At 44.9% G+C, this 60,948-nt stretch overlaps 1 protein-coding gene across 1 annotated transcript; it reads right to left on the bottom strand.

The window, feature by feature from the left end:
• Nucleotides 1-8,622: 8,622 nt before the first annotated feature.
• LOC138488171 (DNA-directed RNA polymerase II subunit RPB11-a) lies at nucleotides 8,623-48,458 on the bottom strand. Its single transcript, XM_069614958.1, has 4 exons — nucleotides 48,323-48,458; nucleotides 29,512-29,601; nucleotides 28,096-28,270; nucleotides 8,623-8,959 (listed from the first exon to the last, which is right to left on the bottom strand). Exons 1-4 carry the CDS (start codon nucleotides 48,373-48,375, stop codon nucleotides 8,924-8,926), a joined length of 354 nt encoding a protein of 117 aa, XP_069471059.1. The 5' UTR covers nucleotides 48,376-48,458; the 3' UTR covers nucleotides 8,623-8,923.
• Between the last annotated feature and the right edge of the window lie 12,490 nt (nucleotides 48,459-60,948).

Genomic DNA, 60,948 nt, shown 5'->3' with positions numbered 1-60,948 from the left:
TGATCCTTACTGCCAAAGTCGCCTGGGATTACAAGTAGTACACATCCTTTTTAGTAGCACACGTTACTGCATTCATAATTTAGACTATTACTGGCAAAGATTATTGCGCCTATGTACTTTACAGAGAAATAAGGAGTGCGTAAAGTGTATATATATTTTTTTTTTCAATTATACTGTGAAAGGTCGTTGTTAACCCATTATTAACTTTGTTTACGGGTATCTTTATTTTTTGCCACGGCAGGCAATAAGGTAATATGCGACCGGCATTGAGCAAAAAGGCATCAAACGGTAATATGAGTGAATGTATATGTGGCAACAATTTTTTTCCATCTAGATAGCAACACAGTTTCTTATGCTTTCGCATTACACCACTGCTGCTGTTTCTTAGGTAGGAAGGCTGCATTTAGCTGATGTCTTTTTCAGATAAGTACAACTTTCCCTACGACTATGTGTAGTGCATTCGCAGTCGCTGCATACCAGTACGTGTTGGAGTTGTTGATGTCATCAATGATATTTGTGATGTCATCTTTAATGTCCTGGGTGTTAGTTTTAGCAATGCACATAGATGGTGTGAGTTATGGTTGCTTAGTTTATTATAATGGGGGAATGTGCAGTGGTGTTTGGTTGCACTGTGAAGTATAACAATCTTTTAGTGAATTTTTTTTAATGAATGCACATATATATTTATGGCAGCGGAGGAAAAGAAAGGGGCTAAACAAGTGATGTCATCATTGACATTTCAGATGACATATTTCATGGTCTGGGTGTTAGTGTTAGCAGTGCACAGGGGCGATGGCAGGGTTGGGGGCTTAGTTTACCATAACTGTCGAATTTCAGGGGTTTTTCGGTTTTAATTTGAAGCATTAAGGGGAGGCGGAAAGTATTTTTGTAGTGAAGTGTACAGGTCTTTTGTTAGAGCAACTTAATCATAACGTCCCCTCAACAAAGTTTTTTATTAATATATATATATACATATACACACACACACACACACACTTCTAACTACATTTTTCTTTTCTTTTCTTCCTCCTCCCTCCGTTACCTTCCCTTATTTGTTCTAAGGCATGCACTTTTGCCAAAGTATTCAGTCTTTTTCACTCACTGTTGGCATAGTTCCTCTCTGGGTGTTCGGGATCACCGCCTTCGTCACCGCCTCTCCTGCCGTTCACCCGCTCATCTACTCGTAGAAGTGGTAAGGGGTTTGTAGGGGAAAAGTACAGGTCCCTTCAGACTTCACCTGCAGGTTTTGCTCTTTATTCTAACCACCATCTACGGGGAGCTTCACGGTCTACTTAGCCGGATGGCAAAAGGACTCGTGATATTTCTGAAGACCTAGAGTTACTTTATGTCGATGGTCAATGGGTCTTATCTAATCGATAACCATCCATCTCTGCTACCAAGTGTGCAGGAGGGACCCCAGCCGGCCCATAGTACTGGGATTTTCCCAAACAGCACTTTAAGATGGAATAGCAGCACCTGTGAGATGAATGGGGATGCAGATTAGTACTCGAGCATCAAATCAATAATGACAACTCAATGGTTTGGCAAAGGAAGTCCGTTTAATGATAAGTACAAAGAAAGTTATGAATATCAGCAGTTGCTCGATCTTCCTTCTCGCTTCAACTCAGATGAACTTCACAGGAATTACATCCTTTATACTAAAAACTCATCATTGCTGACGTGAAACGCTAAAAAATGTTGCATGCAATTCTATTGGTTATAGGAGGGTAACTTTACTATAGGTACTATATCTGTATATGATAGTGGAGTAAAAGGATTGGATAACTAGGGTTAGGTGGGGCATCTAAGCCCTTCCTTCGGAATGACTACTTTGGACGTCACTCAAAGTATGTTGTCTCATTGGTTCTACGGACTATAGGATCCTAGTTTACTTCGTACATTGTGATTGGGTTGATACCACATCACCCTGTACTTTTCCACTTTGCTTAGCAGCGTGCAGAATGGTCGGCCAGGTGCAGGGAGCCCATCAGCACCCCTAGCCTCCCACCAACCAGTGCCACCATCTATCACTGACCCACTGGCCATGTGTCAATTAGCTTCTAATTTGTAGGCCTCGATGCTGCCTCGGTCTGGGAGAACTTGGATATCTGTGCATGGCTCAAGGCTGTGCGTAGGTGTGAAGGCCCCAACTCTTCTTTCTTGGCAGGTCACGCATTTTAGGAACCGTGAAATAGTCTCCGTCTCCATGTAATTTGTGTATTTGATTTTAGCTTTTTGTCCACCAAATGCCTTCTGCTGCTTATCTCGACTCCTTTGAACAAAATACTCCGCTCTTGGCATCATAAATTGTATTAGCCTGTGTCAGCTAAGATGACCTTTGTTTCTTTGCAAGGGTCTCATGCATCTGAGTTTCGTTTCTGTCTTTGGCTTTCGATTCCCGTGTTTGAGGGCCTTCTCTCCTGGGGCCTCTGGTAACTTGCAGTTGGTTCTGGCCTTTTGCAAAGTGGACATATACGTCATATAAAGTGCTCCTTTTGACGTAGATATGTATATGTGGCGCTTGCCGCATATAATTTCCTACTAAGCACAGCAAGCCGCACGATTTCCTCAGCTTTCTTGCGTTTCCAAGCATATGTACACATGTAAACTGGTTGTATATCTTCATCGCTCTTATGGCATAAGCTTCTTAGACTTGACATCGTCCTTTAACTTCAACTCAGGATGCCGCTTATCCTTGGTGTTTCGTCTCTTTTCGTCATTCACAGGTCGTTGTTTTCTTTATCTGCGAGTCAGTCCGAGTTCTTGTGACATCACCATTCGTCCTCTTTTAGGACTTTTGTGGCTTCTTCAGGCATTACCTTTTGACAATCCTCATTCTGTCTCACTTGTCGATACAGTTTTCTCAATGGGTATCTTACTGTCCAAGGTTTCTTAAGTGTAGGTACTCCAATAGGTACTGTCTGTCTGATAGGTACCAGGCAGAGTCCCACTGTGGCTCTCCGCTGGTGTATTTGTTCATCATACGTCACATATCTCCGCATGACCATTCCTGGAACTTCAAAATGGTCGGTTGGAGGGCAGGCCGTATTTGCGGCCTCCTCTACAAAGGATTCATCTTTCACAGATTGAAATCACCCCTTCCATACACTTTGCTGGTGCATAGATTGCCTAGCCTCAAACCATACAGGAATGATTTTCCATACGTTATCCCCCCCATTCCTCTTAAGTATTCATTTCATGTAGATTACATTGTCTCCTAGTATAAAAGGCTCTTACAGATTCCACAATCTCCTGCTATAAAGCACCTGCTATTCACCCTGACGTCCGAATCGACCTATACACGGAGCCAAGTATCCAAAGAAGTGAAGCAGATACAAGGACTGTACGAGAACCGCGCAGAGAAGGTTTGGCACCCTGAGCCCGCTGTTGTTCCAGTAGAGCCTTGCTTTGCGCTTGATCTTCAAAAACCAGCAAAGGTGCTTCAACCCTTTTGAGTGGTGGGACCAATCACTTTCAATGCCTCCTTGGTGCCCTGCAAACAAGCCTTCTCGAAGTGTCCCTGGACCTTTTGGCACTAGTGTTGGAGCATTGCTACAGCGAGTTTCAGCTCAAGCTTTGGGAGAACCCTAGTTTGCACTGCAAAGCACGTTCTTGCCCAATCTCATCATCCTTACTGCTTTGTGTCCCGAGACCAGCTGCATCAGTGCTTTTTTTGTCCTGCATTTGTGACGAGATATCCAGCTCCTGATGTAAATTGGAGCTGCACCCGCAGCGCCTGTGCACTTTGAAGCGTAACCAAGGAGGGGATTTCGTAGTCCAGGCGACCTTCAAACCTGCCAAGTTTGAACCCGGAGTGAGCCATGGGCGGTAACCATGCCCCTTACTGGTGGCCCCTAGTTCATCCACACCGTTTTCACACACAAAGGATCCCTTGTGGTCCTTGCCTTGGGTGGCTCTTGCTCCCTATAGTCGTCCAAAAGTTGGGGATAGCTTTGTATTCCATAGCAGACCCACCTCCGACACTTGAAACCAAATTCTTCACACTCCAAAGTGACCTCTTAATGTTTTCTTCCCATTTAAGTGTGTCCCTTGTGAACTTTACGCATCAACGAGCGCCTTTGCACACAAACATTACCTTGAGCACAAAGCTCCAATCTTAATAGGGCTGGACTTCTTAAGTTAGGGATATCCATTTCTGGAGTTGGCGATTGTGATAAAGTTTGTGTGCTTTCCCCGCTTACAGGTTTTGGTGGGAATCCGCACCTTTCTGCATTGATCGGAAGTGACTGTACATATATATTTTACATAGTGTAGGTTTAAGTAGTAGTAATACTGTCTTCATTATTCACCAGTGTTTGTTCTGGGCCTAATAAATTGTATATTTTTGATATACCACTGTCTAAGAGTAATTCTTGTCGTCCTACTGTGTGCTCATCCAGGACCTCACATCACCCCCACTACTCCCGAGACTTAGCCTTGACTTCTCTCCAAGCTAATTTGAATTGTCGTAGCTAACTTTGCAGACGTTTTGCCAGTTTCACTAAACTAGGGTGGCCTACTGAACATCTGATCACCAGAGCATAGTTCAAAAATCTTACTCGAACAGCGTACATTGTCCCCATATATGAAAAGGGAATAAGATCTGACCCCACCAACTATCGACCTATAGCCAAAACATACTTCAGCATCCTGAACTATGGATGACAGATTGGGCGTATTAAGAAATGGCAGATCAGGAGACACATGGGTACACAATTGAATGGCCTCATGTGATGTATTCAAGATCTGGCAGGGAAAGTGGCTTCGATCTATTTGGCCTCAATTGACCTCCTCTGCAGCTTTGATGCTGTGGACCGCAGTATTCTATGGAGTAAGCTCAAAAACTGAATGGTCCGAGTGGTCTCTTGCGGCTGATCATAGGGCTTCATGAGAATTCTAACATTAGTTAGCTTGGACCAGGCAGGGTCCTTGGTTTGTCAATTTTCAACTTTTTGTGGAGTCAGACAGTGATGTGCATTGGCACCCTGCCTGTTTAATCACTACATGGCAGTCATTGTTGACTACCTTGAGCCTGCTGCCCTAGCTACACAAACTGCATAACATGAGTCCACTCTTGATAGTGTACGCTGATGACAACATTTTTGACTTAACGCCCATTGGCTTGCAACACCCAATAGGTTTTCCCCAAGTTTGTGCAAGCTCATTCCCTAAACATCAATTCAGCCAAGACGAAGGTCACCGAGTGTACTCGCTATAGAAGGTCTTTGACATTTCGCTGGCGGGTTGGAAGCAATACATTTTAGCAGGTTGACAGTTTAATTAATCTTGGATTTCTTATCACCTCGAAAGCTTGTAAACTGCAATTGTGTAATTGGCAAGGGCTGTAGCTGAGCATTTTAACCAATCAGCCGTGTACAGTCAATGCCCGATTTGATACGTTTTCATTGTTACCATGTATTCGTTAGTACAAGGGTAAAGTGGTACCCAATATTCTTTACGGGATTGAAATATACCCTTGGTCGATTCTAGGATACCTCCCCAACCTTGAGTTTTCGATTTGGAAAAGAGAAATGCGTATTCAAGGCTGGGTTCCTCTTCAGGCAATAAGATTCGAACTGGGCCTAGTCTTCCTGGAAGGGAGAGCTCACTGGAGATACCCTTCTATGTTCAGAAAGATCATGTGTCCTGCTCCTGGTTCACTTTATGTAGACCCGAAAGTCACTTTGCTCGAAAAGGGAAACAGACGGTTACAGGCACTTGGTGAGTTCTGTAATGGACTACTCAGTAAAATGGGTATTTCACTATGTGACTTCATTGAGAACCCTGGCAGTGTTAGAAGCCCATTATATAGTTTGGATTTGATCCGGACAACAGAGGGTATGCAAAAATATGTCTCCATAAATCTTCCCTCGGGTGATCATAAAAAAAACTGGTATATTGGCACCATACTAGGTATTTACCCCTTGCAGATTGTTTTTGTTTCAGGTGGCTTTTGGTTCGAACTAAGGAGATAGTGGTTAGATATTCTCTGGAACCACTTGCTAGTGTATTGCCTGGCGGTTAATAGTATGAGATGGAATTTCCTGAAATAATTCTTGGTATTGCTCTCGTTGCGTGATGAAGGGGTGTGGAGCTATTGTTTAGCGTCTAGACCCACTTCCACAGTGGTGGTGTTACAGGCTTTTAAAAAGCATTGAAAGTTGATAGTTTGGATGATTCTGTGTATTACCTGCTTTGGATTTTGGTTATTGTTAACAAACCTCCTAACCTTGTCTTGTGGTTGCTTTAAAGTATTTAAGCATTTTCTTTTCTTTTTTAAAAATACTACCATGGTTGGAGGTTGTTTATAATCTTGTTTTATGTCTGAATTGTGCATTTCTGTAATTATGTATTGTCTTACATTTTCAAAGATTAAAGTTTATTTTTATTTTTTTAAATGCAGTGACCCGGCCTTTTGGGCTAGACACTGGGTGAAGGTTGGCAACTGTGTGCCCAAATTAATTTCACTTTCGCCTGGGCTTAGGTTTGGCCAAGGGGGATGGACTAAACCTTGGTTTACATTTTCCTTGTTTGGTTGTTTGAGGGTTGTGTGAGGAGCATATAATCCCAGCTTCCCCCAAGGTGTGCTCTTAGTTTCTTATACTTTCCAAAAGAGCTGGCTGTTTTTAATTGGATGCAGAACAGAGCTGCAGGTCTGGTTCATTATTGTTGGTAAACATTTGTAAGGGAACATTGTAGGGTGGGTGCTAGGTTTACAGGCTCTGCAAGGAAATCTTGCCACCAGCTCACGAACCAGCTTCTCTGTCCCTTGGGTTGAGAGTGGCCAACAGTTTGAAACACGCTCGAGCGTGAGGAATTCCTCTTACACCTCGTTGACACGTCAATGCCGCCCCATTCCCCCTAACACCGAGTTTCCTTTTAAGATGTATAGCATACTATATGCTAGATGTTTCTTCTGGGGATGCGGGAGCTTAATGTTTAGGTATATATGGTACAATGTGACAGTGCCCTGTTCTCTAGAAGAAACTAAGGGGTGACAAGAGGATCCTCCCCATACCACCCTGAAGCTAATCAACCGCTGGCTTGCAGAGTGTCTGGCACCCTGGGACTTCCTCCTTTGAAATACTAAACATTAGACCATGTACTTTGTCACAGCCCTCACTATTCAGCACAGAAATACTGGCCAGTAAGTACTCTACTAAATCCGTATTAATATTTGCTAGCAGAGCTCATTTGCATTGCGTTATAAATCCAGTACCATGTATTGCAGATTAGAGAAGAAACTTAACCCCTCCATAACTGGTGCTATGACGACTGTAACCACCCAAATCTTTTGTTACTTTTAAGTGTCTTCTTCCAAACAGGTGACTCCTGCATAAATGCCACATCTCCCTTTTAGACACAGCAACATTACTTTTCCTCTGTATTGTGTTGACACAGTTCATATTCCACATACATATTCTCACCAATGGCCTACAACCATAAGCCATATGGACACCTACATTGCATTTTACAATCGATATTGAAGCCTTCAGCTCACAAACCTCTTGAAGGGCATGTCTGTTACCTCCTCCCTTGGTGGGGGAAAAACCAAGAAACAGTGGGGCCCAAAAAATGATGGGTTAAATGCTTCTTACCAATTTTGCCACACACCAATGTTTTGTAGAAAATCTTAGAACAGAAAGTATTATACCTTAATTCCATGAGATCATCTGATACTGGATACAAATAATATTCTTCCGTTTTAGGGAAGCAATTTCAATTTCCAATTGCAATCAGTGAATCTGGTTACCGCATGTAATGGAAGCATGAGATATAGGACTATTGTACCAGCATGTCCCATTGCCAATAAAATTGTCAACTTACATTTCTTTTTTGGACCCCGCGCATTGATATCTTAAGAGTTTTAGCCACAGTTGCTCACTTATTGCAAGTGTTATTTTGCTTGTACATTGCACCATACAGTTTACAGTGCAGACAATTTACCACCCAAAGCGTTTTGTAAAAAAATAAAAAAAAAATAAACCATCAGTACTGGGGTGTGTGCTATGCATAGTGGGTTAGAGTTCATATAAAAAGGCACCTATGGTCAACATACTGACCATATGGGCCAGCGTTACTTGGTTGGTGTTCCCAATGGTTCAACTGTGAACTCAAGTATGGGCAACGTTTAAAAATGGTGACCTGTATTCTGTGGATCTGGTTCACTTTGTTGCAGTTTCGAAACTTGTTATGGGGCAAGCACCCATGCAAACCCCGCCCCACACAACCCTAAATCAATAAAGGCCCCGCATATGTAGCAAAAAACAGTGAAACTGCAGCTCACCAAATGCAGTGAAACGACTCAATAGGTGGTTGGGGGTTTGGTACTCCGAGTGGGTTGTGAGCAGTTTGTAACCATGTTCCGTTTTGGTGATGCATGCTTCTCTGACCAGTTTAAGAAGCTCTTCCATTTGGATGTTCCAAAAGGGCTAGTCACCTTTTGGATTTTCATGAGCTCTTGCATTCTTAAATCTTCTTTGGAAGATTGTAAAAATATATTCAATAATAAAAGTGGTACAATTGGGAGTCCATGTAAGTTGTAAACAATATTTTGCTCTTTACACATTTAGAAAGAAGATCTTGAATGAATTTTCAACAAACGCGATGGGAATACACACACCAAGTAAAAAATATATTTTATTCTGCAATTCTGAATAGAAAAAAAGAACTAAAACACAAGTAAAAATGTCAACGCCTACATATTGGGAGATGAAAAAAGGAACAGAGCAAGAGCGGACTCGCATGAAATATTTCGAAAAACAAATCATAAAGCATTCCCCCTCCCTAGAGAGGGGACACTTGAAAACGGGGACATACATCAAACGGCCCTTCATACTGTGACCATCCTATATGGCCAAGGAGCTCCTCAATTTTTTTAAGTCCATATGTCATGTCTTTTTGTAACCAGCGTCGAGTGGACTTATTCAATTCCCTCTTGTTTATCTTTAATTGCAACCTGTAAAAAAACAGAACGTGAAAGGGTGATTTTTCTACATCAAGTGAAAAAATATCAGCACACGCGAAAATACAATTCAAAAACCATCCCTTCCATATTAAGCAAATACCCTTTGAAAATACGTGGACTAAGGCTTAATTGCAAATGAATATTACCATTATTGAGGTTTGAATACCAATTTTCGGAAGAAAAAAAAAAAAGTATATAGTCTCCTGCATTTGATTTCACGTTTTTTTGGTGCAGCAGGGGCAGCACTACTGCTTCAGCGAAACGTAATCACTAAACAATGACTAAGGGTGAAAGAGGGAGGGATGTATTCTGAAAAGTAACGTTTATATCGATCTCTGCAGAAAGAGCAACAGATGACCGATACAACCTGACATTTGCAATTAACTCCTGGGACTGTACTATCGCTTGAAATAACGCGATTTGGAGGCTGCAAAAAGTGTTTGTTTAAAAAGAAAAAGGTAGTCACATGACGGGTTTTAAGGGGTGGGGTTATTTAATATTTTACAATATCTGTAATCACACCTAGTGTTAGCCTACTTTATTTAAAACACTTCCTATGCAATTCTAATGATTTGAACTGGTTGTCAACAGAACCCATTTAGAAAAATGAAAAGAACATTTCTTCTATAAGCACTGGAGCCACATGATACTCCTAAAGCTGTACAACAGAACACTTAATTGCTGATAAGGTCAGAAACTACTATGAGCACCCTCAGGTGGTCACACAACAAATCAAATTGCTGGTGTGCGGGCTGAATTCAGAGGTACAAGCCCACGTTCCAAGCAGCCATAGAGCTGTACGTCCCTGCCCCTCTGTGCTGTTGCCATCCTTCACTCCTTTAGCAATCGCAACTAGCAAATAACTTTCCTGGCAATCCATGATGCTGCTGGATCTGCAGAACTCTAGTCTCCAGAGTGGATGACGTTGCTATCAAAACAGCACCAATTTCAAATGCTCAATTTGCAACTGTCAAACCTGATCCGTCAACATAGGGTTGTGGCTCAGATTCATGTCGGGTTTTCTGGATACCCCTCATTAATATACATAAGGTAATTTTGCATACACCGATTCTAAATGCATGCACATTTTTCCTCATGAATAATAAGGGATATCCCGAAAACCAGTCAGATTATCAGCCCTCAAGGCCTGTGCGCAACAAAGATCAGGAACCTGGCAAATGAGGAAGATGACTGACTGGGACTCCACTGATTACCCGAAGCAAAGTGTAAAGCCTTAAGAGTAGCATGAACATTTTGATTAAACGAAACAGCTGGAAAAGATGAAAAACACAGGTGCTCATTTCACCTTCCTTCGTACATTGGTTGGCTGAGAGGCACCTCAACCTAACCCCAGCGTGCTTGGTTGCTGTGTTTAGTGAGACCCCTGGAACTTTTGCTGGTCAAGGCAACGCCAGTCAGGCAAAGAACAGCATTAGGCCAGCAGGGCATAGGCCAGAATGCCAGATGGTTTCTCCCAGAAAATTACTTCAATGTCTCCACCAAAGCGCAGTCCGTTAATTTCTTTTTTGTCCTCCTTTCCCCAGTCCATAAATGGTAAATGACCGCAGCCGTGTGCGTTTCTGCCCATTTCATAATGTTTTGTGTGTACCCACTATGGATTTTCCGGCTATATAAAATAGCTGGTGAATATCAAAACGAGCACCTTTGTTTTTCGGTTTTATCTGTAAAACAAAGTTGTTGGTCAGTTGCAAAACATGCTACTTAAAGAGCACAAGTGCTATACGAACACATGGAAATATGTGATGACTATATCCCATTCACAATTAGCCTTACTCGTATTCAATATATAAGCAGCCAATAAATCTACACTTTGCACTTTTAATGTGTTGAATCAGTAAGCTACTGTTGTAAAATTATACAGGTTTAGTGAGTCTTTATAAATAGACCCAGTTGAATGAGACTCAATTGTTAGTCACTGCTTAGTAGTGTACGTTTACTATGGCAAGCAGGACCATACCCCCAAAATATTTAGCCATGCAAGATATTCAATTAATCTACATGTATGCATGTTAAAAGTTGGCATTCCACAATAACTGGGTGACTAGGCAAGTGCCCAATACATCTTTAATCTTAGACAAATTTAGGAGAAACAAAAAACACAACACTAGCAAGTAAAGGCGGCATGGAAGCCATTTGGGTGTTGCAGGGGGGTACCAGCTGGTGCCCCTAGCTCAGGATTTGCAAGGCAGTTCTATGAAACTAAAGCAAGCAGCCTCGTATTGGCTACTGATGGGAGTAATGGGGGGGGGGTGCAGGTGGGAAGATGCATAAGGGGTGGGAACTCCTCCCAACCCTCCTCCTCCCCACGCTCAGTGCATTAGTAGGATCTCCTGAACGTGGAACTGAGGAGAAGGAAATCTAGAAGTTGGTAGAGTGCTGGTGCATTGGCTCAGGAGCAGCAATAAATCTTCAAAAGGCAGAAGCCCGACTCATGGAAGTTGGGGAAATACTGGAAAGTGCAGGCAAAGATAGAAGCCTTTAAAGCAAGAAGTGCGGATTGACATCCGAACTGTGAGTGGATTTGTGAGCATCTGGGCTGGTAGGTGTCTGGGTTGATGCTGTCGCCGTGGGTGAACACATGAACATGTAAGGCTACAACCTAGGTAATGTGACGGATGTGCATATGCAGCTTTCACTGGCATTGTCTGCCATTACTGGGGCATTTGAGGCTTGGATTACGACAGTGCAAATTGACTTGCAGGGCTGCATCTCGCATGAGGAACTGAGTGCTCTCTTGGACTTACGCACCCAGATGTATGTTCTGGAAAGGAGTATTACGGGGGTGCGGATCCTTCTTGAACTATCAGCAGCGTTTCACCTGCTTGATCACAAACGGCTACTGGATAGGTTAGTAGTTACTGGTAACTGCTCTGAGAAGGTGCTCAAATTGATGGACTCCATCAGTGACCGGAAATCAAGAATCTGCTGTGGAGATGCTTCAAAGAAACCAACTCAGATGTTTGAATTCAGATGGGGTCCCACAAGGTGCTTTCCTGTTCCAGTCATTGTTTAATATTTACATTAAACCGTTGTGTCAAAATGGAAAAACTCTGCTCTCAGCCTACAGTTTTACTAATTAAGCCGATGATATGCAGTTGATCATAGTGCTTAGCAACAACCATGAAACAGATCAGGAAAAGTTGAACCAAGTATATAGGATCATGAAAGACAAGTTGACCACAAACCGTCTCAGTTTAAACACCCCTAAAACTGAGTTGATGGTTTATGGGTCCAAACAAGCTAGGGAAATTTTGAATCATGCTTCTAAAAGTTTTGAAATTGAAGGATCTAGTGGTTGACAAGGTAAAAATGCTTGGCATATACAAGGAAGCATTGTTGAATGCTGATGCCCATGTGAATTATGTGGTAAAGAGCTCTCATTATTATTTGAAGGTTTTGAGGCAGATTGGTCCTGTGGTTACCTAAAAGAATTGTCAGAAGTTGGTCCGGGCTATTATTTTACTGAGACTCGATTACAAACTCCCTCCTAGTTGGGGTCAAGAGTGCTTGGTGAGGTTGCAGAATGACAAACGTTTGCGTGTCTGTAATATCTTCAAGAGAGAACCTGTATCCAGGCTCCCTGCTGCAGCAGGAGTACAATTTAAAATGTTTACCCTGGGCCATTTTCAAATTTGTTTATTGGCCTTTGTTATCATACAGTAAAACATATCGACCTGCTTTTAATAGCAAGAATAGCCTTGCTTGCTTAATAAACAGTAACTTTTTGTTTTTATAAGGGTAACTTAACAACATTTAACTGTCTGAGTTTACCCTGGGCCATAAATGCTTGTTCAGAAATGCCCCTGCTTATTTGAAAGACACATTGTAAATTTACAAGCCCCGCCATAATTTGAAGTCTTGTGATGCGCAACACTTGTGTAATAGTGCGTTATAAATGCCATATCATTCCATGATTTAAAAGAGGTTGAGGGAATGGTAGTCCTTTTCCCGTGCTGGTTGCACAGGCATGGAATTAACTACCCATCAAGCTGCAAAAGGGAAAAGATCTTACTTTAAAGGAAACGTTTAAAAACCATCGTGTTCAAAGAGTCATGACTGTTTTTTACCCCCGTCTTGTTGACCCCCTTTTGTCTCGTGTGTTTTTGTAAGCGCCCTGAGGTCGGGCTTTAGCGCTCAATAAATAAATATAACATCTAGAAAGTTTGAGGATAGAGAAAACATTAAGAGACAAGTAAAAGGTGTTCTCATCATTCCAGGAATGAATGGATAATACAGGTCAATGGGACAAGGGATTTTGAAAAAGTTGTGATCTTTGAAGAAAGGCCTCACGTTTTGCAGAAAGTACCAACAGTTGCAGTACTAATGTTTCATTCGGTTCGGAAGGACAGCACACCCTTTTATTTGAAGCACACCACCCACCACCCCCCACCTCCCACCTCCCACCACCAGAACAGGTTCAAGATGAAGTCCTCCAGCAGCGCCAGAGAAAGGAAAGATGAAGCCTGGCATCCAGAAGCTAGTCCCATTGCAGGTGCGGTGTGCTATTCTAGAGGTAATGTTCTCCCGAGCTCCCCAAATGCTTCAGCAATGATACAACATAGCAAAGGGGACCAAGTAGACTGCTGGGAGGAAAGATTATTCACTGTTAAGCAACCAACTCAGCCATGATTCCAAGCCTGAAGCAAATTAAGTATACAAGGTTTACGGACTCTCAGTTGATGATTACCAGATGATGCTCAGTTGCTAAGACATCAATGGGCTAAGCAGCAGAATTCCAACAATGGGTGGGCTTAAGAGCACCGAGAAAGAGGACTAATGAATGTTACTGAAGATTGGTCCGTGGGGTCATACCAGAGAGGAGTCTGCAAATCAGATATATCGATGTGGGCGAGAGATGGCAAGCACCCTAATTCCAGGTACCTGCAGATGAGGAAAGTCGGGCCCAGAAGTCACAGGGGAGCACCATGGCTTCTGCAGCAAGATAGCTACCACTTCTGGGACACGAGACGAAAGGAACAGCAGTACCTTCAGGAAGACATGGTCTTTGGGCAGCTGAGGTGATCCAGCGGTCTTGGCCACATTGGAGAGAAGGAGTGCTGAGGCTGGTTTCTTGTTGGTTGCAGGAGAGACAAGAGCTTTTCCTTTGGATTTCTTAGAACCGCCGAGATGGCTGTGTAGCGCTTCAGTCCCCTTACACAAGCAGCAACCCTTCTAGGTGTGCAGATTTATGTTCCAGCAGCAACACACGAGAAGGTAAGGGATCATGCAGCATGCATGGTGCAGCATGCATTTACATTTATGGGCGCATGAAAATGTTTTATATGCTGGCAAATGTTGTGGGCAAAGGCAACAAAAATGTGTTGAAAAACGATGCAGCGCACTGTTGCCAACTTGCAGATGCAAGTTGTATGGTATTCATGTGCTACCAAAGAAAACTGATGAAAATTGGATTACTTTTTACCCAACTTTTCACAGATTTCTGTAAAATGCACATTTTAATTTTAACCTATAATTTAAAAATGGTGGAAGAACTGCCACAAACCCCCCACCCCTTTGACTTGTTCACGGTCGCTGCCGCATACATTTACGCCCCCCTCCAGTTAAAAAATTCACTAGCCACCACTGAGTCCGTTTCTTGTATTTTGAAAGCCACACACATCATCCTAAAGTGAAGTGTCCTTAGGACTAACTTTCTTTTGTAACTTTGTGGTTACAAATACAAGGTGTCCAGGGCAGGCTGGTGGCAGCAGATCTGTTTCTAACATGTTTTTGACTTTACCTTTGTACCTTTGCAATTTACAGCATGCCGCCATACCTACTACCATAGGTATGGCATTATGTGCTGTGCCATTAGATTTACACCTGTCCTTCTGTCTTGTTATCTGGCCTTCTTCCTGCCCCCTCGGGTCTGGAAATGCCAAGCCCTTTCCCAGGGAAAGCTTTTGCTTTCCTGTTTAAAGTGGAAATCTGTTTGTGTGGCCGGATGTGGAGGCTGGGATTATCTGGTCACAGTCTACATCTGAACCACAGCCTGTTGCTGGGCAGAATGTTTGTCCAGTGACTGTCCAGGATTGGACACCCACTGTCATTTTGAATGGAGCAGATCCTTATTGGTGGACCAGGTGGCGACGCCAGTCCAAATCCTAGATACATGGAGGACTCTTGAAGCCCAGCGACAGATATTCGGAGTAAAGACCCCTACAAAAACAAGTAGCCCGCTGAAGCCCCTTGGCCAACCATTCCAACTCAACTCCTGCCTAATCCTGGTGAAGCCCTGCTCCGTCCAGATGTCAAGAAGGCCTTAGTCAGTGCTTCGACCCTCTGAACTAGTGAGAACAACCTGTCCCAAACCTTGCTCAGAGATCTGTGCCTTCTGAGCCATACAAGTGCCCCTGGACCACCTGGTGGGCAGATAAGCTCCCTCCTGGAGTCGCTGCAGCTGTCGCCATTCCGAGTGTATCCTTACAACTTGGTGGATTTTCAACTTGTATAACAAGACGTCTGTGCCTGCATGTACATCCTCCTACGACGGCGAGAAGCTGTCCAGGGCCTGCTCCTTTGTTCGTCCTATAAAGATCACCTGTCGGATGCCCAGCTGTCCAGTCTTCAGAACCGTAATAACAGAGCCTGAACACCGTACTAGCACGACTCAAATCAGATGCCAAATAAAACAAAGAATCTCTGCACACACGGCCCCTGGGCCTTCCTTGAACTGACATCACAGCAGTAGAAGGGCCCAATAGATCAAGGCACCCCTGAAATGGTCCCTTGAAGAATTGGAAAAAAGGGAGCAAGTTATACTGCCTATTTCTGCCCTCCCTTTCCCACTGTGGAATTGCATGGACGTAAAGCCCTCACCCTATTGCTCTCTAGTCTGACTAAGGATCGGTGGTGGTCTGGGTCAAGGATCTCCTCTCCCACCCACTCCCTTTGGGCCTTTCCTTGAGTGGTAGGACTGTGTGAGAAACTTAACTTGGAAAATACTTAACCTGCAGCCTTTGGTCTTCAGGGTAACTATTGTCACAATCCAATACTAAACCCACATGAAACAGTTATCAGGGATGAACTTACTAAGTCCCAGGGACCTTGCCTTCAGTTAACCTTGTCCTCAAGCCTAGGGACCGCATCTCTTCAGCCCTAAAAACTCTCCACTGACTGTTGCAAGGACCAAATTCAAATCCCTCTGCATCATCAATAAGGCTGTCTGGGGCCAGGGACCATGCTATCTACAACTGGTCCCCACTAAATAGACTCCCTCCAGATCTTTACGTTCCTCCAGCACCAACTCTCTGCGTGTCAAGCGATTGGCTAAATAGCGAGCAGGTGGACAATCTCTTTCCTCGGCTGGCTCCCCCTTCACCTTAATCTTGAGCCGGATCTCCTCAAATTCCAGAAGCTGGTCAAGACTTTCCTTTTCACCCCTCCTTCGCTAAACCCCAATGTCACTGTGATAGGTGACCAGGGCCCTAGGTGTCCACCCCCAATCAGCCTCCCCCACTCTGGCCTGCACTTATTGACAGTTGACCACTCTTACCCGGGGGGGGGTGGGTATTACAGTTTGTCTATCGAAACTCGATAAGGGGTGTCGAACTAGGGCATGCCAGTAATACTATTCCTAGTGTGACGTCCACTGTACTCATGATCCCCAACGCGTGTAGGACCCTCCAATTGTTTTTGCCACCATACTTGTCAGAAGCTTTTCGCGGAGTTCCCATGGCTATATCTATCAATATAATACAAAATGTCCCCGTTTTCTCCAACCCTACGCCGAACATCGACAGTGAATTGAGACTGAGGAAAACAGCCGTCGAGACTACACAACAGACTTTGGGCCTCCGAAGGCCTCTGGCCTCGGCCCTGAACAAGTAGGGAGGTGGGGTGGCCACACACACACACACAGCCAATCAGTACCATATGGAGAGTACTCCTTTAAATTCTGCCCAAAGTGTAACCGCAAGTTTCCGTGGGTAGACAGGTTGTAGGTCATATGGATCAAATGCCTTTTGATCGACAGACAAATGATCGGAAAAAAGGGTCGTTTTTTTTAAATGGGGGTTCCCCCCAACCCTCCTTTTTCTTTATTAAAAACTTTTTACCATCCAAAACTAATATATATATATATATATATATATATATATATATATATATATATAAATACAAGAAATTCGACCTTTTTTTTTTCAACCATTTGACTGGACACCGGGTAGACAAACAATACGTTAACTTGTGTCTCCCACGAGACCATCCTGAGGCTAATTGTAGAGCCTGTAAGCTCTTCAAGGCCAAGACACCCAAGGACCACTCGACGAAGCGCTGGGCCCACTACGCAAGGCAGCTAGAGGCCATGGACGCTGTGGGTTCCTTCAGCGATGGCAGCGCCGCCGCCTTATCGGACGACGAGGGCACAGGGGTGACGTCAGGAACCCACGCGTAAGCCCCCGACCTCGGAGGACTGACCGGCGGTTCAGTTACGGAGACAACACCATGCGGCAAGAGCGCAACACACACCTCTTCCACCAAACACACTAACCCCAGCCGAGATTCGACACGTATGTCGAGCGATCAGCAAAAGAAGGCATCGAGAGAGGTCCGCTGATTCGGTGTCCTCTGGGCGTTCCAGGTCACGTTCGCCTCACAACACACAGCAACTGTGCACGGTTGCAAAAGGTGCCACATTACCAAAAGTCATTGAGCCCGATCGTTAGAAGACTAATCTGACCTCTTCTCCCAAGTAGCACGTTTGACGTCTACTTCTGTAGTACATTCGACGTCTGCTTCCGAGATTCAACCTCCCCCTTCCAAGACTCCTGAATCTCATGACACCACTTCCGAATCGCGACGCCAAGCGTCGAAACATTCAGAAAACCCTAAAGGTTCAGGAACACATTCCTCTAGTCATGGGGTGGGGGGAGGGGAGGACAACATAAAAGAGTAATGAGGAGAGTAATGGGGAGGATGTCCTTTTTTGTAGACTTGAAAAGGACTAATTATTTCCATAGCTATCAAATTACACCAGCTACCTCTACCCCTTTGGGATCCAAATACCCTCAACCCCCTACTAAGAGGCTCCGTTCTGAGACTCAAGTTCAGGGTTTGGTTTCAGACCCTTCTATAATTCAGCCTTACCAGCCATATGGTGAGGAGTCAGAAATACAGATGCTGGAAGACCAGACAGGGGTTGATACTATGGGGATGAGGAGGACCAGGAAGAGGAAGATGAGGCGGAATCCTACAGTCTTGACTCCCCTATGCCGAAGGATCCCCCAGTAAATGACTCACCGGTTGATAATCAACCATTACTGAATGAGGTACTAGCTAAAGCTGCAGACCATTTTCAGATAGACTCACAGGGTGTCCAAAAAGATAGAGATTTCGAAGAAATCATCCTAGAGGACAGGAAATCCTTTGCCCAAGCTATCCCCATATTAAAATCAATCCAGCGCAGAATTGATCCTTCTCTGGTAACCCCTAACCTTACTCGGTCAGTTAATCCAAGAGTAGAAAAACTATTTAGGGCCGCTCCCTCTGATCCCTTATACATAAGGGGTCAGTTAAAGCCCGACACATTGGTAGTAACAACCACCAGAAAGAGGGCGGGCACACCACTAGCTTCTTCAGAAGCACCACCTGACAAAGAGCAAGAAAATATGGGCTCTGGGGAGGAAGGTGGCATCCACGTCAGCAAATCAGGCATGTATTGCCAACACCACACACTGCTAGCAAGCTACAAATGCCACCAATGGGAACAAGTAGCTGCCCTAATATCCTCTGCACCTGAATCACTAAAGGGACAGTTGGCCCAAATTGCATCAGACGGAAGATCTGCGTCTGGATGCATCCTTAAGGCAAACTTCGATGCAGCAGATCATGCAGGGAGATTAACAGCAGAAGGTACAATAATAAAACGCCATGCTTGGCTAAAACAATCCGAGTTCAAGCCCGAGACCCAAGCCACCCTCAGACATGCCGTTAGAGCCGAATGTCCTATTTAGGAAAGCAGTGGAGGAAGCACTTAGGACAGCTAAGGACGAATACGAGACCTTAAAGTCCCTCGGCTAACTGACAAATAAGCCCTCAGGTCAAAGGGGAAATCATTTTCGTCGCTTTCGCGCCCAAAGCTCCCAGAGGGGTCCCAACTACTATCAGAACCAAGGAACCTCATGGGGCAGCAATCAATCCCAGGCAATTTAGGGTTTCACCAGAGGTCAGCGCAGGGGCCGCACTAGGGGTAGAGGCAGCCCCGGTAGAGGTGGTACGCCACCCAATAAACAGCGACGTTCCGCTCCGGGTCCCTTCCCATGCATCCCCAGTAAGGGGCACATTTCCATCTTCACCCATGCATGGGAAGGGATCACTTCGGACAGATAGGTGCTGCCCACCTTGTCCGCAGGATACTGTATAGAGCTACTAGAATGCCCCTGCAACCATCCTCCAAGACAGAAAGTACACTCCTTGGAGCACCAAAGAATCCTCCTTGAGGAGATCACCATTCTTCTTGCTGGAACAACCTACTCTCCCAGCACAAAGGACAAACGGTGCATCCTCAACCAACTCAAACTTGGCAGCATGGCTCCTGAAGTCATACAGTTCGGCCATCTCAATTTACCCCAGAGATGTATGGATATATTAAAAGAGTCAAGAAAACCTAACACAAGGTACTGTTACTTTGATAAGTAGAAAAGATACGTTATTTGGTGCCAGAATAAACAAATCAACCCAATTGATCTCCTTCCAATATTATCACCAATATGCTCCACCTACTGGATGCAGGGTTAGTATTTAATTCACTCAAGGTACACCTTGCGGCGCCGTCAGCCTACACCACCTCCCATAACAAGGGGTCATGGTGGAAAGTGCCAGTGGTCAAAGCCTTTATGGAAGGGGTAAAGAGACTACACCCTCCAATTTCCAACCCATCACCAGGTTGGGACCTTAATGTAGTGCTTGATAAACTCATGGGGCCTCCCTTTGAACCCATGCATAAAGCTAGTCTCAAACACCTGACTTATAAAACTGCCTTCTTAATAGCCATAACATCCATAAGAAGGGTCAGTGAAATTCAAGCTCTGTCAGTGCAGAATCCTTTCTTTACTGTTCAGAAGGATAAACTGGTTTTACGCACTCACCCTATGTTTTCACCCAAGTTAATTTCAAAATTCCATGTTAACCAGTCCATTGAGCTACCAGCTTTCTTCCAAGAACCCAAAAGCTCTGCTGAGGTGAAACTCCACACACTAGATGTGAGGAGAGCGGTCCTCTACTACGTAGACAAGACCAGACCGCTAAGAAAGACAGATCAACTGTTAGTCTCCGTAGCTTTATGCAGAGAAGGAGATTGTATCTCTAAAAATGTGCCATCTCTAAATGGATAGTTAGATGTATCCAACTGTGCTACTCCCTTTCAGATAAAACACTGCCTTTCACGCCAAGGGCCCACTCTACAAGAGGTACTGGGGCCACTCTGGCTTTCATTGCAAATGTACCCCTTGACACCATTTGCAAAGCAGCTACATGGAGCTCTATTCACATCTTTACTCAGCACTACTGCATTGACACTCATTCCAAGACATATAGTCAAGTGGGACAAGCGGTTCTAAGACATTTGTTCGCTCATGACCCTTCTCACATCCCATCTCCTAACACTGCTCGCTAATCTATGCACAGCATGTGATCTAAGCAAATTCCACAATCCTCAGAAGGGATACATTACTCACTGTAATCATATTTCTGATGCTTGTATCTGCTTAGATTCACATGCGCCCGCCCTTCCCCCCCCTCTGAGAGAAGGTGCATGGATGCTTGTAGTCTTATCCACTTGGATACTCTGTACTCACACCACTCCTCATGCTACCTCATGTCAGAAAAAATCCAATCTGAGGGTCCTACATGCTTGAGGGATCATGGGTACATTGGACGTCACACTAGGGATAGTATTACTGGCACGCCCTAGTTCGACGCCCCTTTGAGTTTGGAAAAGCAAACTAATACTCTGCAGCTTCCACTAGATGTCGGCCTATGCACAGCCTGTGAATCTAAGCAGATACAAGCATCAGAAATACGATTACAGTGAGTAATGAATTCCATATATGCATCGTCTGCTGGCTTCTTTGTCCATGGATATTTGAAAAATAAAAAGTGTTTTGCAGCAGATTTTTTCCATTTGGGATTTGCCTTGTTTTTGCCGGAGTGCCGCTGCTATTTATGGACTGCCAGCTAGCCCCCCGTGCTTTATACAATATATACAAATACACACACGGCCTGCGGTAGCGGCCATGTAGTTATGGATAAGTTGCTCATCTCATAGGAAGCGCCCTTTTTGGGCGGCTTATAACTTCGCTCCCCCTGAACGAATCCTCACCAAACTTTGCAAAACACTGCTCACGCCTACAGCCCAAACCGCTGGACGGATGTTCACCAAATGTGCAGCAGGAGCAGCGATTGGGTCCCAAAAGTGTGCTTTTGTTAATTTGGTTTAAATCCGTCCAGTAGTTTTTTTTTAAAACGACCAAAACGTAAGGCAAATAAAATTAGTGATATCCCATGTCCGGTCCACGGACTCACTTCCCTGTACAGTCCGTGGGCTGGCCTCTGATTTTACGTGGTCCGCGGACATCGGGACGCGGCCACCGATTGGATGGTGAGAAAACGTGAAATGCATCCGTTTATCCGAAAAGCCCGACATCTTGGATTCGCAGACTGTTCTGGAGTCCATGGACAGCGCAGCGAAAACAAAAACAAAAAGCAGCACTGCACTTGTCAAACTCAACAAACAATCTCTGGGGATGTGGGGGGGGGGGGATGAGGATTGGATTGGGCCATAAGAAGCCAAAAAACAGGTCGTTTCACCCCCCCAGCCCCAAGACCCCTGGGAGTCCGCAAACACTCCAGATGTCCTGGGGCAGTCCTGTGGTGTTCGCGGACACTTCAGATGTCCTAGGACATCTGTACCTATTTCTGCATTACAGGGTTGGGGAAAAGCAGTTTCCACTCAATGAACTTCACGTAATTTTGCAATTTTATTCTAGAACTAATCCTGAATGGTTTTGTAACATTTTTTGGGATTCTGTCAAGAGGGGGCAAAATTAGAGGGGTGGGGGGCACAAAATATTGTAAAGGCATATAAATGTGGTGTCATTTGACGTATCTGCACAACATTTGGTAAAACGATTTTGGATCTATATATAAATGGTTTTCTAAGGTTTGGTGGGATTTTCTCAAGAGGGGGTGAAATTAGAGGGGGCGGGATCTCAACATTTTTTGATGGCTTATAACTTTATTGCTATTTGACAAATGTGGACAAAAGTTTTGAGAAAGATTATAGACCCAACCTTCAATGTTTGTGTAAAGACTGAATGGAGTTTGTCAAGTGGGGGCTAAATTATATGACTATTGTATGTACATACATTTTAACACTTTTTAAAAAATAAAACATGTTGCGGATTTCGAGCAAACTCGTGAGGAGCATTGGCAAGGACATTAAAGCATGGTTTTGCAAATGTGCCCACGTTTTATTTTTTGACAAGTGTAATAATGTAGGTACAACAAAATAGTCATATACCTTTGGTGACTGAGGTATAGCCCGTGGCCTTGGGCAGTAACCAGATTGTCTGGGTCATGGCATAAGGTTATGACACGGACAATATGGCTAATGGCCATGCCCGCTAGGGACGAAAAATGGTGTTAAAGTGGCTTGGGACCGGCTATGTGGTAAGTGGTAAAGTTATTCAAAAGGTAGGATAGGTTTGAAAGGGAAAAACGTGCTTGTGGTAATATGTTCATAGGGTTTTGCAGGCTGCCATGGCAAGGGAAGAATGGTTGTGTACGGAGCCCGTCCTCTTTCCATGTTGGCTGTCTTGGAAAAGGATTTTCCTTCCTTCTTACAATAGGAAAATAAATCTATGTTTTAGCATCCTGACTTCCCGCTTTGGGAACCAGGGGTAGTAATGACCTTTATCCCTCATTTCAGGGGCTGTAATGGACGATAATGGTCTGTAGCCCTCATTTATTTATTTATAACGCACCAATGCCCGCAGACAGGCTGTGTGGTTACAGTATTTGTTGAGGAAGATGAGGTGAAGGAAGACAGCTTACTTCTTGCTGAGAAAGGAATAACCTTTCTGAGAGCATTGCGGTCATTGGATTTGGTGTGGTGGCGCATGGAGGTCGTCCCGTAGGAGTACTTTCCAGGTAGTCTGCGACAGAGTGCATTTCACTTTGGTAGCTATAGCTTTTGGTACACTCACAACAGTAGCAAAGAACTGGCACACTCATGATTTGAACTTGGTGCTAGGAGGAGACACTTTGTCTACCTCATCTTCTTGGTCCTCTACATTTGGCCTCATTACGAGTTTGGAGGTAGTCATGCCGTTTTTAGCAGCATGGCTACCCCCAAACTCGGGTCCGGGTCCCGCAAAACAGGACTTATCAGGCCATTTCGATGGAGGGCCCGGTAATTCCCTTTCGTGGGACCCGGACCGTCCCCATTCCCATTGAGCCCACATAGGTTTGAATGTGAATGGGGAGGATGCTAACAACGGATCCGTTAATGACGGGCCCGTTGTTAGCATCCTGGTCTGCACTAGGGGTGTCACGGTATTAGTTTTATGATGGTACAATAACCTTATTGCCAAATGACGGTATATCATGGTTATCGCGATATAGCAGGTGGAGTTAACTAATCAAAATATTTTCTAAAGGGTAATAAATTGTCAGATTTATCATCACAAACAAAACCAGGCACCCAGGGTCAGAATTGGGCTTTTCAACATACTTTCCACTGAAATGCCACCCCTTGCTTCCACCAAACACAAACACACATGTGGAGAGGAGGAGGGGGGGGGGCAGCCCTGCTGCGACTGGCAAACCAAACTGAATAGCTTTTCTTAAGTGGTCCTTTAGGCTTTTAGCTCCCCCACTGGCTACTGGTGAAGATGAACATGTTGCCATCTTGATAACCTGCATGCCACAGATCATTGGAGCCTGATGGTAGTATACGCTTGTGCGCATAACACACGCACTCTCTCTTTACGTTACAGCCTGTAGTTTACTTGCGGGCCAAAAGGTGTTCAGTAATCATGGACATGTTACAGTTTGGTATGGCAGCAGGGAATACCCTCAGAGATGAGTAAATTACGTAGTGTGACTTATTATATGTAAATTCAATGATAGAATCAGGGAAATCCCCCATTGTCATATGTTTAGAAAACATTATCCATTATAAATATATAAACCCCAAAGCCGCCAACCCAAAGTAAACCCTTTTCCTTCTTGGCACTGTATTTATTCTTCCTATTGCTAACATATTGATTTTATGTCAGGCACGTGTGGTTTATGGAATGGCATTAAAAACTGCTCCAACTGAAACTACTTGGCAGACGGCACATCCAACGGTGCAAGACCAAGACTGCGCAGCACTTGCTTACTGCAGCCTTTCCAAATCAGATTGAAAAGCACACTTAACGGTATGAACGGTATACCGGTATAAACAATGTGACGGTTATTATTGTTCAATTAAGTGGTTCACGGTATCTTTACCGTAATACCGTTACATCCCTAGTCTGCACGTCTGGCCAGACCAGACGTGCATACCGCCACCCGCGAGCAAACTCGTAATGTATCGGCCCGGTATGAACGGTGCCGGTCCTACCGGCACCGTTCATACCGTGGCCACCACACTCCCAATGAGGCCCATTGTCTTTGAAAGTACTGCGCCTTTTTTGTTGTGAAGGTCCTCCAGCTGGTGGTGGCGGCTCTTGGGGAGGGATGGCAATAACTGATAACATTTTTAAGATAAATAGCAGTTTCGATAAAATTCTGCCAAGTATGTACTGTGTACTATATTGGTAATGGATGAGTACGAAAAGGTGTAGGGGTGTGCAAGGGAAATTTTGAAGTTGAAAGTTCTTAGATCAGTATAAAATGCAGTGCCGAACTGTCCGCGAAGGACGGATCTTATCATGAAGTGCAGACGGGTTCTCGGACACGTCATCATGCTGTGCGCCAGTGTATGGTCATGTGGCGCTGTCCGGAAGGTCCGCAATGAAGTCAAATGTTCGTAGACGTCTACGGATGCAAAACTAGTTGAAATAGTTGCTAGAACTTTATCAAAGTGTTAAAAATGATTCTAGAAGGTGGAAAATGGCAGAGTTTTAAGGTGACACTTTGTACATTGGACACAAATATTGTTAGATTTGGTAAGTACGATATCAGTAAGTTTTAGGAAAATAGCATCCACTGGTAAAAACCCATGAAATTCACACAAAACAAAGTTGTTAAAAAGGACGTTATGGTTACAAGTAAAGTCGAAAAACCCCTGAAATTCGCCAGTTATGGTAAGCTAAGCAACCATAACTCATGCTACCACTGTGCACTGCGAAGACTAACACCCAGGACATCAAAGATGACATCAAAAATATCATTATGACATCACATGTACATTGACTTTTCATACAAGGGGTTGTGAATGTAATGTTGGCAAAAAAGTATCAGGGATTATCAGGAGATGTGTAATAAACTACATACTTCATCACGCAATCTAGTGCACTAAAGAACATTCCATTGCAGTGTTCTTTCTAGTACAGGAACCTACACATACATAAATGCAGGTATTGGCTGCAGCACACCACAGAGGTGCTATATTTGTAATTTTCCAAAGTTATATATATGTATCAGACTTTTCCGTACTGTGAAACACGGACAGAGTAGCTAATATACTGTGAAACACGGACAGAGTAGCTAATAATGCATCCCTTACTACATTATTTCTACTAATACACACAAAACATAAAAAGACTACAATGTATACAAATATGGGGCTTATATATGGAGAGTAAAGTAAGCAAACAAGAGGCAGTATCATTAGCCACTGTGTATAATCTACACGATTGTATTCACGCCCAAAACTGATTGCTGTGTTTCAGGCCTGCTTCTTCCCCTATACATGTACATCATAAGATGTGATTAAATTCTAAGGAAATTAGTGTATGAACATGTCAGAATAGCAATATCTATACATTTTAATACCTTTTGAAAGTTAAGTTTCTGACTGTCAGTTAATAAACCCACCTTTCCTAGACATGGCAGTGAACAAAAAAGAAGGGGCTAGACATGTTATGTCATCAATGATATTTGTGATGTCATCTTTGATGTCCTGGGTGTTAGTCTTAGCAGTGCACGGTGGTGGCGCGAGTTATTGTTGCTCAGCTTACCATAACTGACGAATTTCAGGGGTTTTTCGATTTTACTTGTAACCCTAACGTCCCTTTAACAAAGTTTTTTCATTGAATATATATATTCATACTCTCTCTCGCTCCCTCTCTCTCTCTCCACTTGAATGCTCTGAATGCTCACAAGGCCTAGTAGGACCGCCTCTCTCATGGTTATATTTGCCTTTCATCCCATGTTCCCTCCCTGTTGCCCTGTGGGCGCTTTGAAACACAATTTATTTGGTGTATAAGTGCCTTACAAATACACAATGAATAAAATTGAATTATTAGAGAGTTCCGTGTGGGCCCCTGTGTCCCTAGATCACTCTCACACCCCTCCTGAGTCTAAGCCTTACTGCTCTGCTAGTCTACCTGGACTGGCGTTAGCCAGGCATCAGTGCCTTTCCGGTTCACCATATTAGACTGGCCTCTCAGAAGCCACCCCAATGGTCGATTCTGAAAACCCATTTTAACAGCACTGGAGCGAGTGGTTGGGAAACAGAGAAGGGGGAACCAAAAGGCTGAGGCAGTAATAATGTAGTTAGAAGAAAGGAGGATAGGGAGGAGGTAGTGGTTAAAAAGGAACATTATGAGTCACACCATAGAGTAAGGAAGAGGTGGTAAAGAAAAAAAGGAGCATCAGAAGGAGGGAGGCACACGACAAGGTGATAAGTGACAAATATTTTGGAGAGGGTATCAAGAGGATAAAGGTGGAATACCTAAAGGAAGAGAGAGATTCTGAGGGAGCACAGGACAATACAGGGAGGATGGTTAAGGAAAATGGAGGAGGTTGCAGGGGGGGCAGTGTTTTCTAAGTGCGCAACTTAAGTTTACCAACTGTGAAATTCCCTCAAAGCTACTTTATTTCTTTTCACTTCTGTTGGTCGGGTGTTGCAACCCGGTATCCAGCGATATTACTGAATAGGTAACAAAAAACCTTTTTAATGAATCGTTATTACCGAAACAAATACAGTATATATGGTAAGAGGTAAATTGTAGGGGTGATAAAGGGAAACCTGGGGTGAGCCCGCCTGTCCACTAGCCCCCCATCACTCACCCCATCATGGCCCCACAACACTTCCCCACCCTCCACGACCCCTCCCCACCCACCACCCCCTCCCCGCATACATCAGTTATCAGTGCTATACATTGTACATAGTCCTTTTGAAACAGGTTATTCCACTCTAGTAGGATCTATTCTAGATTTATAGCCCCATATTCCTGTACAGTGTGGTCAATAAAAAGTTGATAAATACAGGGGGGCATCAAGATGGTCTACAGCCATTTGAATTGCAGGTGGAGGATTAAGTTCAATTGTCAGATTAGATGTGCTACTAAAATATGAAGTTCTCAACTAAAGAAAGTCCAAGTGTTCACTGGTTTCTGAATTTTTGGCGCATTTTAAGCAGCAGCAGGTCCCAGCACTGCAAAGTAATCATGCTGGAAGGCATTAGCTTCTTCATCTGATAAATTGGCCCTTTGTGATGTGTAGTCTTGTCAGTAAGGTGGTTATCATTTCACTGATTTACATTGCCGAGAGCCATTTAGCTTGTGGTCCTAACTGCAAGGTCCCTCCTTAGCTTAACACGCCAGGCCTACTGGGGTCATACAGACATACAACAGGACATGATTGGGTTTAGAATTTGTTTTAAAAAAGTGCATTAGTGAATCTCTAGAAGACTTGTATGATGGGTGATATCCAACGGACATTTCCAGTTTGCCTCAGATTTGCAGCATGCTATGTATTAGCTGCCTGTTCAGGTAGCTCCTGCTCATTGTTTTGATGCCTGGTGCCCAATGACCAAGCAATTTCTTTGCCCCTCATCACATCTTTACTTCGATACATCATTTCCTCCCATAAGTTTATCAAGTAATCAATAACAATTGCTCTTTCAAAATGTATATGAATCAATGAAAGGAGAAAAAGTAAAAAATACATACCCTGAATCTTTCTTCCAGCAAAGAAAGCTCACTAATCAAGTCAGTAATGGCATTGGTAAAAGCTTCTTGTGGACTGTAGTCAGGAGTTGTCTGAACTCTAATAACTATTTTGTATTCTAGAGGATGTGGAACCTTGTATCCTGCAAACAACACCTGGGGATCCTTCAGTAACTGCCTGTAAGGAACAAAAACAGAACATGTGTGAGGATTAGATTGATATGTAATAAGAAAGACAAAGCACATCACGATTCGGACCAGTGAAGTTTTGTAAAGCGTGACCATGTTCACATTGAGCTTTATTTTTGCGATTGGCAAATTAAGTTTTGGATTCATTCCTAGAGGTGGTATGTTTTTTCAAAATGTAGACCTTTAGTTGACGGAGGAGGATTTAGGAGCAGCAGTAAACCGATCTTCCTTCATGCCACAGCACCCAGGCGTAGTCAAGAGGTCAACAGACCGTATTTGAGCACTTTTAGGGACTGAGCAGAATAAAATATGAAAGCATCAATGATGAGAAGACAAAAGTAAATCATTCTTCTACAGTGGTCTTTTCTTTTCCAACCATCTCCATATTTGGATCACATTATTGAAAAGGATACCAACAACCAAGTCACCAAGATACTGCTATTTTTACATTTTCATGAGAAAATTAAAATTTCCCCAAGATCTAAACACCACTAAAGTCAGCACAAACCTCGGTGGGTATACACATTTTCAAAGGGTTTATATGTTTTCATTACAATGTTAAATTGCGTTTGCCGTTTCAAATTTTACATATTTGATGGCGATGGATTTCAAAAACTTGGTAGACAAACATAAATGCAGGGAGCCACAGTAGTTGCCAGTACAGTCTCGCACCAATTTAACCAAATGGCTCTGGACTGGAGATGGGACATGGTGCACACTAGCACCTCAAACTAAGACCCCCATACGCACAGTTTGTGACAAAACTATAGCACCTTTTTGAGTGAGTATAGATTTGTCCTGAGGGATGTCAAAAGGTTACCAGAATTACAAATACACCTACGCAACATATGGTATGCTTGACACAACACAGATTCTTTGATGGGGCAATCCACAATAAATGATTTCAAAAACACGTATGTAGCTAAAATATATCAAACGTTACAAAAAATAAGCTATATGTACAACGCATTTGGTCATTCACTAGGTTTATGCAGATATGCAGTAATACAAAAGGGTTTTAAAGATCCAGTGTAGAAAATACATTTTTCCAATGTAAGGTAAATAAGGGATCTGCAGGAATGGGGCAAGTTGTCAATACTAAGGTGCTTAAGTTAAACGCAGAAATAGGCACTTTGTGCATAATAATTCCAAAAGACTAGGACGATTGGGTAGAAACGAGGTTTCAGTAACTGCCCCTACTACTTAATATATACAAAAAATATTACTCACGACTTGATGATGTTGCCAAGTGTATGATCTTCCTTATTAAGTGTGAATAAGCAGGCATTGGGAACTTTAGTATCCTTTGTAATGGTGATCCTGTCAGTGAAGGGGGGGGGGAGGAGGGAAAAGAATGTTAGCACAAAAACAAATACGGCACAAAAACAAATACGGCACCAAGTTACTTGAAATGAAGGCCTTTTTTCCACATGCTCGAAAAGACCAGAGTAGACTTGCTGAGCTACATTTTGGCCAGGGTCATGGATTATCAGTTGGGAATGAGCAGGCTGGGTGGCAGGTTACAGTTTACTACAGTAAAGTAACACGTATTAGAAACGCCATTGGCATTATTGAACTCAATACACCAAGTGAATAATTTCACTTTCCATGGATGTAGTCCAAGTATACAGTACAATTAGGATCTTATTTAGGATTACAATAGCATTCAATCCAGTTATCGAAATTACCTTTCAAATGGTTTGGGGAAATTAAATAGGGGTCAAAAATCTGAATCTGTTATGTCCAATGAATGTCAGTCACAATGAATTATTTTTACATAAAAAAGGACGTTTCCAATTCATCTATATAATAATAGCATGCAACTTCACTACTAAAAACCTTTGCAATTATTCACTAAAACTGAATTAGAGATTAATAACTCATATTTTGCAATAATTCAATACTTGTAACATAAGCCATACAGAATGATTGAAGGTAATTCTTTGGCAAGAATTTCAATTTTCTAAATATTCTTTCCTAGCCCACCACTTGGAAAATCCCCATAATGCTACATCATCCTGAGGGAGCATGTAAGAGTACTGTATAGTAATAAAGTTCAAATTCGGAACAAATCATTTTTTTTCCTCAGAGTGGATTACACATTAGGCAAAACATTACAAAATGACCCGTGTTCTCTCGGATCTTCTGGCAGATTTTACATTTGTCTGGATTATCTACTTGCCACCATTGTGAATGCAGCTAGGGGTAAGATGCCCAATCGAAATTTTAAATACTGAAACTTACTTTGTTCTCGATATTATCCAGGTAACCATCAGTGCTCAATTAACTTATTGTCTAGGTAGCTATATCTAACCATTTACCCGGTTGTTTTCCCCGCAATAATTTAGAAGCGTAAAACCATTGCTTGTACATCCGTTTGATTTGAGGTTTAGTAATCGATACATTGCCAGGAACAAACTGAGCGAGTTTATGCAACAGACTATATTGAAATTTACATTTTGGGCAAGGTTGTCATGTACCACATGCATGGTAAATGCAAGATACCACACTGTGATATTACATCCGCTAACGCTTTCTGACATGGTGCCAACTGTTTGGAGGTCAGAATCTGTGCCAAAGCAGCAATATTTTTAATTTAGTATTAAATATAACAATGCGTTCTGTATTCACTTTGTATCTTTGCCATGCTCCTTCCTTCCGTTTGTTTACTCCCCAACACTGAATATCACCGGTTCTGCAGCTTACTCCTTACCCATTGTTTCAGTCTTCTCTTCCTCTCCCTTCTTTCACCCATCCCTCCTCTTCCCCTCCCCTTGCCCTAGGAAATGCACTCGCACTATCAAAAACGTTGTCAGGCCTAGAATGATAGTCATTGTTGATTCCTCTCCTTCCTCAACCCCATCTCCCCCCCGTTTCCTTCACTTAGTACAATAGTTAATGTCGGTTCCTTTCCCTCACCCCCCGCCCTCGCCCCTCTACCCCTTCTCCCTCAATCATTGTACATGCTCTTGCACTATCAGAAATGTTGTCAGGCCTAGATAGCTCATTACCCATTTTTATTGTTTCTAGGGCTTGTAAGAAAGTTATTGTATTTTCCCTTGCTCCCTCCCCTGCCTTGAAACGTATGTGTATAGGTGCTATACAAATAAACTATCATATCATTATAACTCCATTTAAATGGTAATGGAGTACTCATGGATAGCGCAAACAGTTTTCAAAAGAGTTGCTTCTTTGCTCTCCAGACATTGGAGGTTAGAGTATCTCGTATCTCCATCCCGTGTAGTTAGCACGCTCTCCAAGTACCTCCAAGGATTTTAAAGTTACCTTTCCACCGAATCATCACGAGAATGAGCAAACGCCCCACACCGCCTCATCTGGTGAAAGAAAGCATACACAATCTGTTTCTCCAAAGAGCCTCTTTCATCGATCTGTACTCCTAAATAGTCATAATGGTCCACTCTCTCAATTTTGTGCTCACCAAGATATACTAGTGATATACAGTTAGGTAAGTTGCTGCGCTAGAGAATAAGAAATACGGTTCGGGTACCTGCTTGTTAGATATTTATTTAGGTTCTAAATTGAATAGTAGGTGCTGTGAGTCAATCCTATTTAGGGCCTACATATAAACCAGGGACTGAACATTTCCTTTTGGACCAAATGAGGAATTCAGTTTTAGATCAATTCTAATCCCATTTCATTACATTTGACAGCAAATGCAGTGAAGCACTGTTGATACGGTATGCAGTGATTTTAACGTTAACGAAAATAAACAAATGAAAAAAAAAAGGTAAACAAAATTTGGTGCGGCGGGGGTCGGGGGGGGTTTAAAGGTTTGAAATCTCTGTGTTGGAAGCTTAGGGAAACAAATGGAAGATATATTTTTGTTTTTATTTGTTATTTCATTCGTTAGTATTTAATTTGTTAAAATCACAGGTAACCTTGGATACCGGTCGTGGTCTTGCTGATTAACACTGCCCCCACCCACCTCCCTAAAATATGCTGCATCCATTTTTAACACCTCTACTAAGGTTGCAAACTTGTTAATACATAAACAAGCATTGGCAAAGCAAACTGTTTTGGCTTTTGTGTAGGCCAGAAAAAGGTATTTGCCAGGCACTGCTTTAGTGGTATTAACTGCCCATCAATGGTAGCAGCTGCAACATGGCGCGAGTACCGTGTCCTAGAATAGCAGTGGCTGGCGAATGCCTTAAACGGTTAGCTTTGCCAATGCTCTGTTTTAAAGGACATCAGCAGAGGACATACTTAGTGTTTATAAAATCGACTGGCTGAAGGCAGAACTGGTTAAGACATTTTTATTACACCAGTAGCAAGTTTACAGCTCCAATTAAGTCATCAATTCTCAGAAGATTGCTTTAATACATTTTTAAAAAAACACCAGCAGGCACTTTGAGCACAAATTTTAATGGAAAGACTTGATAAAGGTAACGGAAAGATCTCAGGAGGATCTGTTTTGGGCTGGAAGGAGCAGGAAATGGGTGCGAACGGCTATAAGGATTAGCTGGCCTTGGGCAGTCAATGGTTGGTAAATAACCAAATACCTACAACCTTTGCGTCCCTCATATGCCATTTCTCCCTCGCTGTACTCTGATGCAATGATTTCAGCTTATGGGTGGTGCTTTAGCACCACCAAATGGCTAAACCTAAAAAGGGGTGGTGCAAGGAAAATATCCTAGTCTTGCTCATCGATTAGGAAAGGTTTCCCCTCCAATACCAAAATGCACTTGCTCATAATCGTCAAAAAATAATTTTGAGATTGTGGATATTAGGTCTGTGGATACACCAATTTCAATTAGGCGACTCCATAGTTTCTTTCTAGACACTGCATTGAATGCAGTTCATAGATCCACAAAAAGAAATTAGTAAAGTTGCGTATTTCTCACAAAACGAAAATAAACTGAGGATATGATCCACTGAACGCCAGCTATAAATCCGAACTGAAAAAAGTTGTTTTTAAAAAAAAAAGAAAAATAATAATAATTTTTTTAAAAAGTCAGTCAGGTTTAGCATGATCATTCAATTTCCAAATCTCTGCAACAGCATTTTACCATTTACTTTCGCACTGTCAATGAAATCAGCTGATAATTGGGATCAGCGTTCTGGTTTCCTTTCTTAAAGGGCGGAATGATTTCAGCCGCCTCCATATAGTTGGTATGTGGTTACTAGACCTTCTATTATTGAATAAATGATGGCGGCACGGTACTCAGATAGTCATTTCTAATTAAATAACCCCTCTTTGGGCGAACATCGCCATTTCAACCTCTTTTAGGGAGGCAACAGGACTATTATTCTTATTTCACCTATTAAATGTCAATATCTTCACAGGGTTTACTATAGACTTCCCCACATCTCCGGTGATATGAAGACCAGGGAAAGCAATTTGATGGACTTTGCAAACAATGTCAAAATGCAGTACTGGCTTTTTTTTGCTGTTACATTTAGATCTTTCCATCTTCTAGATTATTATAATGGAATTTGGGTGCAGATCTAGCTTCAGGAAGCAGCTGAGCGCTTTACAATCATAACATAGTGAGATAAGCAGAGAAACAAGGGAGTGAGGTGTTAATAGGGTGGGCGGCAGGCATTTTTCCAGCAAGTGACCTACAAGCAACCAGGGGAGGAAACAGTGGGTATCCGATCACCCAGTCTCAGGTAGGGTGGGGAGTGGAGGATATGTGGACCTAGGTGTTACAGAGGAACAGAGGAGCCATTCCTTGTAGAGGAGCTCCTTCCTGAACTGTAGAAGTCTGATGTTGATGGGGAGGAGGTTCAAGAGTCTTGGGGCATTGACGGAGAAGGACTGTCTTCGAGTTCTTCCCTTTCTTCCTGCACAGGTAGAATTAAAGTCTGCTCATGTCCTTTCTTCTGTTGGGTTGTAGGCCTCATATATGCAGAGTTTCTCAGTGAGGTAACATTGGGACTTCAGGGCGACAGCCCTGTAGATTAATCATCAGGATTTGAAGATGATACAGGCTTGCAGCAGGAGCCAGTGCAGTTTAATGACGATCAGGGTGGGGATGTTGAATTTGAGGAGTCCTTTAATGAGTTGGGCTGCATCATGCAGGACACATCTGTGGGTTGCCAGAAGGTCTTGCAAAGTGGCATGCCACCATCCAGGTGGGAGAGGACTAAGACTTGGACAGCAGAGCTGAAGTGGTTCGTTTGGGATGAAGGGCTTGATTTTCCACAAGAAAGAAAGTGGGTATGAATCTGCTCGAGTCTTCCTTCTCATGTGCTGTTTGAAGGAGAGGTGTCGGTCAATGCTGAACCCAAGGGGCTTGTGTAAGTCTCTCCAGGTGCATAGAGAGTAAGGGCTCGATGTCAGGGTGTTCAGTGTTGTTGGTCAGTAGTCGGAATTCAGTCTAGGGAGATTTGGGGGGGGGGGGTAAATTGAGCTTCAGGAAGGCATTCATGTTCGCTTCTTATTTCCGATCGCATTCTTTTATCCGTTTCTTATTTCCCCAATTACCTGGCATTCTCTACCCTGCTCAGACTTGAAAGTTGCTAACTATTTGGCTTTTGAGACTCTACACCCTTGATCACACCATCAAAAGCCTCACATTTTGCTCCCTAATGCAATTACAAATATAAAATAGGAATAAACTATCTTAAGTGAGGTCTGCAAATTGTCTCTGAATAAATCCTCCAAAGTTCACGTAGTCACATAGATCTGCAGAACTTTACCTGAAACATGTCTTGCATTGGTTGGATGTAAACGAGGTCACCTCGCTAACTGATACAGAAAGTTTAAATGGGTCATGGGCACTCTCCAATCGCTCAATTATTTTAAAAATCATGAAGAATATTCCAGCCATCTACAGTTGTTAAAGTATAAAATCAATGCAAGAAGCCAGTTTTAGCGTTCTAAACGTCACTTGGTAGGGCCATCTTGGTCAAATCGCCCATCACAGGCTCTAAAACCTGCATCCAATGAATGTGCAGTAGGCTGTTAAAATCCCACCAGCTTAATTTACAGAGTCCACTTGCACTCGCCAGTCACCATTTCTTCCCGTCTTGAACCCATTCCGAATGGCTCAGCTCTAGTAGCAGTATAATGCCGATCAGCCTATGTTTCTCGGCTACAATTGTCTAGCATTGCACATCTTCCACTATCAGATTGCCCCAACAACCAGCCACCTTCCAAAAAGGACTCTGTTCAATCGCCTTAGTTCAGCTGTGTCCAGACTAAGCCTCTCTTCCAATCTGCGGACAGGTCCTTCGGCAGGCAGACGCACACACAGACTCTCCCCTGCCTCCCCACCCCTCTCCGTCATGCCTCCCCAGCCCTTAACGATAAACGCCAAAGCACAGCCTCGTGAGATGTATACCTTTCAGCAACACACATGCAAAAAATAAATAAATAAATTCATTCACAATTAAAGTCTCAGTTCTGTGTGTCGTGACCTAGCTACACAAGGACAGGTGGAGACACTAGTTTTTAACCTCCAAAGGATTAGAGTATGGGAGAAATCCAAAACCTTTTTAGCTTGACCCAAACAACTACCATGAGCTACTGCTGCCCACCAAGGACAGCTGGTGGCACACAGAAAATATCTATGTAACTTTCACCGCATGTTGGATGGTTTATAAAAAAGGAGCATTATTACATATCCAGAAGACATTTATATCATAACGGGTCCTATATAAAATGGACAAAACACTACAGGATCTGATTTGGAGGTTGGGTATGGAGAACACTATGCATCATCCCTGAAGGTACTTCATAACTAGGAGCTACTTTTCTAGCTCCTGTTCATTAAATATATTTCATGCTCAACAAAAATGTCCAAAAATATCCTTAGCGAAGGATGGTGGACTTGCAGCCCATGAATCAGCTCTTCCAAAGGAGGAAAAAGGGAAACTGAGATAGGAATGAGGAGCAAGAAAACAAACATTTCCAAAATGCGATGTAGAAGACTGATACAAAAAATAAACACTAAAAACCATACACAAAACCACCACACACACACAAATAACTTTCGTAGGCTTTGGAATTAGACCCAAAGTCCATTTGGGCAAAAGAATCCAGAACAATTATAATAATTCGTTTTTAGTTGCAAAATTCCTAAAAGCATCGCAGAGTTTTAGGGAGATTTCTCTCTCTGCAGGAGTTGTTGGTGGCAGGCTCCCATTCTTTTCAAAACATTCTGCATTATCAGCACTTGTCGTCCATGCCTGCCGTTAAGCATGGCTCAAACTATATTCAGAGCGCCTCACACATGTATTCAGTAACCATAGTTACATTGATTATGACAACGTTTCTCAGAGCCTCGTGTCAGGAAGTGTTTTTTTCCCCTGTACTGCACAGGAAGATTTCGAATTTCAGTCGTTGAGTCAAAACGGCTGTTAAGTTATGGGTCTGGGGTTATAAATAAACCACTCAGGAGCCTGTTAGGTTTAGGTATCTTTAGTAAATCCACAGGAACACAGGTAAGTACATTAGGTATACTATAGGACAAGTTCATAGGATAGAAGCATCCACCAGTCCCCCTGTGCCAAGCTCAAGTTTCCAACTGGCAATAAAGGAACACAGGCACTCACATCCAAACATTCCAACCAGAACACTCCATACCAAACATTCCAGACTCAGGCACACATACATACAGGGAATAGCCACATAGTCAGGATAGGTAAAACACAACACATCTCCCCCCATACATAACCATGCAATCAAAGGAAGAAACAGAAGGAACAGTGTTACTAACATGTAAGTATATAAAAACGATCTTTCTAAACATCCATCCAGCAAACTGCTCCTAGCATAAAGCTATCTCCTACCAAGTCCTTAGAGTACCTGCCAATTAGCTAACACACTTCCAAAACAATCACTAGAACCATAACAGGCCTTTTATGGAACTCACTACAAGGGAACCAGCCCGCAATCTCATACACAACCATTACCACCTACATCACAACAATAACCCTGCATCATCATTCACCGACAACAAATTGTGCTAACACAATCTACAGGGTTAAGCCCCACTATCTGCCTAAAGCGTACTCATCTCCACACCACTGTGGGTGTCCTCAAAACACCCTCTAAAGAAACCAAATGCTCGCAACTGAGCACAATACCATTTCCTCCACTCCACCACTCCAGGCACCATGCCTGAGCTACTGAATGCTCACCATTGAGCATCCCATGCTCACCATAGAGCAACCAAAACACGCACTACTATTTCCACCACTGCAGGCACCATGCCTGAGCTAATAAATGCTCACAATTGAGCATCCCGTGCTCACCATAGAGCAACCAAAACTCACACTGCTCCACCACTCCAGGCACCATGCCTGAGCTAATAAATGCTCACCATTGAGCATCCCATGCTCACCATAGAGCAACCAATAACCTCCACTCCACCACTCCAGGCACCATGCCTGAGCTAATAAATGCTCACATTTGAGCATTACATGCTCACCATTGAGCAACCAATACTCACACTCACCACCGCTCCGGGCACCATGCCTGAGCTACTACATGCTCACCATCGAGCAACATATTCTCACAACTGTCCTTACATCACTGCCCAGACACATTCCCTCAAACACACCAGTCAGGAAAATTGAGCATTTAAATATGATAAACAAGGGTTAAGCACCACACTTGAGTCCAATAATAAAGCTTACAAAGTCCTTCATGGTTGTTTTCCTGTGGAAGAATAATTGGTTAATACAGTGCAAAACATAAACAACTCACATTAGGTTTTGAATTTCAGTACATAGCTTTTGAATTTCAGTACATAGCCAAGACATCAGAAATTCCCATAGACGCACCCATTAGCGCCACACGACGCCAGCAATATTGGCAAAACACACCACCTCTTTAGGTACCTCAACACCGGGAACTGAATCCCCAAACACAATATGCCCTTAGACTGCCATATAGCACAATAATCAACACCACCAACTGCCACAATATCCATTTGACGTCAACACATCTTCTCACTGCAAGATCTGTAATGTTGAAATCTTTTGTCATTGACCCACCAATATCCAGCATAATAATACAGAAATCATGACTTTTTTTTTTATAATGGCCTTTGCATTACTGATATAATTTCCATGAGCTCGAGACATGCTGCTTTCAACCAAAAAAAATAACAGGCCATGTACAATAGTAATGTCAATGCAACTAGATGAAAAAACAAATCCGCCGTATCCTGCCAAATAAATGTTAGCACAGTACCTCATGTCTCCGATGGCTTAATATGCATTAAGTGCAGAAAAAAAAAACTCTTCTGCTTTGGCAGCTAACACAGCTGATCCACTTGCAAACTTGCACAATTTACGTTTTTTCGGATGCCACGAAACGAGCACTTTGATCCATATGTTATTTACATTCCATAGAAATGCGATACACGCCGTAAAACATTTTGCATTTGTTGCAATCCATTTCCTTGATGGATCCTTCATGCTACGCAGATGAACAGATGCCGCAGACCCGGAAGTACAGCACGTTGCAGGCACGTTGGAAGGTCCTTTTTTCCAATGCAGCACACTTCGTCATGACACGAAGCAGGCTGCTGCTCACTCCAGGAACGTTCGCTCCAACGTTCTAATACAGCGGACCTTCGGCGATACCACCAGTATTCTGATGACATCACCACTAATGTCGGGAACGCCGACCCGTACAGAGCTCCTCGCACCAACCGACGTCGGTGCAGCCAAAGCAGGCATCCCTCAAAGATGCTGACAGAGTGCGAACCCTCACACGCCACTTTAAAGCTGCTCCAAAGGTAAAGTCATCAGCATCACTACCGCTAGTATACGTTGCAGTCTCTGCTCATTGATGCAATGTTATAATGCTGGCCACATTAATCCTCGATATCTCCCCGGCCCCTTATGCGCTGTCTAAATCGGCCGCTGCTCACTTCAAAGGCCAATTTTATATACTCTGACAGCCATGCAGCGCTGCCCTGCAAAATCACTGAGTTGAGCCTTTCACTCATCCATGCTGGCGCAGCGCGCTTACCTTGGGGGCCGGGGGGGGGGGGGCCGGTGGATGCCTCTGTGGTTACTGCTCCTTGCTGATGGGCAACTTCCTTGCCCCTTGTGTGTCCTGGTAACAGTCCTTGTGTGTACTTCTTTGTTCCTTGTTCCTTTTCTGTGGGCAACTTCCTTGCCCCTTTTGTGTCCTGGTAACAGTCCTTGTGTGTACTTCTTTGTTCCTTGTTCCTTTTCTGTTGCTGCTCCCTTCAGTTTCCAACCATCCTCGTCGCCAATGTTAAGTTATGGGTCTGGGGTTATAAATAACCACTCAGGAGCCTTGTTAGGTTTAGGTATCTTTAGTAAGTCCACAGGAACACAGGTAAGTACATTAGGTATAATATAGGACAAGTTCATAGGATAGAAGCATCCACCGGTCCCCCTGTGCCAAGCTCAAGTTTCCAACTGGCAATAAAGGAACACAGGCACTCACATCCAAACATTCCAACCAGAACACTCCATACCAAACATTCCAGACTCAGGCACACATACATACAGGGAATAGCCACATAGTCAGGATAGGTAAAACACAACAACGGCCTCCTTTTGTTTCTGTGCGCCATCACCTGGGCAAACAGGTCATCATGGGCTGAAAGATAATCTTGCGCCATGGCTCAGGTTTTTTCATACTACTAGCACGCCTGGTTTGAGTTGGCGTGTGTCTGAAATTGAGGTCATTTGCCCACTCACAGCTGTCAAGATTTCCACTGATGTTCCAACGCCCCCCACTCAAAGACGTGTGCTTTTGTTGGCAGTTGAATTCAGAACCACTGATCATGAGGCTCACCTTTATTCTTCCATTTCGGTTACTCTCATGTCAAACAGTGATCTAATGGTTTGCATTTTCTTGCAATAATTTTAGAAGAGTGAGCAGTGTTTCAGTGGTTACATTTACAATTTCGACCCAATGATGCAGTGGTTAATCCCTCCATCCCTTGCATTGATTAGGTCTTTTAGGACCGTGTCACATCTTTGTATAAGGAGCATGTCCCCATTTATTCTTAGGCTGGTCTCACTCCACTTTGGGCAACTACCAGATTTTTCTGAAGGAGAAATTGGGAAAGTCTTCCCAGTTACCCGCCCTCCCCCACCTACTGCTTCTAGAAGATATATTCATTCTGGTCGTCTGCTGTTCAGTAGGATTTCTTCAATGTCATGCACCTTGAGTGCAGATAACAGGGATGACAGAGTAAGTCTTAGGGATTGATGTATGCAGGGATTTTGCTACGATAGCTGTCCTTTTAATGTCGTTTGATGGCAACATTTTTGCTCTTTTCAAAAGGGGAATTAGGACCTTGAAGATTAAGTGGATGAACTTAGTACCTGTTGGTCCTCAGTCGAGCCAGCAGAGTGGATGTACAGACTCTCTGTGAATATGTGGATGCTAGTAAGAAAGCTTCACCGTGCTAGGAAATAGACTATAGGGCAGGATTCGAAATTCAGACTGGATAAACAGGAGCTGGCTCCTAGGTATCCCTCATTAACCAGTGTCCAGGAGCCATCACTGGGGAATGAGGAGCCAGTACATAGCATTCCCCAAACCTAACTTCCACATACGATGCAAATGCAGTTTTGTCCATTATTTACCCTAAAAGCTTTAAAAGTTGTATAGAGGTGTTCCAATGTTTATTTATAGATGACCCAAACATGCACAGTTATATTCACATTGTTCGGCATAAATTGCTCTAGGGAGCCAAAAGTAGCTACTGGTAGCAGTTGATGCAACGCTAACCAGGCTCTACTAGGCTACAAGCAGGAGATAATATCTCCAAGCTCCCCTCAATTTAGAACCCTGTAGTGTAGGCGCAGAGCCAATTCATGAAAAAACAGTTTGCTGCCGCAGTCGCCTCTCGCATGGATGCCATCAGCTACGCCTCCCTACTGACACACTATCCTCGACCTCCCACACCAAACAATCCCCCCTGCTCAGATCTTTAAAATATGCAGCACAGTTGATGAATCCTGCAACACGTTTACATCCAACAATTGTCCTTCTCCAAGATCTGTCTCCAACCATCTCCCAGTCCTTACAGCCAATTTAGTGACTCTGCCCGATGCAGGTCCTGGCTACTCAGTTATTATGTCAAGGGGTCAGGGAGAAAGGGGAAGCAGTACTTGCACAGCTATCTTCTCCCGTATCATTAAACTAGCAGTGGCCAGTCTCTATAGTTTAAGATTAGGTTGGGGGTGCAGCCTCTCTTCAGTCACTTTTAGATGGGAGATTAAGTGCTTCACATAGGCCTTGGGTGTAACACCGAACACACTGGCACATTTAATTTGCTTCTGCCCACACTAGCAAAGTGCTAGGGAAAGGTGCTAAAGCCAGGTCTGATACTCAAACATTAGTGCCCATTCGCTACTCAAGTTTATCCAAACTGGTTGTGTACACTACTTGTGAAAGCATTGCCCCAGAGAAGGTGGGCTCCTGGTCCAGCTAGTCATCAACACACAGATTAGGAATGTTTTGTAACTGGTCTGGCAACCGAAGAACTTGCCGATTTTAATCTAGAATGCGATAATGAATATGCTGATCTGCGGTACAAGTTTTTTTTTTTTTTTGGAATTCTTATATTGTTGACATAGTTTTCAGGTCACTGTGCATTGAAAATGTTCTGCATCAGTTATCAACGTTCCATCAAAATGTTCTGTCATTTGCTAGTGTGCATATTACGTGGGACGGGTTTGTTTTATTTTTGTATTTGTAAAGCACCAAGCAGCCAGAGGCATCGTGGCGCTGTTTCAATAAAGTGTCTTAGTTACGACGGGTACATGGAAATGCATGGTTTACATGCATCAGGTGCACAGCGTGAGATCAAGGGTATGAGTTATACAAATAGTCTCGTTTTGATTGCTTTTCTGAAGGCAGTGTGGGAGTCCATATTTCCGATTGTGGGAGGGAGCAGGTTCCAGTTGGTGGCTGCAAGCACCAGGAAGCTTGAGCCGCCTGCCCGAGCTTTGATGCTTTTGGGAATGGCGATCCAGTTTGTGTAGCTGACTCTGGTGAGTCTGTTCGAGGGGGCGTTGAAACTCATTTTGCTCATCTCACAACAATGATCGTAATAGATTGCCATCAACTCACAAGTACATAGTACATTGACAAGTACTAGCTTTTGAGTCACACACACACCAGAGTGCAAAATGTCTGTTGTAGGCCACAAGCCACACACAAAAAGCCACTCGACCTCATTTGTGAAAGGACAGTGGATAAAGTGCTTGCACACAAATACTTTAACAGACGTGTAGTCTTAGCACTAACCAGGAGAAGTACAAACTAAAATCCAATTGTGAAAAATAACTACATCTTTAAACACAGAGTTCCTTTTCATTGAGAATTCCATAACCCACGCTTGAGCATATTGCAACATCTCATTCATGCTCCGATTACTTACTGCTAATCTTCATTACTCCTAGTCCTACTCTTCCTCGGCACAGTACTTGCCTCATGAGGCCCCTGCCTCCGACACAGGACCTACCGGTAAGTAATCAGAGCATTACCTCCACGTCCACTCTTCCTCGTCCCAGTACTTACCTCATGAGGTATACCAAAGCAGCAACGGGGAAAAGGTCCCAATGACACAAAGCCAAAAACAGTGCAGCAAAACAGACACCCACAATAACTCTTAATTCATATCCCCACAGACAAAACTCCAACCCTGAAGGAACTAACCCCAGGGTGGGAGAAATTCATCCCATAGCGGTTGATTAAAGTGCTTAGACTAGCCCAGGCGGCAGCCATACAAATCTCTTGCAGAGAAACCCTCCTTGCATCGGTCCAGGAAGCCGCCAAACCCCTGGTGGACCGCCCCTGAACGTGCGCAGGCACAAGCAGGTCAGGAGCCACGTAGGCCATGGAGACCACAACACGGAATCACCGGCAAATGGAAACCACAGATGCCTTACGGCCAGCCCCAGCCAGACCAAAAGCAATCAGAAGACTATCAGATCGGTGGAAGAGAGCAAACCTAGCCAAACACTCCAGCACTGCCCACCGGACATCAATATTATGCCAGGCCACCTCCTCGGGTGTTTTCACATCATGAAAGAAGGCAGGGAGAACCAGATCCAGGTGTGAAAACCGAGAAACAACCTTAGGGAGAAACTTCGGACCACAGCTCAGCACCACAAAGTCCAGCAGCACCCTCAGGAAAACAGGGTGACATAACAGAGCCCCAATCTCCCCAAGCCTACGGGCAGAAGTGATGGCAATAAGAAAGGCAGATTTCAGTACAAGACGTTTGATATCAATCTCGGAAATGGGCTCAAAAGGAGGCCCTTGAAGGAACCGTAAGACAAGAGGGAGATCCCAAGAGGGAAGCCTTTTAGAAGTACAAGGACGGGAAGAAGAAAAACCCTGGAGCAACTTCCCCACCAACACCTCCCCATCCAAGTGACCATCAGAGCCCCCCAAAAGGAATTTAATGGAGGCCCACTGAGAGCGAAGCGTGGAAAAACCGCCAGGCCCTCGTCAAAACCCCTCCTGGAGGAATTGAAGGATAGCAGGGAGGCCAGAACGCAGGGGAGGGATCCCAAACTGCCCATACCAGTCTCTGAAATGGCCCCAATGCCTGCCGTACGCCTTCAGAGTGGAGGGTCTAAGAGCATTCATTATGGACTCGACTACGGACCTGAGAACCCGAGATATCAGCCTAGACCGTGCAATAGCCACACTGCCCATTGCATCCAGCAGACTTCCTACCGCAGATCCCCTTGAAGGGGACATGGCCACTTCGGAACCAGCCAAGGTTCCTGGGACCAAAGCTCCAACAGAGAGGGGAACCAACTCCGGCGGGACCAGAACGGAGCTAACAACAACACAGTCACGGTCACCCTGGACACTGATGAGCCGAACCACCGAAGCGGAATAGGCGGAAAGGCATAAAGGAAACCCCAAGGCCACTGTACAGAGAGGGCGTCCCCGTCCCTCCCCCCCCAAGCCCCACTCGGCCTGAAACCGAGAGCAGAAGAGGGGAACTTTTGCTGTGGCCGGGGATGCAAACAGGTCTAGAACAGGGGTCCTGAATCTGACAGATCTCTGCAAAGACCTGGGCCGACAGGACCAGTTCCGCAGAGGAGTGAAACCGGCGTCTGAGAAGATCTGCTCGAACACTGTCCAGCCCCCTGATATGTGAGGCCACCAGAGACACCAGATGCGATTCCCCCCCAGGTGCATATCAGAGCAGCCAGAGCATTCAAGGAGCAGCCTGAACGCCTTTGGCGGTTGACATATGTCAAGGCTGTTGGATTGTCCTTTCGGACCAAAACCGCCCGACCATCTAGCAACCCCTCGAAGTACACCAGAGCTCGGAGAATGGCACACAACTCTCGCCAACTAGATGATCGACGGCTCTCCCCAGATCTCACAACCCTTGAGCTGAGAGGACCCCCAATGTAGACCCCCCCCCAACCCATTCCGCTGGCTTCGGTAGTAAGAGAGGCCACAGGAGGAAGGACCATGGACACCTCAGCCTGTACATTTGGAACCCCCATCCACCATAGCAGAGAGACCTGCAGCACTGGGGAGACTGAAATAAAAACTTCAAAATCTGAGACATCGGGAGCCAGTGGAAGAGAGGATAAAACACCAGGGGACATAACTGAAGACAGGCCCAAGGAACTAGGCAGACTAAAGGGAGATGAGGCAGGACAGCCTTCCGACAGGACTCCTCGACCAACCAATCGTCCAGGTAGGGAAAAAAACTGCACTCCCTGCACATGCAAATGCACCACCAGGGGAGTCACCAGCATGGAGAACACTCCGTGAGCCGATCGCACCCCGGACGGGAGCACTCAGAACCGAAAACGCAGTGATCTCATCCAATCCCCCCTGCACAACATCCAGAGTACTTTCTGCAAAGCCTCCACGTTGAAGCGTTCCGTCCGGACGAAGCAGTGCAGGGCCTCGAGACACATAAGCAGGTGACACATACTAGAAGGCATAGGGACCAGGAACACCAGCAAGTAGAAAACTTGAGCTCGAACAGGGAGAGGAACGGGCAAGACGGTAACCCAGAACAACAATTCGGAGAGAGCAGATCCAATTGCCAACTACTTGGTCCGTGCGCGGGGTACCAAAGTCTTAACCATGCAAACCTGGACAGAAGGAGACATGAACGTCAACTGATAACCCCCTCCGGAAGGAGCCCAGTACCCAGGAAGCCAAACCCCACCGGTCCCATACAGCTCCGAGAAGATAGAGACGAGGATACAGGGAAAACTGCCAGTCACTGCATTTGCACCAGGGAAAATCACAGGAGGTTGAAGCAGGCCTGCGCCGCAATATAACAGCATACTTGTAAGCCCACAAAAAGATCTGACCTATCAAAAGGAAGATACAGGACAGCCCGGTAGTCCAGCAGACCATGGCCCCCTCAGCCGACAGAGGAGCCACCAGGCTGGTGTCACTGGGCAGGGTACTGTCACCAAGTGGGGCAATGCAAGCCATCCCGGCTAGCAGACACCAAAGGCAACCCCATAGCTGGGGTATGCCTATACCGTAAAACTCACAGAAGGGACAGCCCCCTCCACCGGCACCAGGGGCTCCGAGAACCCCTTTAAGCACAGACATGTGTCAGAATCTGCCATATTACTTCTGAGAGGGGGCGTGAAAGCAACACGTCGGCACCGGAGGACCTAGGCCCTAAAAGAGACACTGGGAACCCCTTGCATAGCCGTCACTTCCATGATGCATTAGCAGTATCCATAATTCCATGCCAGACAAGGGAAAACAAATCCATCTCCTTTCTCAGTCCCCCGCGCAGTTCAGAGGAAGAGGACAGGACAAGGTGCCTGCGTACATGGCTGGCACAGACACAAAAACACACCACTAACTCGCCACCTGTATACACAGCACAGGACGAGAGGTGGCTTGAGCCCTGTATCATGTACCTGGTAGCCCCATTCTCTGTCGAGCCAATGGGTACCCCACCAGAAGGCATCAAGCAAGAGGGAAAAACTAGACAAAACAATCCCCTGGGCAACGTCGCATCAAACAGGAGGCATGTCATTGCACGGCCCCAACGGCAGGAGAATCAGGGCACAAACATTCACAAAGCCCCCCAACTCCTTGCTGCAACCAAGGCCCTGCAGGACCTGGGCCGTGATGTCCTCGCGCCGACCTACAAACTTGCAAAACACAACTGGGCGAGGCACCTGCCTCCGTAAGGCACACCAAGTAGCCAGCATGAATGGGACGCCAAGATGGCCATACCAGAAGGAGAGGCGAAAAACAGCAAGCACAGAGCCCTCGCCCCTCTCCTTACCTTCCCCCGGGCCCAGCAGGACCCGGGACACAATGCCCACGCTGCGGTCGGGAGCCCAGCAAAGAACTGAGCGAGGCAATCCCGCTCAACCGGGACCTCAAGCCCTGCAGGGGAACCAGGAGCAGCGCCGCACCCGAGGGAGCTGAAGGCCCCGCCAAACAGTCCCCACAGGGGGCCAGCAATCAGTGCCCCCTGGTCCCCGCACCGGAAGAAACAGTCCAACCTGCCAGAGGCAGGAAAAATTAAACTGAGCGACGTGGATGTGGGGGAGGAGTTATAGGGATTTAAAGAAATAGAAGAAGGTCCTGTGTTGGAGGCAGGGGCCTCATGAGGTAAGTACTTGGACGAGGAAAAGTCGACTTGGAGGTAATACCATAGCTCTCAAATGAATTTTACATTATGTCTGACTAAAATGCATTGTACTGGTCATACAAAGGATTGATGTTTACATGACATCCACCAAAGCCTTTACTTTGCTCCCAGCCCTGACAACAATTCTGGTATAGCCGGAATAATACAAGAGGTGAGGGGAGGAGAAAGGAGGGAGAGGAACAAAACAAGCGACTATCATACTTGGCCTGGCAGAGAGACGGTGTGGGGGAAAGGAGAACACAATTGTTGCTATCGTACTTAGTCCAAGGACAATTCAGATAGAGCAAGTGCAAAGAAGGGAGGGAGCGGGGAGAGGCAGCGACAACAGAGAGTAAAACTGTGAAAAGAGCAGAGAAGCAGAGGGAAGAGCGAACTACAGTTACAGAGATCAATAAAACAGTGTTGCAGGATACACAAAATGTAGACAGGGATTTCAGGAAGACGAAGGGCACAACATGAGGTGCGCACCAAAGTCAATCTGACAATGGGGTCAATCCAAGTATTGGCAACGGGTCGGAGATGGTAAACCACAGTGAGTCAAGACAACTCCTGCAATAGTAGGTGAAGGGGACCAGAAGGGGTTGCAGGGTACACACAAACACCTCACAGAAACCAGAGAGGGGGTGCGGATACACACACACACCTAACTGGGGACCAGAGGGGGGTGAAAGGTACACTCAAGCATTAGGGGGACCAGAGGGGCCGTGGAGGTATGACTCATACACAGCAGTGAAGCGAAATCTCCCTACGAAGTATATAAAGTTATGTGCCTGCTAACAGTAACTTGCAGACATGTTTGAACGGGGCAAGTCGACCCATGTACTTACTGCATTCTTATAAATGTACAATTGTGTAATCAAACGCCATAACGATTTGTTATGCCAATGCTTATGCGTACCTTCATATTTTTTAAATGCTAGTATTTTATTCATCTGCTAGTTAATTCTGAACAAACCCATGTACATTTCTGATACCCAGTGGCCACATAGCCAATGACTCCCAGCAGTACATCATTTAAATGAAGCAAATTAATTTGCAATATTGTTTTCAAAACTTATGCACAACAGAAATGGAATTATTCACGCAAAGAAAAGGCATAGAGAATCCGAAGGGGAACGTGTGCCATGCCCACGGAAAACTTTCTGTAAATGCTAATTAACTGCTGCCCCGCCGCCTTCCATCCAAATGATCCGTCGTCTATTTGGTTGTTCCCTGCGCCCTTCTCTCCCAAAACGCGCATCTTATTATCCCACCAGGGCCTGTACTTGCCTGCCGGTGTAACCTCAATGTTCGGGTTGCCTGCACTTCACTTGCCTGCCGGTGTAACCTCAATGTTCGGGTTGCCTGCTTCTGTAAGGAATCAGCAAGCATGACACGAGTGACGTCCCGTTCTGGTCCCTTCCTCCCTCCCCCTCCCGCTCCCACTCCCACTCCCACGCACTCACTTCTTCTCACCCTCGAACAGCAAGAAGGACTCAAAAGCTGGCGGAGCGTTCATCCTGAATATCCAAAAATGATAACACTCCACACAGTGCTAAAGCCTACCCCCCCCTTGAGACTCAACTATCAGAGTGCTTCCGGGGCACCATAGACATAAAGGAAATACTGAATTGCGACATCTAGTCACCGAGTTCCAATACATATTAGAACTCTGCAACTATTACGTTTTTTGGCATTTCCAACAGCCATCTTGGAAAGTACTGCGCTAACATAGTGGGATGGGTGCTGCTTTTTAGAAGTCGGATTTTACAACCGAAGAGCAGAAAACGATGGCTATTTTATTTATATTTTTTGCAAACAATTGACTTATATCCTACATACAGAGATTACAGCGCTGTTCCCAGAGATCATTGTTGGGGAGAGAAAGGGGAGGGTTTAAACAAGGGGCACACATAGGACTAGGGGAGGGGAGCTGCATAATTGGGATACAAACAAAAGTCAACAAGCCAAACTGTTTTAAGTAAAATATATTTCCCGTTATGTGTAAGGTAACATCCTAGTTCAGTAGGCTGAAGACAATAAAAGGTTTGCATGAGGGTAATCGACACCCAAAAAAGTAACACATCCAACGGTCGCAAAAAGGCGTTCAAAAGAAAACGTCCGAAGGCATTTCATCTTACAAGATTGTGTTAAACACATTTCACCATCCTTTGTTCCTGTAGTTTAAAATCAATGAATTAAAATAATGTATACGAAAAGAAATGAAAAGTCTTCATCACCACCCACTCTTAACCTTCATCAGGGACCTTCTAGGTCTAAGCCATAGCATCCTGAATTGGGCCTCAGCCACACTTATATGTTGCAACTCCAACATGACAAATTGGGTTGTTAAGTCCTGTCTCAGCCGAAGCGTCGGCGAGAGACAGGGATGCGGGGCCCCGCGCGGGAAGGCCTCACTTGCGCAGCTCCGGCAGGAGCATCAAGACACGGACACACTTGGCTGATGGTCGGCCCCGGAACTGCCTCTGCGGAGTGAGGGCGGGGCTTTTATTGGACGCCCTGCGTCACCGCGAAGCGGGACGCAAGGCGGACATAACATTCCTCCTTTATTTTAACTGAACAAAATAAAACATACATTTCTCAGCCAACGGGCTGCCCCCTTTTTTCGAGTCCCTTGGGGGGGATCATTTGCCACTCATAGTCTCTGAGCCTGGCTGGAGGCTTGGTGGCGGTTCTTAACCCATATCTTCCACCCCTGGAACTGGGCCCCAGTGTCCCCTCGGGCTGCTCACCTTCATTGTCCTGCTCGCCCGGTTCTGGTTCGCTCAGTAGTTCCTCGGCTCCTCCATTCATGCTTTCTCCGCCGTGCGGGTCCTCGGGCCTTCGTCCCGCGGCGGATCCTCTTCTTCTTCTGGGGGATACTTGCTGTCTGTCCACAATTTCCTTGGCACTGCCTTAAACCATGACGCATTTCTCGTCACCTGCCGTTGCCCCCTTTTTGCGGTTATCATCGTGCCTTGCCGTTTACTGATTGTCCACGGGCTGCGTCATAGCGGGTGCCCAGTTTGGATTTGGACGGATTCCTCACCATGACCACTTGATCGCCCACTCGGTGATCGGACTGCTTAGCCCGCCTCTTGATGCTCATCTGGGCGTTGACTCCTGTCCTTCTTGACTCGGTTCGCTCATTGTCGAGCGTGTCTGGGCTCCTGCTCGGGTGATGTGGTATTGAGGAGTTTATGATGGTGCCGAACAACAGGCCTGCCGGCGGTATGCAAATCGTGCTGTGCGGCGTGACCCTGTAGTTCCGCAGGAATCGGTAGAGATCGACCTGCCATGGGCTAGCGTTTACACGTGACAGGCGCAGTACCTTGTTAATCGTCCGCATGAAACGTTCCACGTCGCCGTTTGCCTGCGGCCATCTCAGCATGATGTGGTGATAGCGGATGTGGAGCTCTTTGAGGTATTGTTTGAACTCTTCCCCTTGGAACGCTGGGCCATTGTTGCTCCTGATTCTTCTCGGTAGTCCATGCGTCGAGAACATTTTTTCAATCACAGGTATGACCGCCTCCGTGGAGTTGACAATCTCGACTTCCGGGTACCAGGATTGATCGTCAATGGCTACCAGTAGGTAGAGGCCTTCCTTTAGTTTGCTGAAGTCTATGCTTATTGCGTCCCATCTGCCGGACCGTCACACTGTCGATTGGATGGGCTCCGGGTTGGGCGGAGGTCCTGTTATCTGGCATGGGACGCAGGTGCTTACCAGCCGCTTGACTTTATCGTCTATCTGGGGGAACCATACGCGGTGTTTGATCCGGGCTTTGGTTCGCACTATCCCTTGGTGGCCCTCGTGTGCCAATGCCACGATCTTGTCTTGAAGGCTCAGGGGGACGATGATCCGAGTTCTGCGGAGGATGAGTCCTTCTTCTGTGATGGAGAGGTCCTGCCGGATCATGAAGACCCCTGTGAGGAAGTCTTTTGGATCTGCTGTCTTGTTGTGGATGTTCCGTAGGAACGACCTCCATTCCCCTGAGATGATTGTGTCCTTTATCAGGTTGCAGCAGGGGTCCTTTTGTGTGGCCTCCACTATGTCGTCCAGGCTGATTGCTCATGGTGTGTATCACCTGGCAGATGTGTTCTTCTGTCTCCTCCGCCACGTGGATTTCTTTGGGTGTTGCCGCTCTCGGGTGTCTTGACAGGAAGCCTGTCGGGTTTCCACTGCCAGGTTGGTATGCCAGTTCGAAGTTATATTGTTGGAGGTGCAGTAGCCATTTGGCGATCCGGGCCGGAGGGTGAGAGGACGTGCCCGTGAATATGGGGAGCAGTGGTTTGTGGTCTGTATAAATTGTGAATTTTCGGCCGTACAGATATAGGTGGAAGTGTCAGCAACCCCATAGCACGGCTATTGCCTCTTTTTCGATGTTGGAGTATCGTTGCTCCGTCGTTGTTAGTGCCCGGGAGGCATAGGCAATCAGCCTCTGTTCACCGTTTTCATCACTTTTGTGAGGATGGCCCCTAGGCCCACGGGGCTTGCGTCCACGTACAGTTCAGTTGGAAGTGCTGTGTCGTAATAGGCCATCGTGGTGTCGGCTGACAGTGATGCTTTTATGTGCTCGAATGCCTCTTGGTAGGCAGGTCCCCACTCCCACTTTGTGCTGCGCTTTGTGAGTTCTCGAAGGGGCTCTGAGAGCGTGGCCAGATTTGGGATGAACCTCCCGCAGTAGGTGGCCATTCCTAGGAAACTGTGCACCTCAGTTGGCATGGTGGGAGGGTCGCAGCTTGGATGCCCTCCACTTTTTGTGAGTCCGCTGAGATGCCTGTGCTATTGAACGTGTATCCAAAGAATGATATCTCGTCCTTCAGGAATTCACATTTTTCTTTATGAATCGTCAGTCCTGCGCTTTATAACCTGCCAAGGAGCATGTGTTCCTCTCTGTTGCTGGCATGAATCAGAATGTCGTCGCTGACATTTAGGACCCCCGGTATGTCACGGATCACCTCCTGTATTGTTTGCTGGAAGACCTCGGCAGCCGAAGAGATTCCAAAACTCAGACGCTTGTACCTGCGTAGGCCAATGTGCATTGAGAAGGTTGTTATCTACCGGGAGTCCCGGTGTAGCTTCAACTGGTGATAGCCAGCGTTCAGGTCTACCTTGGAGAATATCCTGGACCCAGTAAGGTCTGCCACTATCTCGTCCAGTGTCGGGGTAATATGGCGCTCCCGCTTGATTGCTGCGTTTGGTAGGCGCATGTCTATGCATATTCTGACCTTGCCAGGTTGTTTTGGCTTCTTCGTGACCACCATGGGGGAGACCCAAGGCGTGGGTCCCGTCACTTCTTCGATTATGCCAGCTTTCTCCAGTGCCCTTAACTCTTTCTCCACTTGGTCGCGCATGTGGAACGGCAACCTTCTATGTCGTACTGCTCTTGGTTGGACTGACTCGTCAATGTGTAGTCTGTTTGATTTTCCCTTCAGGCATCCTATCCCCTTGAGTAGGTTGGGGTATTTTTCTAGCACATTCTCGACCTCTCGTGAGTCAGTCACTTCGCAGATGAATCTCACCAGCCCTAGGTCTTCAGCTGCATCTCCACTCAGGAGGCATTCGATGCCCGCATTCACCACATAGATTTTTGATTGTAGTGCCTTCTCGCCATGTTTGATGGTGGTGCGGAACCTGCCTACTATGGGTAGTGGGGTCTTGCACCTGTATGCAAATAGTAGCATGTCCGTCGCTTTCAGGTCAGGTTGGGGCTGGAGTGTCCTGAACGTGGTCAGTGGCATTACGTTTACTGAGGCCCCGGTGTCTATTGTCATCAGTACCTTCTGGTTCTGGATTGCCACCTGGCATTTTCGTCTTCTGATCTTCTTCCTTGGCGTGGCATTTCCATGGTTTGAGGGCTGACACCAGGTAGACTTTTCTCCCTTTCTTCCACTGTTCGTTCACAGAGTCTTGTTGGACACATGCTACGTCATCACCTTCTTCCTCCGTGGAGAAGTTCGTGGTTTCGATTTCCCGGGCGCTGGCCTGTTTCTTTTTCTTACCCCCACTCCTTTCCTGGGGTGCTTGCGGTGTCTGTTGCTGTGCGCCTGACGACCTGCACACCTTGGCATAATGATCTTTCCTGCCGCATGTGCCGCATGTGGTCCCCTGGGCTGGGCAGTTGTGTGTTCCGTGACGAGGCCCTCCGCACCACCCACATTCCGTGGGTCCCGGGGATTGGGGCTGCCATCTGGAGTGCGTGTAGTTTCCACCGGTCTCCTCCCTCGTAGGTTGGCAATTTGTGATCTGGGCCACAGTGGCCGATGTGAGGGCTAGCTGTAGTTTCTGAAGGGTTGTGCCCATGTGTGCTGCTCTGGCGTGAGCTAGTTCCCTCTGGCGGCCCAGCTCCAGGATTCGGGTCAGCGAAATGCCCTTCTCACTCAGTACCATCCTTCCCAGTTTTTCTGATTGGATACCGTTGATGAGCTGTCTTCGGATTTCCTTCTCGATGTCTGTGAACTCACACGATATTGCCAGCTTCCAGAGTCTGGTGTGGTATGCGTCTAGTGTCTCCTCTTCCAGCTGGACTACGAGAATATGAATGTCTCGTAGTCAGGGTTGAGCTGTGGGAGAAAATGGGCCGTGAGGGCATCCTTCGCTTGCTGGTAAACATCCAGGCCGTCATCTATTGTCAGAGAATTGAAGATGCGTAACACTTCATCCCCCACGTTCAACAATAGGTGTGACCTCATCTTTATTGCAGTGGTAATGTCCTTACACTCCATTGCCATCTCACACTTTTGTAGCGACAGTAGCCATCTTGGGCCAACCGATGATGGGTCAGTGTAGGGGTCAAAAGGATGGATCATCACTGAGGAGCCACCTTGTGGGCGGGTTTGCGGTGTGGACCCCGACAGGTTTGCAGCCAGTCTGGATGGCGTGCCGGGCCTGGGGGTGGATGTGCCGGTCGCCATGAATGGGCTTCACTTTGTCACGTGTGGGGGTCGATGTCTCACCTCAGCGTGCCCTTGTGATGGTCTTCGGCCTTCCTTGTATGTGTCCACGTGTGGGGCGAGAGTGGAGTGTCTTCTCCCCAGCCAGGATCCTGTAGCACAGTGTTGATGGCTCCTGGTGCCGTGCGCTGCGTGTTGGGGCTGATCCAGCGTTGTGAGTGGATCAGGAGAGGCTTATGAGGCCCATCAGCAAAGGAACAGCTTTTCAAAAAAAAAAAAAGATATATATTTTTTTTTGGGTGGGTGGGGGTTTGTGTGCCCCCCCACCGTGTTTCCAAAAATGTCGCTGTTGCCTGATGGTGCGATCAGCTGTTGTGGTTCACGTCTCTCGTCGCCAGTGTTAAGTCCTGTCTCAGCCGAAGCGTCGGCGAGAGATAGGGATAAGGGCCCCACGCGAGAAGGCCTCGCTTGCGCAGCCCCGGCAGGAGCATTCAAGACACGGACACACTTGGCTGATGGTCGGCCCCGGAACTGCCTCAGCGGAGCAGGGGCGGGGCTTTTATTGGACGCCTTGCGTCACCGCGCAGCGGGACGCAAGGCGGACATAACACGGGTCTTCCTTAAAGTGCCTACCCAGTGTTTTAAATAGATAACCCATAATAATGGTCCATCATCTTCATTATTTCAAGTTTAACAATAAAATGCCACGTCTTAAATAGGGTTTTTGGTGGATACCTCCCTTGTCTAAGATCTGTAATAAGTGTTATTAATACCCAACTTAATGATAATGTATTGGTATTTGTCCTTTATTCGATTTAAAAACATAAGGAGCAAAAAAATGTACATTAATAGTATTACAGAATAGTTAAAAACAACATGGACACAAAAAACCTCTTTACATCAAAAAAGGAATAAAATAAGAATCCTAAAATATCGAATACATCATTCAGATTACAATCAAAACAAACGAATAGAACTGCTTGAAAATAAGATCCAAATGGCACACAAAACTGTGGTCCAGTTACAGAGTATGTGAGGGTAGTCCTAAGAAGGTCAACTACATTCCTTCAAAGATGTGACCAAAGAATTCCTCCTTAACCATGCACGATGAATGTATTTTGACACACCATGTCCAGGTTTAAGGTAGATTTACAAAAACCCATGGCCTCAACAGTCATTCGAGCACCATGTAGAAAAAATAGAGGTTTAAGAAACCTGATTCTCAGGTCTTTTAGACCATCACAAATCAGCATAAAATGCTTTACATTCTCGTCCGCAGCTCCACATACCAAATAACTGGCCCCTGGTGCCTCTTTCCACTGGCTGGTGAACTTGCGTACTTTCAAACAAACCATGGCTTTGGTTTTACTTGTATTTATTTCCAGCCCCAAATCTTCACATTTATTTGCAAAACAGTGATGCACGTATGCCTGATGGAGTAGTTGATAAAAGGACACCATCGTCTGTAAAAAACAGAGCTGGAATTTTAATGTATTGTAAAGTGGTCTTGTATAGGGCATCTCAGAAATGTGTGGTGTCCCTGTGGTGTGTGGTTCTGCAAAAAACTGGGGAGTGGTTATAAGGGGGAAGCAAGGTGTGACACATGGTTCTCTGTGATTTGTGGCATTGATACTTGGGTATGGGCTGCATCTTGAGGCAAACATGGCTACATCTATCAGACAACAGTATTGGGACACCCTGAAAGCCTCTGTTAGGGAACAGGATGTGATAGAGTCAAAGATGTAGCAGGCAATGGGATGTGCTCTCCCCATGAGTGTAGGCTGCAGGGGAGGCAAGGATGACATATCCCTCTCACATTCCTGAGTGGAAGGGATACTAAATAATGTATCCCTTTCACCACCCAGAGCTCACAACAGACTTAGCAGGCGGACAAAAGGAGCCCCCACCTAGTTGCCTGATGTAAAGAACTCAGTGCACATGTTTTAAAAAACATAAAAACATGTACATTGTATATTGCACTGCTGAGGCTGCCTGGCCGCTGTTGACAGCTACGTTTCAAGCTGATCAATTCATCCTTTAATGTGTTCTGTCTTCTCTGTAGTAGTTTGAGTGTTCACTATAGCACAACTTACATGGCCGATAGTTACCTGCTCTTAGTCATTGTTTTATGCAGGCATGCAGCATACTTTTAATTTTTTTATTTTTTATTTCATTTAGTTTATACAAACTTTTTGAAAAGGATTTCTTGTCCTACCATACATCATATTAGAAAGGCAGAGAAGTGAAGAAGCACAGCCCGAAACTCTGCTTCACAGAGGCATTTCGCCCGTGATGGGACACCACCACCCGCCAAGACTCGAAGTCTCCTTCAGGCAGTTTAGTTTTGGTTCTCAACGTGCCGGTTCCTCTAGGTTGATTTCCATTGGCTAAGTTTCGCAGTTGTCTTATTCCAGCTTCTCTGCCCGTTCAGCACATCTCACTTCCCAACTTATTCCCGCACTACTCAGTTCAAGATGTTAGCATAATTTCTAATTTTTGTAGAAAGTTTGTTAGACCAAAAACATCTTTTTCTCTAGGGTTGGCAAGTTTTAACCACATCTCTTCTCCGCTTAAGGTGGTGTATAGTTTAACTGCTTGTCCCAAGTACAAGATTCTCATATCTTTCAGTCCAGAGCAGTATAACGTGAGATGCTTTAAAGTCTCCTGATTGTTGTTACAGAAGCGGCAGCTCAGTATCGCTGCCGGTTTTCGGAATCTCAAAGCCTGACTCACTCTCGTTTCAAATAGATTGAGTCTGAATTTCATGAGCATTTTCCTATGTCTGGCATTCAGGGTTTTCATCATATATTGCAGCAGCTTTTTACGATTTTTCCCTCCAATCGCTGCATCTTCCATCAGCTTTTGATGATTTCTGTCGTCTATTGTTGCGCACCAGTCTCGTTCCCATAGTTTTTTTTTAACATAGTTCGGGTTAGTTTTCAGTGTCTCATGGTCAGTGCCCAGTTCAGCAAGATGGTTTCCGCAAGCTTTGGCCCATTTTATCAGTAGGGATTCGGGATTTACTTTCATTGCATCCCATAGTATGTCAAACTGGGGTGTGCGGCTGTCAATGATTATTTTTCTGTATACATACAGCATGTTCCACATCACTCGTGCGTTCATGGATATCAGATTGAGTTTGTATCGCAAGCATGCTGGATATTCCCTTTTGTAGCTGCAGAAAACGCCTCCAATACTGATTTTCTAGTTGGGACCATAGGTTCGCAGATACTCCTAGTGCACTTTCTGCACCATAAATTAAAGTTGGTACAACTTTCTGGTTATAGTGGGCTAAGACCGGCAGCAAGGAGAACTTCCCATATTTTTTGTTTATGAGTACTTCCTGGCATGCTAGTTGTTTCCATTTTTGCTTAGTATTCTCAATCCAAGGGGCGTCATTTATGTTGCTGTTAATCCACATTCCAAGATATTTAACCTTTTTAACACAACTCAGTTTTTCATGATTCAGTCTCCATTTCCGCTAATTATTTTTAGCCTGTTTATTCGATCGTGTTAGGTCTTGGAGGATTATTACTTCAGACTTGGCAGGATTGATTCTTAGTTTATTTTTTAGCATGTACCCTTCAAGGGCTGTTAACTTCCTTGTTAGTCCAATTGGCGTAAGATCGAGCAGCACATGTCATCCGCATACAGCATCCAATTTACACTCATACCATTGATTTTAGGTGGGTGGCAAATTACGGTTCCAATGGATTCTCCGATATCTGATAGGAACAGTCCAAACAGGGTGGCCGCCAGCAGGCAGCCCTGCTTTACACCTTGTGTTGTCTTGATTGGCTCGCTGAGGGTTCCACCACAGTCCAGTCTGATCTTGATTTCAGTGTCAGTGTGGAGTTCTTTGATGGGATATAGCAGATTTTGTGGGCACTTCCATTTCCTCAGTTTATCCCAGAGCATTTCACGATCGATGGTGTCTAATGCGCTCGACAGATCGACAAATGCTATGTAGATTTTCTTGTTTTGTTGAATGGCTTCCATCTTTAGGAAATTTATGATGGTCAAATTCAAGCCACATCCGACACCTTTGACAAATCCTGTTTGTCGAGGATCGTATCTCTCTGATACTTGGATCCATTTTAAGAGTTGACCTTGTAGCTGTGTTGCGAAAATTTTCCCCACATCGTCCAGGAGTGCTATAGGACGCTAGTTCTTGGGGTCTGTGCGTTTGCCTTTTATGAAGATTGGTACGACAATGGCGTTCCACCAAGAGGAAGGGATCTTTCGCTTCTGCAAAATTGATGCAAATAGGGTATAACAGAAGTCAACCCAAAGACCTGGTTGTTGTTTTAGGATTTGATTCGTAAGCCCATCGGGTCCCAGTGCTCTCGACGTGCTGAGTCTTACGATATTTCTTTTTATATCCTCTTCATCGATTTTGATTGACCATTCGCTTCCTGGATCTGATGGTATGCCGGGATTTATGTCTTTGTTACAGAATGTTTCATAGTAGTATTCCACCCATTCTTTTTCAGACACCATATTATTTATGACAGCCCCTTGAGGTGTCGCGATATTGTTCAAATAATCCTAGAACACACTTGTATTTCTTTTTGCTAGAGTTTCCATCATTAATTCTGCGTCTCTTTGCAGCATAAAATGTTTGTGACTGATCAAACAATTTTTGTAGTGTTGTTTTAGTTGTTTTTCCTTACTCATATGATTTGGCTGGGCACTTTTTTTTAGCTTTCTTACTGCTTTTTTCAGCTCTTTTTTCCTGATGGCAATTTCACCATCCCATGCCTGTATTTTTCCGAAGTCAGGCTGCGATCTCGCAGTTTGCATCTCTCGGTACGCCTTTAGAGGAGTAGTATATTCAATTTTCTAGGCGTCTGGCATTTTCTTCATCGATTTTAGTAGTGATTTTACTTTGGTTATGTTTAGCCGCAGCCGATTACGACCAGGTACTACAACCAGATCCTTACAAGGGAAAACTGCTGTTTCTTTTGCTTGATTTACCTTCAGGTACAGTTTTAGCATCCAATGATCGCTTGACTCCATTTCAGTTATTTTTAGGGACACAATTTCACGTCTCATTCTTTCGGTGACAAACATATAGTTAATGGTTGATGCCAAATAAAGTACGCTGGGATATCTCTAGGGGCTTCTCCGTTCAGCATCTTTAGGTTCCGTGCTTTCATTTCATGTAGCCAAGCTGCCGCCGCTGAGTCACCAGGGGTCTTCCCATCATCCTGGTCGTTTTTAGTCATCTTTTGTAGGCAGTTTATGTTAAGATCGCCGCAAATCAAAATATTAGCCTCATTTTCGTTGTCCTTGATGTTACGGATCGTGTCCGAAATTAGCTCGATGAAGTTTTCAAGTTGCGTTGCAGCGTGTTGCCAATAGATGTTTATCAGTATCATCAGATTCTCAGCCTTTTCCAGATGCTCAGGAGTTTGATCTTGACTACTTGTATGTATGGCGACACGTTTTTGGTCTCTAGAATGCGTGCACCACTTTTGTTTTTAGTTAGGGTGAGCAACCCAGACATGGGACGACCTTTAGTCCCCTTTGTTGCTTGATTAAAAGCAATCTCAAAGCCATCTGCAGTCGGCATCTTCATTAATCACGTCTCTTGTAGACATAGAATTTCTATGTCTTCTAGTTCTTTCGGTATGTTGCCAAAGAGATGTACATGTCATATTGTATTCCAGGAGGCTATGCATATTTTTCCCGGTTCACCAGACTTTAAGCATTAGCTCTCCTTTCGACTGTTGATGGTTTTGGCGAACCAGGTCCAGTCATGTTCCTTACCAGAGGGAGAACAACACTTCGTGGCTCCCGTATCCGTTTTGGTGATTGTGATTTTAATCAGATCCTTTTCGGGGGCCCATCTTTCACTGTTGTTCTGTCTATTCGGTGCGTCAGTCTTGCAGACAGGTCTGCCTTCTCCAGCTTGGTTTATAGTGCTGTTAGATGTGGCATGTCACTGTTCTGATGATAAGTCACATTTCTTGGGCTGCTCCTGCCACTTTGATTCGCATATTTCGTTAATATCAAACCCTAAGGAGTTCAGGGTAGTGCACATGTTCAATAGCGAGTCTTGAATGATTTCCAATGCTATTTGCAAAATGACACAATCGTTTTTGTTTTCATCTTCAAATTCCACGATTTGAATGTCTTCAGAGACCAAAGTTCTTAATTGCTGTAAGTGGTGGAATAGCATCATCACATTTTTCCGGTTTAATATCAATCTGTCTTTTTCTTTCTCTATTCGCTCCAGCTGTAAGAGACATTTCCCCAGTTTTTTGTCATTTTGAGGTTGCCAATTTACGCCTTTGCTGGATGGTACATCAGCCTTTGCATCTGTCTGAGTTACCTCACTCTTGGGTTTATAGGAGTCAAAATGTATCTTTCGCACGGGTGAAGGGCGTTTGTATGTTTGTCACGAATTTGATTCGTGTTTTCTAGGCTCAATGCTCCTCATCTCTTTTCTTTCATTAGGAGTTTCTTTGTGCCTCACAGCGACCGTTAGGACTCATTTTGCCTCAAGAGTTAGAAATTCTTGCTCATCTTTCTTCGGGTCCGAGTTACGAGACACACGCTCCGAATCAATGCCTTCGTGATTCTGAGCAGCCGCAATTAGAGTTATTTTGGCCTCTAATGTGATAAACTTGGTTTGAAGTTCTCCCGTAGGTTTTGGGGCGGTGTCATCCTGTTTTCCCGGTTCGATGGTGATGCATCTTCGACCTCTGGATAAAGGTTCTCCACTTGCCAGACAGTTTTTTGAGGAAGAAGAGCTATAGGGTTGGGGGAGCATCTCATTTGATTCAGCATTGGCCATCAGCCTTCCTTCGCTCAGAGGCGGGCTAAGGAGTATGTTTATAGATGCACTTGATAGCGGAGGAGCCCCCTTTGTTTCAGTAACTGTGGTCTCGATCATTTCACTTGTATCCCCTTCACTGATTTCATATGTCGAGAGGTCTAGCAAATCCCCAGGGATACTGTCATCATCAACTATGGTAATTTATCTTACCGTGCTACCGTTTTTTTGCTCAGCAGCTGCAGGGCTCGTGCTGTTATGAGTACCAGAGTTTGCTTTCCCTCCACATATTTTATTACAAGTTGTGGTGATGCTAAAGCCTTTGATGTTCCTTAGAAAGTATCGCACATTCGATCTTTGTTGAGGTTTTCTTTTTTTCATGTTTTTCGATTTCTTCTCTACTGTTTGGTTACTTGC

The sequence above is a fragment of the Ambystoma mexicanum genome, chromosome 9, assembly GCF_040938575.1.
Source record: "Ambystoma mexicanum isolate Mex_15411 chromosome 9, UKY_AmexF1_1, whole genome shotgun sequence".
Lineage (NCBI taxonomy): Eukaryota > Metazoa > Chordata > Amphibia > Caudata > Ambystomatidae > Ambystoma > Ambystoma mexicanum.
This window is presented reverse-complemented; position numbering and strand designations above follow the sequence as displayed.

Excerpts from the sequence above, each read along its gene's own strand:
- LOC138488171 (XM_069614958.1), bottom strand. The coding sequence starts at position 48,375 with ATGAACGCTCCGCCAGCTTTTGAGTCCTTCTTGCTGTTCGAGGGTGAG. Across the intron at positions 29,602-48,322 it reads CTGTTCGAGGGTGAGAAGAA|GATCACCATTACAAAGGATA; the intron begins GTGAGTGCGTGG and ends CTTCACTGACAG. Across the intron at positions 8,960-28,095 it reads TGCTGGAAGAAAGATTCAGG|GTTGCAATTAAAGATAAACA; the intron begins GTATGTATTTTT and ends GTTTTTTTACAG.